Genomic DNA, 72,089 nt, shown 5'->3' with positions numbered 1-72,089 from the left:
GCTGTCAAAGAGAAGAGAATAGCAATGACAACAGTAGCTAGAAGGATCTTTCTAGAAATAAAAACTGGCAGGCTCTCCTTGTACTCTCATGCCCATAGGCAGCTGTCCTACAAAGTGCTCACACTTCCTAGAAATTTCAGCAGGCTTTTCTGGGTATGGGCAGAGAACTTTTCAGAAAATAAAATAAAACAAAACCCCCAAAAAACAACAACAACAAAAACCACCAAAACCAAAACATAACCAAAAAGAAACCAAATCCCCCCCCCCAAAAAAAAAAAAAACACCCACACCAAAAAAACCCAACCCCATAGAATCAATCTGGTCTAATGAAAGATATGTAATGCTGTGCTCACCATGTCTGAGTCTTTCCTTATGCAGGAAATAGTGTGAGAACATTAGAAGAGATCACAATGAGGCCTCTCTCAGTGAGAACTCATCTCAAATGACTTTCACACCCCTGGAAAAGTCCCTAACTTGTTAAACTTCTTGCAGCAGCTTCCTAAGTATGGGGGTTTTCTTCCCCATTTTCTCTCAGCTCATCTCCTCCATGTTAATGAAGTTTTTTCTTAGTTTCTATCCACCTGCTTCCAAGCTGTGTTCTAATTCAGCTGTAACCACCTCAGTATTGGAATGACTGGGTAATTGTCATCCCTGACCACTGTTCTGGCTATATAATGGCTTATCTCACTAACCATGCACATTTGAGACTAAGATCAAAGACATCAAGTTTAATGTCACAGATATCTGTTACATATCTGTGCACTCCTACCATAAAGGTTTCTCTTTGACCGGGGTGTAAATACAGGGAGCTTCTGCCTTGAACTACACCCTCTGTCATGTGGTCCTGCCTGTGTATTAAATGGGAATTATTATAAAGTGTTACTGAGAAAGAGTATATGTACATACATACACACACACACATATATATGTGTATATATGTATATACCTGAGGTGTATATGTACATACATACACACACATATATATATGTATATATACATATATATGTATGTATATGTACACATGAAGCCCATTATCCTGAGTACAGTCAGATTTCAGCTACTTATAGACTGCTTCTAGATTTTTCTCTTTTCCACAAGTTAAAAAGAAATTACTCTCAGCCATAATCGTGTTCTTGCGCAATGCAGAAAAGGAGGCGACCAGGAGGGAATGGAAAACAGACAGCAGATTAGGGGGAATGTTCTCCTTCTCATTAGTGAGATGAATGATCACCATGTGACCACTCATGCAAGGGTCAGACTCTGCTTTTTCACTGGCAGTAAAAGCCAGATTATCCAGAATGTTAGGGATGTTCCCTGCTGAATAAGCATGAAAAAATTTCAAACAGAGCCTTAAAGGAGCAAGAAATAACTAGAGAGAACCCCTTAATGTAAACCTGTCCTGGTTTCAGCTTGAAAATAATTATGTTCACAGAAATGCTATGAAGATGAAGGAAGGTAAATGGATATTATATGGCTCAGGTCCCACAGCAGTCTGTGTTCACTAGGCACTGCATTCAGTTTCACAAACCTTGTTCCAGATTCACTGTTGCATGACTCCAGTCAGCAGGATTTGGGACCTGAGCTGCTGAGTCCACATGGCCTGGGAGTGTCCCCACCAGCTGTGGAATCTCAGAACTGAGCTCCACTCCTTCATACAGACATACCTTCCAACATCTTCCTTCCACAGACATGGCTGAAAAGGTGTTAGACAACACCTTGTGGTTCTGTCAGCACCACAGGAATGAAGGTCGCATCAAGGACATTTAATTGTGGAGTGGGAAAGGAAGCACTTGATAGCTTTTTAGTAGACAGGCTTTGAATCCCACTGACAAAAGCTAGAGTGGATTTCTAATTCTCTACAAGTAGCCCCTTTCTTCTCGTGCCCAAGTAACTTCAAAGCATCACTTAAAGAGCTATATTCTTACAAAATATCACTTGAGCTGCTGGCACTCAAACGCCTCCAGAAGACTTGAGGCATGTGACTTCTACAGATCTTGGTGTAAAACCAAATTCAGATAAACACCAGTAGTACCTCACCACACAACATCTGCCTTCTTTGTGGCTGCTTTCCCTGTCCCAAAACACCCTGCTGGAACAGGTCAGCTGACCCCTGAATATCAATAAAAGCTTATGTAATCCCATGACATATATGTATACATACAAGGCAGCATTCCAACAAACTGCTTGTTTGGTCATTGTCATCTAGACTTGAATTACGTGAATTTTCTGGTTCAGGGCACAAAATCCACCTTGCAGGTACATACATGGGATATTGGTTTCACTAACTCTAAGTGGTGATATCAGTTGTTTAAGATGCCACCTACCTCCCAAAAGCATGCTGCCTATTACTTGGAAGAGAACAAATTCCTCTGCAGATGACTCAGAAGACCTATTCATTTTCCCTGGCTTTGAAGGAAGTCCAAAGGGATATGTGTCACATTCTGGGTGTCTAAACTTCATCAGATGGACTGCTTGCCCAGGAATCTTCTCCAAGAACCTGTGCTGCATGGGAAAGAGGGAGATCTCCTGACACACAGACGCTCCAGTGCAGTTCAGGGCAGCAGGCAGGCAGCCCAAGCCAAGGGTCCAGCTGCAACAGCCACAGCAATACCCCATCCCTTGTTCCCTGGGCAGGGAGCTCAGGATCAGGGGAGCTCCTTTCTATGCAAGGGATTTTTGCCAAGCTGCGGTGCAGAAAAGTGAGGGCTAGACTTCAGACAGTTCTTAATTGAATGGAAAAGAAAAGAAAGCCAAGTTGTAACTGAGGAGCAGTTCTAAAATTAGTTCAAATAACAGTATGATGCATATCATGGAAAGGTTTCCTCTTATAACCACATCTGTACAAATAGTGAGAAAAGCAAATAGCAATATCTCTTGTTATAGACTAAGTAAATATTCTGCTAATGTAGACGCTGTGGAAAGCTGAGGTGTTTTGTTCAAATAAAGGTATCAGATTAGCAGCAGGATTCATAGTCTTTTAGATTTCACTAACATATGCAAAACAACAAAGACAACTCTTTGTTGTTTTGCATATGTTAGTGAAATCTAAAAGACTATGAATCTTTCCTCTTCCTGTCTTCTTAGTACTGTGTAAATTTTACCTACCTGCTGTTGCAAGGCATCCCTGAACTGGTAATAATTAGCATTGATGCCGAACTGCTAATAATTAGCATTGATGCCATGATTTATAGAAGGTTGATTAATTTTTAAATGATATTATATCATTATAAAGAAACTTATTGGTTTTTAGACAGTTACCATATACTTGGACTTAATTGGTCTACTAATTTAAATACTATCACCACTGGCTAATTAAGAAACTACTCTCCGGTAAACAAATTTCTGTAACACGTTTCACATGTTCATAACAACAGGTGTAGCAAGTTAAGATAAGAATTGTTTCTCATTCTATTCTCTGATCTTCTCACAGACTTTCCCCCAGGACAATGCCTGGGAAAGTTGTTTCTCTCTGTGGCCAGAGAGCTGCTGCCACACCTACCTCTTCAACAAAGCCATTAACCCTCTCAATGCCCTGGCAAGATCAAACTTTACCCAGGCACCTGCTCAGTGGGAAGGTTGGCTTCCCTGTGTCCAGCCTTTTGCCTTCCCTGCAAGGTGGATAGATATTCCTGTGCTCTTTGGTCACTCACAGCAGAAGAGAAGCTACAGCAGATAAACCACTATATAGATACTGGACAGTAAACCACTGCTATTTTTTATTGGCTGGTGAAATATTCCAGAGCCCGCACTTGGTTCCCTGAGCCACCTACGACACTTTCCACAACCATTGCAAAATTAGTCACAGGCTACACTATGAGCTCCCACCATTATCAGCCATTAAAATTCTTCCTTACTTACAAAATGTTTAAACACATGTTATTATATCATGGCTGATATAATCAAGGGTGACAATGTGGGTGGGGAGGTGAATAAGACTTTTTTGGTCCATTTACTTCTTCCACTGCCCAAAAACTTTGCCAAAAACACAGGAAAGGAAGCAATCACTCAAACAATCCAATAAACATTTTCTTCATGTGGGTGATCTAATGATACAGCAACCACAGTAACTATAGTAGTTACTAAATGAAACTTTTCTTCCTCAGATAAATGATCTTATCCCACAAGAAATGTTTATCTAGCAGAAGTAGGCAGTAGTTACATTCACTGCAGTTTATAGGTAGTATTATAAGGGTCCTTCAAGAGTAAGGAATTTTTAAGTATCTGTAGAGAGTACCGTCATAAGCCTGGACAGTTTCCCTATCACCCATGTGTAGGCCTCTTTTTAAATTATTACGAGAGACACCATGCAATGTGAATCACCCTGAAGGTGCCTGTCTTTCTCCATTAACTAAGATGTCCAGGTCTGCTTAGTTCCTTCACTTAAGAGTGCTCAGAAGATGTCTATTATTAAGCAAAACTCTTTCTGTCCAATACCTGTTCAGCAAGGTCACTGTTTACCTTGAATACAAAATAGAGCTGCACACATATCTTCATTCAGAGAATGGCTCCCTGCTTTCACAGACAGAAAACTTCTCTTTCAAATCTTCTTTCAGACAAGTAATTTCCTTTAAATATTCTCCAGATGTAGACTACTCTTCTACCTTGTTCTTGTCCTCTGGGCTGGTGATTCATTCCTCTCTCATTTTTACCTAGAAGTTGGCACTATTTGGTTCTTTGCACCAAACCCACTGTCTCTCTCATGTGTCCAGCACAGACTTGTGTAGAGGGACAATGGAAGAAGAAGGTGGTCTAACCTTTGCTGATAGAAGTACAAATTGTCCTCTCCTCCAGCTCTGCCTTATACTAAATATTCTCCAAACTTCAGCCAGCTTTATGAGGACAACATGCAGATGCTGGAGCTCATAGTAAGAAGTATTTCTGCTGTGCCTTCCTGAGAGCACCAAGAGAAGCAGTGGAGTTTTGAGAAAGATGAAAAAATAGGGTGGAAACACTGAAGATGAGATAAAGGAGGTCAAGGTGTGTTAGTTTAAAAAAAATATACTTGTTAAAAAAGTAATCTCCTTAGGGCCACAACTCAAAATAAATGACAGAAGATGGCAATGTATATTTAAATTGGAGAAGATAGAGGAATGGTGTAACTTTGGATGGTATAAGAGCATTCTCTGTTTTTCAATCAACCACTCCATCCCTTTCTCACATGCTCAAGAGCTTCCTTATCCTCTGCAACCAACATTTGAACTAATGGCTCATATATAGAGCAATAAAAGAGTTGCAGATTTCGAAGACTACTGAGCATCTGCATTGTCTGTGGACAGTAAGCACTGAACATCCAATCAGTTTTATGTGGGAACCTAAGCACAGATGTAGACACCTAACTTTTAATAGATGAGACTGAAAGTGATTGTCTAAATGTAGGATGAGATTTTATTTGAGAAATCCCAGATGAGTAAACTTGGCATCTTTATCATTACTCCATGAACAGAATTGCTGAAGAGTATTTATGGGAGAAACTTCTGGACAAGCTGAAATAACTTGTAAAACTTATTTTCACATCCTTTAAGCAAAGACAAGTGCTTAAAAGTGCTATCTATTTGAGTTTTTCCTTGGGCAGACTTGGAATAAAATATTTATAAGTTATTAGAGATTTTTAGTCTTAAGAAAAACTTAAGACTTTTTGTAGTCTTCATATCTATAGCATTATCATGGAAAATAGATGGAAAAAGAACTATTTATGAGATCAGTCCTACAAACACAGAATGCTGTTCATAGTACATAGCACTACCATTTTCTGGACAGATAAAACTAATGGATATACTGCCTTAGAGTTAAGATCAATGCTGCATTTTCAGACAATGAATGTAACTCTTCCACTGGTTTCATGAAACTCTGTTTTGTCCAGAATCCATATCTAAACCATTTAATGTAAGTCACACCCCATTTCTTTGAGTATAAACAACATTCCTTAGACAGGGACATGCTGATCAGCTTCCTTGAATATCAAGTTGAAGAGAGATTATGAATTTATTCCCTATTCTCCATGGAGTGGTATTTTTTTACATGCTGACATGCTGTGATGAGCACTTTATGATGGAGAGCAGACTGGCTCTAATACCACTTGATCCTTCATAAATTAAGAGGCAAGAGGCAGCAGCCTATCGTGTAACTCCATTACTGGGATTTGGATTAGGAGTGTCTTGCACATGTTATTGTCCTTCTTTTAGCCGCCTCATGCTAGATGCCTTGAGAATAGCTTTTGGAAACCTTTTCCCAAGCCATCCTTTTACTGCCCATCTGGCTATCTGAAAGGATCTATTTGCCACTGAGCTTCATGGGCCCAAGTCTGGGTAAAATCCAGCAACTGGCAGAGAAAAGGAGTAATTTTAGAAAGAAACTTTTCAATTTCATGTCCATCTGCATTGCAGGATCTGATCCTGACTAATAAAGTAAACTCTTTTATTTGCATCATTATTTCTAAGTTAACCTGTGAAGACTTTACCTGTTATACTCTGGCAGTGTCTGTTCTCACAGGAGATCTGTTGCATTGGGTGTAGCAGTGGGCACAATTAGAGTCAGACCTTTCCCTTTCATCTTTGAGAGTTGGTGTGCTTGAAAAGCTTGAATGCAGTTTGCATTCTCCTGGGCTACAGAGGCTTCCTAGGGGTTCTGGAGGCTTCCTATGGGTTATGGGGCTTTTTGTGTCACACAGCCCCTGCACACCCAGCAGACCAGCCATGTGAAACTTTATAGGAACTAGTAAAATAACTGGTGAGCAGGGAAATGAGAGTTTAGCCCTCCTCCTCCCCTCTGCCACGACAGAGGAGCCAGACTGGTACTGTTGTTGCAGCTGTGGCCCAAGGGAAACCAGGCAGAGGGCCAGTAGGACTAGCAGGGCTGTGCAGAGCCAGGCCAACCCTGTAGCATGAGGGAGAGAGGACACATTTCAATCTTACTGTCATGAACAGGGCCTTCTTCTTCCTGACAGACAGAACATTTAAATACAGATGGGCTTCCTTCTACTTTGATTTGTGCATCAAACACCTTGGAGCTGAGAGGTGCAACCAGCAGCTTTGATGGTTGGATGTGGCCTCTGATGTGTTTTCTGTGGTGGTCTGTGTACAGGATAATACCTATAAAACACTGGATACCTATAAAACACAGCTCCTGGCAGCAGCACTAGTGTGGAGGTTTTGGCAGATTCACCAACAAGTTTTGCTACATCAAAACCCCTGACTGAGGCACATCAGAGCTGAGGACAGCAGCCATTAGGTTCTCCATCACCTACTCAGTGCAGAATTCCATGGGGGGTGAAATCACAGCGTAACTGCTACCTAGACAGCTTCCTAGTTTCATTAAGATTTTTCCCTCACTTCTATGTGATGCCCATAGAATGCTGCTAGAATGAGTAGTAATCATAAAATCATTTTCTCTTAGCCAAACTGCTGGACAATAAGAAGTGGGATAAGTTCTGATCCACTTTGTACACTCTTTTGTTCCCTGCCCTTGTAACATATCAAAGTTGCATCTGGAGATAAATCATGGAAGCATCATTAGAAGTTTGTCCTGTCCTTATGCCTAAATATCTGCTTCTGTCTACTGGATGAGATAGATGCTGGGCTAGATGGATCTGGGATATGACCTAGTACAACTATTCCAATAGTCTCTAATCAAAGAAGATTGCAGAGCAGCTAGGGAATCCAGGAGGCACTGCAGTTTGAAGGAAAGGCACTCACGTGTTCCAGTGATGGGCAGCCATCCAAAACACTAAGGTAGATGGAAGGCAATAAACTCTGGAGATAAGCAGATGGCTCTCAGGCTACAGAATGAGTTTACAACCAATACTAATGGTCTTGGGCTTTTTATGAACTTCTTGCAAAATGCCAGAGCCAGCTATTACATGTCTGAGCTTCTTAAACATCAAAGATATTTTTAAAGTTGATTTACACAAGCCAAAAAAAAAAAACTTATGTAATTTTCAGTTAAAACTTGCAGACCACAGAAATAGCATCCAAATTTCTTTCCTAATAATCCTTTCTGCCTAATGGATTTTCAGGCCAAGTTTCTGCCCTTTATACTTTTATTTGGCCCAGTTACAATTCTGCAAATCTTTCAGTGCAGTTTGAGAACAGCAGCTGAAGTAAAATTGAATCTGGGCTGCTGGGATCCTGTCCTCTGCCTTGGAGGAGACATCTACTGACAACCACACTGTTCTGTCCCTCTCTTTTGTCTTGCTGCTGGACTTGGTGCAAGGAGAAGTTGAGTCTGTCCGGGAAAGTAATATTTCTGAGGATGAACCATTTCTTTCTTTTGCTAGGCTGGTTTCAGTCAGATCAGCTCCTTCAAATTCTCCAGGTGGTGTGGAGATGAGGAGGTGCCCATGCACAGTCAGGGACAGGACAGAAGGGCAGACGTGCCTCCTGCCTTTAGCTGTGTTAGCTGCTGAGTGGCTCTGCTGCACAAGAATGAGAGCTCCTGGCTCTATGGGTCACTGGATGATGCAGCTTGCAGGTTTAGTTGAGACCTTTAACATCATCCATAAACTCTCAGAAAAGATCAACCTGGTATATATGGATGAACCAGAAAATAGGGAAATTTTACATTCTTTCAGTGATTTATCAGCTCTGATAAGACATTTAAAAACTGCCTGACTCATATTTTGGGGCAGAGTGTTTCTATTTAAGTCCCAATGATTTTCTTCCTATTGTTCCTGTACAAGACGCTGCTTTCATTCCTTGCCAGGCTTTGGTAGAATCATTGAATGCTTTGGGTTGGAAAGGACCTTAAAGATTATTTAGTTCCAACCCCTCTGCCATGGACAGGGACAACTTCCACTGCATCAGATTGCTGAAGGCCCCATCCAACCCAGCCCTGAACATTTCATCGTTGACTCCTAATGTTCTCAGCACAGGCAGAGACATCACATATTCAAGGCTGCTCTCACCATGAGAGAAGGGATAAAGCAGTCACAGCCTCAGTTTAACAAGGGAGGGGAAGGGAAGGCTGCACAAAGCTACTGGACACAGGCGCTCCTACACCAGCCAGAGCAAGTGGGACTTTAACATCTCTCTGCACACCAGTAAACCTACTCCTGCTTACAGATGTCAGAAGTGGAAATGGAATCAAATATCTTCTAGCAAAACTTGCTTAAATTTTATTTCAGTGATCTACTTCACTGTATTTACCATTGTTTATATCATCCATAAAACAGGCATTCTTGATGTTGGTTTGATACATCAGTGGCTAAAATTCACAGCTACTGGATGAAAAGTTTTAGTAAAAACATTTAAACCTAGTAGAACCATCTGACTGCCAATCTTATGGTTAAAAAATTGTATCACAGGTAATTCAAAACTTATTTTTTGTAATGTGGTAGAACAATTAGGAAATAAAATCTCCCTTGGAGATCCAACAGTGTTTTAAATGTAGCTGCTTTCCAGAGTAAAACTTTTTACTGTCATGACCAGCTGCAAAGGAAAAAAACCTGAAGATCATTTTCAATTTCAGAAGAGTCTACATGTAAAAGCTGCTGTAGTACTTACTGCTGCTACCATAGGGGCTTAATCTTTCCTCTTTGAACATCAATGGGTACAGGATTGGTCCTTGAAAATAAATATTTTCTCTGCCTTGTAAAGCACACTATTTAATAAAAAAACCCACTTCATTTAATAGGAGTTGTCATGGTTACCAATATAGGAGTGCTTTTCTGAATATAATAATCATTCACTGGGTAGATGTGAAGCGTTCAGGACACTCACCAGAAGCCAGAACTGTCTCACTGACCTCATAAAAGTGGCAGCAAGTCCATTGTCTGCTTTCCTAGTATACTTTTCACACATGTGACACCCCATGACACTGGCTAGCACTTCTTCAAATGTGTCAACTGAAACATTTTCACTGTGCTTTAGTGGATGTGTGCCAGTACACTCTTAACACTTCTGTCAACAGAGAAACAAGGAAAACACCCAAGCATCACCAGACTCACTCTAGCTCAAGCATTGCCTGCCTACCTCAGCAAGTCCACAGAAGACAGCTCCCTACTCTGTCAGCCAGCACAGATCAGAGTAGTCTCTGGCCAAGTGGGCTAAGAGTACCTGGAAATGTGCAAATTTTTAGGCCTCTACCCACCCACTGGTATCTTGAAAGCAGCTCTCTAGTCCTAGAGAAAGTAGAGATGGCTTGTTTGGATTGTGCTGGTGCTCTCCCTTCTTGCAGAGCAGCAAAGAAGAGGTGCTGTGTAAAAGAAAAAGGGGGGAATTCAAGTGCATGACCTCCACCTGCCTTCACAATACTGCAGCATGTAGCCCTTGTACCAAGCTTCCCACCTTCAGGGCCGCCCAAACTGCTGCTAAGCCCTAAGTCCCCTCACACCAGTAAGGGCTGTGTCCAAGTTTGCAGCAAAGGCTCCCCTCTGATGCTTTATCTGGGATGTCAGGACTGGTCAGTGCACTCACAGAGGTTGGGGACTGATCCAGCATTGCCTGGCACAGAGCCACTGCCCCAAAGTCCAGTCCTGGGTGTTGATCCTGGCATCACTGATTACATCCACTGAATGGGATCGTTGCAATGTAAGAGCAAGATTAATTCCTAATGCCCATAATACAGAGTCACCTTGACTTTACTTTCCCTGGAAAGGGCTTTTCATCACCCACATTGATCAAGCCTCCTACCAGAAGCCTGAACAGTGATGGGGTGCAGCTCTGCTTCCCCTTGTACCCCCATAGAGTTCTGGGCTTTAGGATGATACTAAAAAGGATTCCAAATAGTCGAGTTTTTATAGCAGCTGTTACTGAGTGCTAGAAGTTTTCCATAAAAAACATTAATATACTAGAATTCAAGTAAAAAAGAGCAATTTGCTTATAAAATGAGCATTTGTTGTACTGTACCATGAACTTGGGTCGGAGCGTGTGTGTGCTACAGTTTTCAAATGAAACTTAAAAGAGTGGGACCTGGGAACCAAGCTCCCTTAAACTTCACTGAAAACCCTCACCTTGGTGCTTTGAAGAAATACCTTTTTATTGCATAATTGTATTTTACCTCAAAATTGTATAATTTTAGGAGGTTGGGTGTCTGGCTTGAGACCTACCACAAATGAAACTGACCTTATCATAACCTTTAAAAATCCAAACAACCCAACAGTCTATGTGAGAAACTGCCACAACTATTTTGGCAACATTTACCAGTCTAAAAGTCAGCCTTTTAGGGCTGACCTAGCATGAAGAGAGAACCACATGCCAAGCCATAATTTTCCTCCTCCTTCCAAAACTGCAATTGTCCTTTTGTTTTTTTTTTTAAACCACAACCGCGTGTCTTAAGTCCAGCAGTGAATGTTAACAAAGCCTTGACCTGCAGAGGGCTAATTTCCACAGGGACCATTAAAAGAGAAAAACTTTTCTATAAATGCCAGATTCTGTAAACTGAGAAGTTCATCACTGAAATACCCAGAGTAGTGTGGAAAGTGCCAGGAATGGAATCCAGAACCCCTTATTAGAGGGTGAGATTCTGCCTCCAGAGGCAGGTAGCAGAGAGGGGAGACAGCAATTTGAAAGGTTGTAGTTGGGAATGAAAAGTCCCATCCTTTGGCATCTTTGCTATCTCTTTGTCTATGGTACTGAATCCTCTGCTAAGCTAGGTTCTTGGACTGTCTTTTAAAAGCTGAGAGGGCTCTCTAATTTATAGCATAATGCCAGAAGGAACTTCAGTAGCATTGGTCCCCTTTTGCTTTGGAATTGCACAGGAAAATGGAGAGATCCCAAATGCTCCATGAAAAGAAAATAACTGAGAGCTTTTTTCCCCAACAGAACACTTCTATCACCAGAATTTCAGTCACATGAAAAGGGACACATTTTTCTCCTCTCTCCCGACTCTGCTACACTCTTTTGCTTATATTCCATCCTCCCAGCTGGTGCAGGAAATTTGATATCCCAGCAGACAGAACTCAGGGAGCAGAAAAGATATTGAAATTTGAATCCAAGTGTGGATTCATCAGGGAAATGGATGCTTTTGCTTCCCCTTCTTTCAGTGCCCGTATGATCTGACGGTTCATCTTTCGGCTTCCCAACCTGCCTTTCTTCAGCTGGAGGCTGCAGCTATTGCTCTCCTGCACTGCCCTCTCAGTTACTGAGGCCACTGTGTGATGAAGGAGGATCTGCTGCCTGCATTTGCTTTGGTGAGGACAGAGATTATAGGAGATGGAGGTTACAGTTAGGTGGTGCTTAACTTTGCTGATGCAAGCTAAAATGGTTAACCTTGGGCAATTTGCACACTGAGCCCCAGATACACGGGAAGTTTCCTTTGGAAGGTAGATGCCTCCTAATTACCACTGTGCAGGACTTACCATGATAACAGATTCAAACACAGTCATAAAACCAGGCTTTACATCTTCTTTTAAGTACCTTAGGTCCTATTTTAGATCTGTACCTAGGCAAGATAGGAGGTAGGAGCAAGAGAACTTCCTACAGAACTAAAGCTCATTTCATATCCTCAGTGTTTGGTTTTGAGAACAGAATGCTTTACTTTTTTGGAATCTTTGAAGATCCAAAGTCTCCTGATATTTTTTTGTCTGGGTTCTTGCCACCACTGCTATTAAATCAAAAGGCTTGAAATTTGAGAAAATTTAACTTAGAAATATTTTCACTATTATCTTTGTCATTAAACTGATATCACAGCATCACAAGTACCATAAAGTAATTAAAACTTCTCTTTTTTCAAGAAATAGGAGAGAGGACTTAATGTGAAGTACAGGTAACAGAGAAAACCTAAGTAAGGGGCAGGAGTTAACACCTCATTCATTAAAACCTTTTAAATGCTTGGAATTTAATACAGAGAAGTCTCCTTTTTGCCATAATTATGTGAAAGACCAGAATAAAACAGAGTTAAATGGGGCAAATATATAAATAAGAGAACCTACAGTTTGCGGTAGCTTTACTTACTATCTTAATTATATATTTCCTTTGAATGTTTCTTTTTTCCCTCCCTGGGACAGATGGAATAAATTAATCTTAAATGCAGCATAAAATCTATTCCAGATCCCCTCATATGCCAGTGTTTAAACAAAACTAACTAGAATAATAAAAGTCAGAAATGGAAAAGATCTATTAGCTGACCACCTAAAATTTTATATACAGAAATGTATCAATTTAACTAAACCTATTTCTAAATATTTAAGGAGGTTTGGTTACACCTTAAATCAGTTCAATGGTGGCTAGAGTCAGTTTATTTCACTTTGAAACCACTCTTAAAAGCAAATAAAAGTGACCTGCTTTTAAGCACAGTTGCACTACCTAAATAAATGCATGTGTGTAGGCTAAGAATCAGAGAGACAAGCAGGTCTGTCCAATCCTGGTAACAGAGACTACCAACACCACTTCTGTGAGGCCCAGGGATATCCCTGGCCATTGCAGTGATGGAGAATAAAATACTTACCCAAAACAGAGCCCTGAGTTGGGAATCAAGAATTGTTGTCTCAGTTTTGCCTCTGTCCAGCCTTGGGGGAATCCTCTAATGACACAGAATATCTGAAAATATTAATGCCTCCTACCTGAATGTGGTGATTCAGATTTTAGCAAGCTGGGAAGCAGACAAGCACAGCATTTTGGTCCCAGACCTAAAAGAAAATGTATGAATTTCATTTTGTGAGTAAATTGTTTTGGATGGCAGTTTACCAGTCACAAAGCATAGAATAGGTTGTTTCCATATGTTCTGAATTACTGTGTAGGTGCCTGCACAGGACTGTTCTGTATGAGCCCCATTAATAGCATTTTGTCCACATTAGCTTTTAATGACTTGCTGGGGGGAAAATGGAAGAGGGATTATTAAGGGGGTTTATTCCTTACCTAAATCCTTATATTTATGGGAATGTTAATGTGAAAACCTCCACATAAAATGAGAAATCATTTATCTGCTTTCAAATTGACATGCCTGCAACCCATGCATGCATGCAACCAGATAGTCAAAACAGATCAAACACCAACTTTCCTATCCTACAATTTTTTTTTCCTAATTCTGGATGAATAGTAGAAGCTGAAAGTTTCCTCTAAAAACCTCTGAAGACACTCAGTGTGATGACCTTCTATGATGCTGAGAGGCCACAGGACAGCACATGAGTTCAGTGTCTCTCCAAGGTGGAGCAATGCGAATTCTCCAGTTTCATAATAAGCACTTGGGGGTTTGTTACTGACTTGTTGTTCCTACAAGGCAACACCACCTTGACAGCTCTTCCCAAAGTGTTCTCCTTCCCTTTTATTTCACAAGAGTCCTACCTACACCCAGATTACTTCAGAGAACCAGGACCATTGGAGACAAGAGTAGCATGAACTACACCCAGCCTGTTAAACAGTGCTAGGTGCCACTATTAATTTGTGCTGCCATATACAACTTGAGAGACCACTGGCAGCTTGAAATAAGGGATAGCAGTGCCATGCAATGTAGAGATGGATATAAAAGCACTGGTGGCAAACTAAACCAGTTCAGCATTTTTTAGACCAACAGAAGGTTAGTTTGTGTGGTATATTTTTATATTCTGGTATATTTATATTTATATATTCAATATATTATGTCTTTAATGTCAAGATTTTCACCATTTTTCTTCTTTCTTGTAAGACATAAATAAGAAAAGAATTTTTTATTTAAAAAACATTTTTTTTTACTTCTGACCCCCTTCTCCAAGAGCCTATAGCTGATAGAAATCTGGTGATTGTTAGAAATCTGGTGATTGTTAGAAATTTTCCAAAAGAAAATTCTAACTCGTCAAAGCATCTTCCACAAAATATTAAAGGAAGAAGCCTCCAGTTATGGGGTAGGTTTAATTGTCCCACATTGTGGGGACAAATATCTACATTGTGGGGAACACAGAGCACCCCATCCCAGTTTTGTGCTTGAACCTTTGAACCTGATTCAGAAGAGACAAAGAGCTGGTCTCTAAAGAGCCGAGCTAACAAATCAGTTCTGCCCCTCCTCTTGTAAAATCTGACACAGACTGAATGGGCTCAGTAGATTAAGGGAAGACTTTTTTTTTTCTTTCTTTTTTTTTTTTTCTTCTTTTCTTTTTTTTTTTTTTTCTTTTTTTTTGGCAGAGCGAGATCTTGGTTCACACCTACATGGATGGATATTTGAATTTCTGTAAGTGATGGCAAAAGAGATTGGTGTTCACTTCCAAACACAAAATAAATAGACAACAGGAGCACACCCACAACTTTTCCCATCGCTCTCATTTCATAGACACTATCACTCAGCTTTTCTACATCAGCATTTCCTCACAGGCAGCATTCAAAATGCTTCTAACCCTCCTTTTGCATCATTACAGAAATTCTCATCAGGTTGGAAAACCACCCCTTGCCCTTTTCTGTGTGTAATTTCAAAGTTATTGCATTGGATGTAACGAACAAGTGCCAGACAGCACTTGGGGGAGGCTGGAGAAAGCTCAGCACAGTGAGAGACTTCAAATCAAAGGCTGTAACAGCGGATGTTCCAAGACCGGATGGACAGCGAGAACATCCACACATCCAACAGTCTCAAACTTCCACTGGACATGGGGCGCTGCACCTCTAGCCCAGGGAGCACTGAAGTGTCACCGTGAAGGTGCTGACGTACTTTGGGAGCCACCAGCCCGCGGTGTCCCAGCGAGGAGGACAGGCCGTGCCCGCCGCGTCTGTCCCGGCTCCGGGCGCGGCCCGTGCCCGCCGTGTCTGTCCCGGCTCCGGGCACGGCCCGTGCCCGCGGGCCGGGCGCTGCAGGGAGCGGGCGCGGCGGGCGGTGCCTCCCGCGGCGCGGGGCGGGGGCCGGGCCGGGCCGGCGGAGCGGGCGCTGCTCTCGCTGCCGCTCTCGTCTCTGTCGCGGCTCTCTCTGCTGCGCCGGGCGGGCGGCAGAGGCGGCAGCGCCGCTCTCAGAGGGCGGCAGGGCGGGCGCGGAGTCCCCCAGCCCCGCCGCCGCCACCATGGAGAAGCAGCCCGGCGGCGAGGACGAGTGCGCGGACTCGGGAGCGGAGACGGGCGGGTGAGTGAGGGCGGCTCTGCCGGGCTCTGGCGCAGCTCCCGCCGGCCCCAGGGGCTGCACTTGTTGCCGGCGGCCGCCGCCGAGCGCGTCCCGGCAGCGGCGGGGCTGGGGCTGGGCTGGGCTGGGGCGGCGGCTCCGTGTCCCGGGCAGAGCTTCCCTCCGGCAGCATCCCGCTCAGCGCCGCGTCTCCTTGCCTTGCCTTGCCTTTCCTGCCCTCCTGGGACCCGGCCCGGCGTGGCCCTCGGGGAGGCATCACCCTGCTCCGACTGCCCAGGGAAGCTCGCGTTCCCCTTCGGTGAAGCAGACCCCACCGTCCTCCCGCTACACACGGGGAGGAAGCCACGGACAGGTCGTGGCTGTGGGCTTTAAGTTTGAGCTCCAAAGCACGGGGTGATGGCTCGGCGGTGCGGCCCGCGCTGGGCTCCAGATGCGCTGGTCAGGGCTTGGTGCCGCACCAATCCTGTATCCCAGGGACAGTGCAGCCTGAGGATGGTCTGGGAGCGTGTCCAGGACCTGTCCTCTCCTTCTGGCAGTGACACCCAGACAGCATCAGGCAGAGAGAGTTTATTTCTCAGAAGGGCAATTGAGAGCCTTCTACAAAAGCAAGTTTGATTTGCAAGCACTCTGAAAATGGGTTGCTGTTGTCATGATTCTCGTTGTGATACTCTCCATGCTAACCGGTGAACTGCTGTAAACTTTGCTGGGAGTGTCATCTCAGTTAAGGAGACTTTTTTTCCCCCTGATTTCATGACCATGCTGCCAGACGTGTGCCGTTTGTTAGCTGCATGACTTCTCCTAAGTTAATGGAGCTGCAAGGATGATCCATGGGATCGCCCATTCAGCTCACGCCTCAGCCCATCTCTGTGGGAAAGGTTAGTGCTTTCAAGCCTGTCCTACATGCTGCTGCCTTGGGATCTTGTCAGGAACAGCAGTGAGCCTTTGCTCCTCCTGTGGCTCCAGAAGGGCAAAGGGAGATTGCATGCTCCTGCTAAGGCTGTTCTTTCCTGACTCTTCCTTCTCCTCACTCCTTGCTCCTCCAGCTGTTTCTCTGCAAGCTCCTTGCCTGGTGCATCTCCTTTGGCCTCTAGTCTGACTCTTGCAAAACTGTAAAGCTAATTCTTTGCACAGTGATGTCAGGTGCACCACACCAAAATTGAAGTAGCAATACTACAAATAAAAATTTAAAAGGTGAAAATGGCATATGGTAATCTTTTTCATACATCCAGCTAGTAATAAAAATAATTTTTTAATCTCTTCTGTAGTCTGCGAAGTTAAGGACTTTTCCCATCACCTTGTATTGTAGGCACACCTAACAGTAAAAGCTTTAAAATGTTTTATGTGACGTAAGTTCAAAGGAAAAAAATCCAGGCTTCTTTTGCAGATATGTTCCCATTAGGGACATGGGTAAAAGGAAGACACAGTAATCAGTGAACTCATGCCTGGTTCAAAGCTCAAAAACCCCTTGATTGGTCAAGTCACTCTTAATTTGCTGTGTTTATCTGGAATGGAAAAACCTGGGTTTCCTTGGGGCAGGCACTTGGAAGGATTTGACCCAGCTGGTGACATTAGCCTTTAGACCTCAGGGACCAGTGTGACAGCTGCTTGTGTCTGGTGTTGATGAGGTGCTAAAGCTGATGATTTTATGAAGTGTCTCTGTCCCATGCGTGACACTGGAAAGTATAGGTTGGTGGAAGAGTCTGTCTGAGGAATTTGAACAATGACATATGGCAATTAATAGCTGCAGTGCTTTGCACTGACGTTTATTTTGAAAAGCAATGGGTCTCTGCATTTCAATTATTATTTTTAGTTTTGTTTAGCAGCTATTTAATTCTGATAAACATGTTGCGTATGTCTCTTTCACAATGTTTATGTTTCAGCTTTCTCACCAAACCAACTGTTCACAGCACTTGCTTTTGCCTGTTACCAGATCTGATATTTGCTTTGTCTCAGTCCCATCACAGCTATTGCTAAATTGAACAATATTCCTTTTTCACCTATTACTTAATGGTAAAAAAAATAAATTAACTATTCTGAGCTTCAGCAATCATCCTCTGAAAGAATAAGGAGGAACAACTGTCAGAGTGATTCAGGACCAGTTTTGCATGGAGTGGTCGCTTTCTGTCACTCAGGGAACAATAGTGGATAGTGACTGTAGTAACTCCAGGCACTGCATGCCCTTGTCATCTCAATGATGGTACGTAATGATGTGTGAGCTCTTACACGGAGCCTGGGCTGCTGAAGCTGCTTAGAGCAGCTAACAAATTGAACACATCAAGTACTCCACAAGGCATATGTTGCTTAAGGTTTTGTTGTGGCTGCCAGCTACAAAAGCAGGCAAAACTCTCTGCTGAAGGCAAGATCAATTACAATTCAAAGCCTTCATTTTCCTAATCCTTTAGAAAATATGTTCCTCTTACTGCATTTGCCTTGGTAAATAGGGTTGGCAAAGAGTCTGCTGAACAAAAATAGCATATTTGGAGTTCCTGAATCCAATAAGAATGGATTGAGCTGGTGTTGTCAAGTACCTAAATAAAGGGTATAGAACGTATAAGCCAATTAGTTTATATTGGCTGTTTATTAATGAGATTTGAAATAGTTCAACCATCCTTGATCTGAGAGACTTTGCCTATACAAGTTGTATCTTTTCAGGAAACATATTTTGGGAGTTTTTATTATAAGAACCTTATTTCATCTGCTACTAAAAACTTTTAGTCCAGAAGTATGGGACACCAAGCTTTCTCTGGTAATAGTTTCAGTAGTGGATTTGTACTATTATACCTGACATTTTAGGAAGAACGAAATAGTCTTTCTTTGGTCTTTTATTAGAAAGAAAACAGAGGGGAAAAACAAGTGGAAGAAAGATTGAAGGGAGGAGAAATGTATGCGTTTGCAGAACTGTAGTTGAATAGCAAAGAAATATAAAAAAGTGGGAAAAATAACAGTTACTTAAAATTAATTGTAGAAATATTAATTTTAACATTTTCTTCATTTTACAAGCCATGCAAATGCTGTTATTTCACTGTCTTTGAACAGCAGAGCAAAGATGACAAACTAAGACAATTTTGGAGGCTGTTAGGCATGCCTGATTCTGAGGCAACGATACAGATTGGCTACCACTGGTATCCAGGCCAAAGCATCAGCTTGATTCACTGCATTCAGGACCAATATCCCAAGTGAATGTGGAAAACCAGGTGGTTTCTCTGTTCTAAACATCAATGTTCTAAACATTTCAACATCCATGATAGTTCCCAGCAGAAGTTAACTAAGACAGCTGTAAGAGCCTATGTCTTAAAAGTTTCACACTTTAATCATTAGCTTACTGATTTCCTCCAAGCCTAAACATGTAATTTTTCCTCACCTTAAAGTCATTTGAAGTTTTGAGAAGTTATAACTTTTAATTTATTTGAATTTGCAACTTACCCGCTTGTATTTCAAATAAATTATTAATCTATGTAGAGAAAGTGGGGAGACATTGCTGAAGTGTCTCGTGGGGAGGTTTTTTGTATAAGTTTAAAATGTAAATATTGATGATGCAAACTGGATTATACAGTAGTTAATTGTTGAGTATTTGATGAATTTTAGGAAGAATGGTATAGTATTTTTTGATAGTAGGCAACTGCAACAAAACAGTTCAACAAGATATAGAGAAATCCATTGCAAAACAGAGAAACAAGGGATGTTTGAAGTTTATGACACTGTACCATGCAGCAGCTATTTGTAACATATATTTAGCAAAATCCAGTGCTGTTTGGTGACAATTCATTTTCATGGTGCTTGTTGCCTCCTTTACATTTTGTCCTGTCTCTCATTCCTCAAATTATTTTTGCAGAGAATATGTTCATTTTTGGAGTATTCTATACTTGTTTGTTGGTTTTCCTTATGGCACTCCCTAGCTGCATGTGCAATCCTGGCCAAACCACAAATTATTTGAACTCTGTTAATTTATCTCTTAAGCAGATCAAAAAAGCCTTTCTTTAATTGTTGCAGTTCAGTAAAGAGTGTGAGGTTCTAAAGTAGAAAATACACTTGTTAATCGAAGGTAAGGCAGCCTATATATATATACATATACATACATACATACATACATATATATATATATATATATATATATATATATATATATATATGAAGTTGTACCCCTCTTAGAGGTAAAATATCAAGAACGCTGTAATCCATGTGTGTTCTCAGCCAGAAAGGATCACTTAAATTATCAAATGAATAATTGAATGTTTTATTGGGGTGAGAAGTTGCTTTCATGTCTCACGTTTCTGGCTTTAAGGAATTTCTCACTTAGGTCTTTGTATGGCAGCCCTTCAAATTGACACGTCAGTCTCTTGTCACGTATTTCATCCATCTATGAGAAACTCTCAGGAACACAAACCACTGATGCTGAAAGCTATTTTAAGGCCTATTTTTACCTTGGGGCTTCTTTTGTTTTGGTTTGGGGGGTTGTTTTGCTGTGGCTATTTTGCTGACACTTTCACTTCATGTATAGACCCATCAGTCCAGATATGTCATGATACTCAAGTTGTCTCTGATTTGACATTGGAATAATGTGAAGTTGAGCTGTTTGTCACAAACTGGCGTTGAGGCGCCATTTCCAACCAGATTTACTCAGTGAAGCAAAGCTGTTTGGTTGAACATCAGGGCAGGCAGACCTGAGAGTGCTAGGCACAGGAGCAAGGCACGGACGGCAAGGATGAAACAGACTTTAGATCACATTCTGGAGGCCATGAGCTCTGTACTGATACCCATAATTTTTAGGTCCCAGCAAGAAGCTGGGTTCACCTCAGCTAAATGTAACTTTGTGAAGGTTTGATGTTTGGCATAAATCAGGCTTCTTCTGTTGTTAATTAAGAGAACCAGGACCTCAGGAGGATAAGTCAGTCCCTGGCCTGGGATTGGTGGATACATGGCACCTGATGTGTCCCTCTGGGAGTGCTCTGTAAGGGAGTGGTGAGCAGGATGTGCAGCCAGGTGTGCTCACTAAATCCCAGGGTGGTCCTGCCTCATCAGGTGCTTTTTGGAAGATGCCAAACAACTTTTCAAACCTTATACAACAATGGTGTCTCTTATGTGGGGTCTCAAACATTGCTGTTGGTAATGAACTCTGGAGTATAGTGGTTAGAGCTGCTCAATGGGAATCTGTCATCTGTCTTTGTCACTTTCCTAGAAATCCAAAGCCAGGAGTATAGGGACAAGTTGCTGTGAGTCATTCCCTTTCAGTCATCTTGACTGCACAAGTAGAAGTACCATGAGGGTAACAGATTTGTGCTGGACCGGTTTTAGTGAAGCAGATTGTAATCTGACCTGCAGGAATTTGGTGAGAAGAAACCCAAGACAGAGCTATAAAGCCAAATCTTCTAATTCTTCTAATGGGACTATAAAATACTCCCGTGTGCCCTGTGGAGTATTTTCTAAGGGAAGGAAGAAAAAGAAGCTGTTAAATACAGTACTTAATATGAAACAGTGATATGTGCCACAAGTATAGGTAGAGAAGGCTTGGGAAATATGAATCCAGCAGGTTCCATTCCATCAGTCCTAGGCAAGCAAAGGATGCAGAGAGCAGAAGAGATTATAAACTTTCCGCTATTTCATTTTGGGGAGTGGGATTAAGGAGCCCTTGCAGTGGAGACCGTGGGCATATTGGGGTGTAATATTATGTTAGAATTACTGGAGATGTGTTTGTTTTACACAGCAGGCTGCCTTTGGGGATGACCAGCTCAGATACCTTGGTCCCAGCCATGCCAGAGCATTAAACAGCACATGGGGGTGTCCCTGAGCACGGGACAGAGTTGTCCATATTGTTGAATGATTAAAATGGTTTGATGGGATCAGTTTGAATGGGGCCGTCTAGCTGTCCCCCATGTCTTTCCTGGGTATGTTTTACCATGGGCCAGGATATGTTTTGCCGTGTTGCCATGGTTCAGGGATCATTCCCAGCAGACAACTTGCCAGGATGTTTTGGGAGGCGAGAGGTTTTACTGGTACAGGTGCAGACTGTTTCACAGCACTTGGCCTGGCTCCCAGGCAGTTCCCTTGGGACTGTTTGTTTATGGCTGCAGCTGTCAGGGCTGGAGCTGTGCTAATGTGGTGCTGTGTGATCACAGCTGATCAGTGTGCCCAAGGAACCCAAGCACCATGTGATGTGTGATGCTGGAGGAGCTGCATTGCTTGTGTGAGCCAGAGCTGTGAGAGTGCCGTGTTCTTACCCAAAGAAACAAACTTACAGTGTTTTTAGGTACCACATTCAGCAACTGCAAGATGCACTAGCAGCTTCTTGCTGGAATTCAGTGGAATGCTTCCGTCTCTTGGATGTTTTGAGGTTCTGTATCACTGATCAGCAGTGAGAGGTGCACGCAGATCTCAGAGGATTGTTCAATATCTTTTGTACTCCTGATGCTCTTACCATGTCTAAAAATGCACAAGTCTGATCCTTCAATGGTGGTAATGGGAACTGAGGTCCCACCTTTATCACAAGCTTCTACATTCCTATTTTAATATCTTTTGACATTCCACAGCTCCTCTTTGCTGGTGGGCTGACCATTGAGCACACATTCTTTGCAGACTAATGTGTCTTTTGACTGAGCTATACGCCTTCCTTTTCAGTACCTCACACTGTTTCAATACCCTGTTTGATAATTTTTCTTCTCATTATGTGCCTATAAAGGGAACAGTCCTCTATTTGTTCACTTTCTGTCATGGATGTTTTTTTCCTTTTATCTATAATCTAACATCTATCAGAGGAAATAGCTTGCTGCAAGACCATGTAATAGACCTGGAACCTCTGAGCCCCAGTGTAGTCCCAGGTATCACCATTAAAGCACATGAGTGCTGTACTCTTGAGTTATCCTATTGGGAAAATCCTCTTCGAAGGGAAATTATAGAAGCCAATACTCAGGATATTTAAAACAGGAATGAAAAGAACAGAAAGGAACACAGTTACTTGATGTCCACGGAGCTTGTATGCCCCAGGAGATGTTTATTTCAGTACTTGATTTTTCTAATGCATGATTTTGTTAAAGGGAATGTTGTGTGTGCTAGTCTAAAAAGTTTAAAAGACTTATACTAACTTCAGAATTAGGTGTCCTAAATGGATGACTGTAGAGAAAAAAATTTAATTTATAAGCCACTTACCAATGCATGCCATGAATCTGAATGGTTTCTTCTAATATTTTGAGAACAATGATTTTGCTAGCGCTGTTTTGTTTTGTTGGGTTTTTTTGGGTTTTTTTTTGTTCCCAAGGACTAGATTCAAGGCAAAGAAAGAAACTGGAGGGAGAACAAAAGGTGATCCAGGTTGTCCCTGAGAGCACACAGAGAGACTCATATTCATCCCATTTGGTTTTAGACACCCAGTCTAGGGTTCTACATTAGAAATGTGGTGTTTCTACATTAGAAATGTGGTTTCTGTAGGCTTCTTGTCTAGGCAACAGCTAGGGAGAGATACTTCAGACCTCTCTTTTCATTGACAATAGAGGGAGCTTAGGGAGGGTACAGCCCTCATTTCGGTATCTGAGGTTGACATAAGCCTTTGAGCCTAATTGCCCCTTTTTTTTTAATTTGTGGATGTCAGTTATGCAACAAACATGAATTAAGTATTAGCTTGAACCATATTAGAACTACAAAAAAGCTCCTGCAATACAATTCTAAAGCCTATTAAAATGTGTCTCTGCAATTTGTCTCCAAGCACACTGTTGTCTCCTCCTTTCTCACCCCCCATCTTTTTATTTTTCCTCTTGTTTCATTTTTCAAGTCCTGCATGTACATAGGCTGCTACTCCCTAAGTTCAGGACTCATTAGTTCTCCATGTCCTATAATGTGCCTGCAGCACTTTGGGATAATAAAATAACAGTGTGAAGTAATAGAATACTGTTCCAACTTGCAGTAAGCAAAAGGCAAAATGTTGTCTCGCTTCCATCCGAAATACAAGCAGTGCAGATTCATTTTGAATTAGCTGCCAACTGCTGAACACAGATACATTGAAGGACAGCCCCAGGCTGTGTTCAAACAGAAGTGCAGACTAAATGAATTCTTGCTGGGGCTGCTTGGAGGCAGCTGGATGTATATTGCTTGCCTCTAGGCTTATGAAGAATGACACATTACACAGTTTTCACACCCTTTCAAATATACATGGTGCATGGTGCCAAATGACACTGATGTGACTTGCTGCTGAAAATACTGTGTGGTTTTATGGCCTGCATAGCACCTTAGCCAGCCCCTGGCATCACTTCCCCTTGGTCCCTGCCCAGAGCCAGACCAGCAGTGTGTACATTGCCCAGCGGCAGGAACAAGAAGGTCTCCTTCTCTGCTCATGTTGATGTCCAGGCTTTAGGTAGATAAATTAGAATTTATCAGTCAGTAGAATTGCCCTGGTAAATTTTAGGGCTTGATGTGCTTCAGTGGTCTCAGATCTAGGGAAAGGTTAGCCAAGCTTAGGGAGAGGGATGTGCTGTTGATAGTGGGCACAAAGAACACAGAATTCATGGGCCACAAGGACACTTGGCAGAACTCACAAGATAAGGATGAAACAAATAAAGCCAACTAATTTCAGCAACTGTGCTGAAGTCAGCTCTAACTAGGTAGAAAACAATTTCACTGGGGGAGTTGGTGGGCATTTCCCACTGACTCGGGAAACCCAGTGACTCGAGAGACATGCTGGTCATTGGCATGGCAAGTGAATCATGTAGCCAAGCACAGGTGGAACACTGATCAGTAACAGAGCTGTGTGGCTGGTGGCCAATGAGCCCTGATTTCTTTGCTTGCTAAAATATGAGTGGTGTGGAGCTTTGATGGCTGGGGACCCAGCCTGTTGTGGGCCACACCAGCTCCCTGCTTTGCACAGGGACAAAAGAAAGGGGAATACCTCATCTTGGCGTGTAAATTGGTGCTGCACACGGGGCAGTGAGCCCACATTTGGGACAACAATGTCATTACTGCCCCTGCTCTTCCCTGCTCCATAGGGGTCCTGGGGGTGATTGTTTGAGGGGCAGCACTTGATTCATGGAGGAGGTGCTGTGGAGCAGCTCTGTGCGGGGTGCCTGAGGGTGGCTGCTAATGACCTAGACCTGTGGTCTCTGCCAGTGGGACAGAGATGTTTCCTTGCTCCCTGGCCTTATCAAAGTGGCTGGGGGTACAGGATTAGCAAAGAAGAGTGAGTGAGGGGGAGCTGCAAGCCCCCTCCAGCAGCTCTCTCCTCAGCCTTGCCCAGATCTTTCCAAAAACTATGAAAACCTCACGGCACGTGATGGTATTGGTGAATCCTTTTTCATGAGTTTTGTGAAACATTCAGGTTGTGTCATCTTTCACTAGTCCCGCAGGACTGGCAAGAGTTGGGGGTGCTTCCTTTTCATCTTCTCACCTAAACAGTATGAGAAGATGGCATCTGATCTGCAGAGTGCTGATTGCAAAGCTGTGAAATATGGGGATGACTGTAATTCCTTTTTTCTTCTGCAGAGATATATCTACATTAAAATCAAAAGCAGATACTATAGATATGTGGGACTGATGTCCTTTATTCCCTTGGTTGCCTGAGAGCCTACAGTATGAGGGTGTCCTGAGAATAGGCTTAGATGGTATCTACTTCCCCACACATCTCTTGGGAGTCAAGGCTCGTGTGATTTCTTTAAAATAAAGCAATGTTGCAAACTTGCTGCAATTATTACATGAAACAAGGATTTAGGTTTGACACATCCAAGAGCTGTGTCAGGGCTCCCTGAGCCCTGTGCCTGTCCAGGGCACTGCAGGGCACACGTGCCATATGTTTATGGTGGCAGGGTGCTCTGGTGCATGGGGTCTGTTTTGGGGACCCAGTAACTATGAGGGTAGAGGCTGTGTAGCTGTGAACTCCAAACCCAAACACTCAAAGGTTATAGGTAGGGCCTCAGCAGTGGAATATTTTTTTTTCCTTAAATATTAAGTGATGGCATGTTTGTTTTACCTTATTATTTCTGAATCTTCAGGACATAAATGGACTATGTTTTAGTCAGCTCAGAATGGGGTTTTCAGGAGCTTGGGGTTATATGCAGCCAAAAAATTAATTGCACTGCTCATCAAAACACTCAACTGCTCTGACTTTCTCACAGATAATCCAGTATCCCCTGAACTAGAACCAATGGCTGTATAGTTTTATTGAGATGTCTCCAAGAGGAAAATAGTCTACTAAAGCAAAAAGCTTTGTCATCTAAATATTTATATTTTGGCATTCTTTTTTTTTTTTTTTCCTTCTCTAACAGTTGTGACTGTAGAACTATAAAAATTCTGCTCATCAAATAGAGTTCTCTTTAAAAGAACTCCGAAAACAAAATCTGGAAAGCAGCATTTAGAGGACATAAACTGAGGAAGGAGAGGAGCTGAGTCAAAGTCTAGTAGACTTCTACTCCTCACCTGTGTCTGAAGCAGACTATTTTTTCCTTATGGAAAGCCTTCTGAGCTTTTATTTTCCCACCTAGAATTAGGTAGCATGAATAACTTCTAGATAAAAGCATAGTTACTCATTCTACTTACATATTTACTTATTCTACTTACGTATCTTCAAAATTCACATGTGATGGCAGTTTTTCTGAAGCAGTGTTCAAAACCTATTCTAGTTATTCTCTTAGCACAAAAATAGTGCTAAATGGGCATTAAACTTTTTCAATAAGCACTGTGTGTTAGCTTTGGTAATTTTTTCATTATCTCTTTTAGATTTAATACACACTAATTTAAATCTTTGTCTTGCAGGTCTGAGTACAGCCGAATGTCCTCTACCAGCAGTGAGTATAACTTTGAGATTCTTTTTTAAAGTGGATTGTTATATTTTCTTTTGTTCTGCTTGCTAATATTATTTAACATCAACCTGGTGTTACTGACAGAGTTCACTTTGACATAGTAAAGCCTCCATTCCTTCTCCTCTTGGATATATGTCTAGAAACAATATAGAAAATTAAACTGTTTGAATATTTATGACCAAACACAAACCATGCGTAAAGACCTAAATATTGGCGCTCACAAGGATGCAAGGCAAAATGAGAACAAAATCTATAGACACAGTGTGGGCCAGTGTGAATGGGCCCTCAGGCCAAAGGAGTTTGCAGTGATGAATGTCACTGGAGCTGGGAATGCAGGAATAATTGAATGTTTATTGTGAGCTGATGCCAACAAAGCACTTCAGAGCAACTCCAGTGAAGTCAGTTTTTTATTTCAGAGATAGTAGATGCACTAGTAAGTGCCACAGTCTTTCTAGATATTTACAATGCCAGTTGATTTTCAGGTTATCCAACTGATAAAAGATAAATTCCCATGTCTGGATTATTTTTTCTTTATTTTTCACTAATGCAAAATGAGGATTTTTTTTAAGAAACGAGGAACATTTTCACTCTATCTACTTCCTTAGTTGTAGAACACACTGCATCCACAGCACTTTGAAATGCAGCGATGCTTATTCATGCATGACTGCTGGTATCTCTCCTTGTCCAAGTGCAAAGTGATGTCTGTCTCCCTGATTCACACATAGGCACGAGCTTTATTTATGCCAAGCAAGCACATCAAAAATTCCAAGATGACAAGATGTGTTTTATAATCTGGGTCTTTAAGCACCATGAAAATCAGAGGGGAAGAAAGCTGTCAGGTTTTTTTCTCATTCACACATTCTGGCTGAAGTGTGGGGAGGGTTATTTTCCATCTCCCGTGGTCTTCACTGAAGGGCTTTAATTGATTTCAACAAGAGCTGGATGAGACAGCATTCGTAATGTCTGACTCCTGAGCTGATGTGACTAGCAAGGAACTCACTGCTTTTCCTCCATCTGCTCACTCTGTGTGTGTGTGTGTCTGAGAAAGAGAGAATTTAGTGCAGCTTTTTCCTAAATTCTGTTGTTTAAATAGATTTCTGGATTCTCACTGTTGGGCATAGTTTTTGAAATGATTGGGAGGCAAAATCAAGGCAATCATCTTCTCTGTGATAGTGAAAGCATATTGGATTTGCCTGATTACACCAGATGTGTGGCACACCACCCTCTCAGCTCACAGTTTCAGATGATGGCTTGGGGAATATGCTGCCAACTTCTTCCACTTTTTGGGTGGTGACTCATACTTACTTGATTAATGGAGGCAGATTATTCAAAAGACAAGGTGCAAGTAGAATATTTCTCATTTTAAAACTAGGTTTGAATCCCTTAAAAACTTTGCATGGCTGCTGCACATTTTACAAATAAAGGTAGCAAATTCCAATTGTAAGCCTTGGTTTTTATTAACTGAGGTATTTCTGAGGGGGATGAAGCTGTTGTTACGTGGCAGCTGCAGTGTGTCCTGTAATCTCTGGTCTGCTCAGTGTCTTGCTGGCCACTGCTGTGCTGTGTATGTGGCCATTGCAGTTGTGTTTCAACACCAGTAATTTGTCAGTACAAGGAGGTATTATCATTCCAGCAAAGACACACAAGTTCAGGAGACAGAAAAGTCTCCTTCTTTCTCTTTTCTGCTTCCAAGGCAAATTATAGTGACACAGCTTCACAAGTAGCAGTATTTAGCTTTGCCTTTTGAGAGGTTTGTGTGGTTGGCTTGGTCAGACACTGCAACAGTAACAGAAGCAGTTACGTAAAAGAATTTTGGTAAAATAAAAATACTTTCATGTCAGAGGCTGGTAGTGGGTATGTAATGCATTTTAAAGAAAGAATGTTGGAGAAGAGAGATTGGAAAAAAAAAAGGTGATTTGGACCTTTTAATTTCTTTGGGGAAAATATTAAATAAGTGATATCATTCACAGTACAAAAAGCAGTCTAGTCAATGATGCTGTTAGGCCCTAGTGTAGCACAAAGTAAGCTGTTGTAAATTATGAAGGAAAGAATCTCCATTACCTGCAGCTGCTTCACCTGAAACTCCTCTTCTAATGGCGTTTATCTCACCCAGAAGGATTACAGGTTAATTTGGTTTTACAGGGGTCCTATTTGGTAGTACCAGCAAGGCTCCAATGTCAGTGTTTAACAAATGAATAATCTTTTCACTTTCTGGATTAACTCCACTGGACAATGGTTTTCCACAGACATGCCAAGAAAAGGTTAAGAAAGACTTAGCAGGTGGATCAACTACAGCTTCTATCACAGCAGCTGAGCAGACTGCAGGACTTTGCACCAATGCAAAGTTGTACAGGAACTTCCAGACCCCCCAGGTCGGAAGTAAAACTTCATTGGCTGCTAAATGGCAGTGGCAGGATCATTTTGTGCCTATTTCTAGTACTTTTTTCCCCTAAGCACAAGGCAGCAGCTATTGTGGTCAGTGTACTGCTCAGCAGTTCAAAGCCCTGCCTTGTGGATTGCTTGGACCTTGGGTTTTAGGGCAGCCTCTCACTTCTTTTGTTCTTTGCCCTTGCGTCCCAGCTTCAGACAACCAAAAAATGCTTTTTGCTGGCAGCATCCATCTAATGCTTGTGGTTTTGTACAGCAGGTAATTTGGGGAAGAGTACCAAAGTCTGCAGAGCGTGTGTATTTCGGCAAGGAAAGGCAGCGGGTGCCTGCTGCACTGTGGCTGTTGTCAGGGTGACTGTGTGCCACTTGGCCTTGCCTTATTGAGTTGAACAAAAAGGTCACACAAACCTGTCTGCAGAGTGATGCATCTGGAGGTATTACAGCTTTCAAAGGTTCAGCAGTATGATTTCAGTGAAGAGGAATGCTTTTTCTTTTTTTTTTTTTTACCTCAACGCTGGTGTATGAAGTTACTTTTTCCTTTGTTCTTTAGGAAGAAGAGTGCTTTGTCTTGTTGGGATATTTTGCCTACTGGTGTGCTCATCATTAATCTAGGAAATGTATTAACCTTCATTTTCCTTGTATTTTCTATTACCTTTTCAATTACGGTGTTCAATTTCCATTAGGGATCCCTAATTCTATATGAGAGAGAATTGGGCTAGGCACTTTATACCCACAGAAGGGACCTTTACCTGAGGTACACAATGCCAAAATATAAAGGCCATAAGTGGCATATGGATACAGACAGTCAGAATCACAAAGAAATAATTAATTAGTGTTGGTTGGCACAATAAACAACAGTTTATTTCCATACATCATAATTTTAATTATCTTCAGATTGCTTTGAGCTATGTGTTTCAGAGATGATTTTCAACTAGGGAGGAGGAGTTTTGATGGAGATACTTATTGCCTCTTCTGCTTATTTTTGCATTGATGAAAATGGCTCTTGAGAAAGACCCAAACCAGAAATGGATGTTTTGAAACATGACTTTTGTCATTTGTAACATTCACAAAGGATGAGAGGAAATGGCCTCAAATTGCACCAGGGGCAGTTTATATTAGATATTAGGAAAAATTTATTCACTGAAAATGTGGTTAGGCATTGGAACAGGCTGCCCAGGGAAATGGTGGGGTCACCATCCCTGGAACTGTGTGGATGTGGCACTTGAGGATGTGGTTTAGTGGTGAGCAGGGCAGTCCTGTGTTAATGATTGGATTCAATGATCTCAGAGGTATTTTCCAAACTTAATGATTCTATGATTTGAAGTATTCCACACCTAGTCAGCCTTGGAGCCAATATAAGTAGGTTGTCTTAGAAATAATTGTGGAAGTGAATGATTTTTTTTTTCTTTAATCATTTTTAGCCTGACAGTCAGGTAACTGCCTGGATACACATTTGTGCTGGTCCAGCTAAGCTGGTAAATTAAATGTAAAAACGGCCCTATGGGATAAGATGCAAGTTTCTGGAAGAGTTTAGAGCATTTCAAATTGTAGAACCCAGTAGTATGCTGTAGTTCAGGTTGTGCTTCTCAGTGAGGTAGAGAGCTTGTCACTCACCTGCTTTGCAGTTGGAAAGCTGGTAATTCACCTTCCCCTGCTCCCCTGCCTTTCCTTTAGCAGCTAGGAAATAATCAAGTCCTTGTAGGGTGTTCATATTCTTTTGTGGTAAACCTGAGAGCTGGGGTATTAAAATTTTTATTTCCATGTTGCACATACCCATGTTCCTAGCCCGTGGAATTTCACCCACTTTCTGGTTCTAGAAATTGAACACAAGAAGGTTTGTTTTGGCAGATATAAAATATGTGGGTTACTGCACATGTTTCTTTTTAATAAATGCTCTGTTTGCTATTCTGTTCCTACACTGGTATAAATTCAGATCATTGTTTGGGGATTTGGTCACAGTTTGGTCAACGTTTTGTCAGTGTCATCTGCATCAGCTCCCCAGGCTTGTGACCCTGTGGGAAGCCCTCACTAGAGCAGGCTCCTGCCAGACCCTGCAGAGCCTTGAAGAGAGGAGCCCAGGCTGGAGCAGGTTTGCTGGCAGGGCTGGTGACCCCATGGGGAGCCCGTGCTGGAGCCCGTTCCTGAAAGCCTGCACTCCACAGAAGGAACCCACGCTGAATCAGCAGCTTAGGAAGAACTGCAGCCTGTGGGAAGGACTCATGTTGGAGAAGTTCATGGAGGACTCTCTCCCATGGGAGGGACCCCACCCTGGAGCAGGGCAAGGACTCCTCTCCCTGAGAAGGAAGCAGCAGCAGAAACGATGCAATGAACCGACTGTAACCCCCATTTCCCATCCCTATGTGCCACTGCAGGGAAGGAGGTGGAGAATTGGGAATAAATTTAATACCAGGAAGGAGGGAAGGGTGGGGGAAGGTGTTTTTAAGAATTTTTTACTTCTTATTATCCTACTTTGATTCTGATTGGTAATAAATTCAAGTAATTTCCCAAAATCAAATCTGTTTTGCTCATGACAGTAAGTGATGATTGATGTCTCCCTGTCCTTAACTCATGACCCTTTCATTAAATCTTCTCTCCCCTACCCAACAGAAGAGGAGAGCGATGGTGTGGTTTCGGTGGGCACCTGGTGTCCAGCCAGGGCCAACCCACCACAAGATTCCTTGTAACAAAAGCACAGGGAGAAATGGCTTCCTGTTACTTGTGTATCATTTCAAAATCTGTCTTCAATGAACTGTTAAAGGTGATGAAAATTAACCAGCAGCAGGAAGGGGAGTGGGTCTGATTTTGGCTTTGAAAAATCTGTCACAAAACTTGAATTTCATAATATAGTTGCCAGCTTTAAGTTAGGTTAGTTCTAGCTGATTCTGACCCAGGCACTGCTGGACTGGGTATCTTCTAAGTCTGTTTCTCCAAACAACATAATTTAATGAGTGTAGGGCTATAATTATATTCTTTTATTGCTAGACAAAGATACACTGTAGTATATTGTTTCTTATTTCCATAGAGAACAGAGATGCTTTTACAATGGCTGGCAATAAACTGTATTAAATACAATTATAAAAACAATTTACAACAGGCTTGCCAGCATCATACTGCATTTCCAGAAGGTGTTATTATAAAACGAAGACTAATTAAAGTATGAGGAAAAATGCAAGAGGAAATTGGACCCAAATCATGTGAAGCCTTAGCCTGCAGCATCTGTCAGTGTTGCAAATTCAGGTGTTTTATATAGTAATGAAATCTGAAGTGTCAGCTCCTGTGGAAAATAAAGCTGTGGAAAACATGATACATCTTCTGCATATCTTGCCTGGCTCGTGTTATGATGCCAGGGGTAAAATGCAATGCTGATTCCCACTCTGGCAGGGGGAAGAGGGAAAATGTCACCGGTACGTGCAACCTAGCAGTCTTTGGCTGTGCAAAACATTTATGTAACTGCTTGTCATCAGATTCCACTGTGCTGAAGGACCAAATGCTTGCATCCAGGATAGAAAAGTGCAGTGCTGATTCATAGAGAGTTGAGCTTGGAAGACACCTCTAGAGATGAGGCACAGCCTTGTGTAAGGACATGCACAGAAAAATGCATAACTTGAAATTAAACCTAGATTTGATTTTTGCATTCCAAGTGATATTGACCACAAACATAGCATTGCCCTTCTAAAGACTGAGGTTCCTGCTAAAGTTTGTCTGTCTTGGAGTAACCTGTGTATCTCTGGTTTTTGTAAAGTTCAGTTTCACTCTTTGGGATCATTTAGCGTGCACCAAGCTGTGTGTTCCATGGCTTAATTACTTTCTACTGGCTTGGTGCTAGATTGGGATTTCTGTATCAAGGATGTGCAAGTGGACCCTAAACAGTTACTGCACCAGAGTTATCAAAACATTGTTTGCAGTTGTTTTGTATACTCTTTTATGACCACATCCAGTCAGTTTTGTTTGGTTTTTTTTTTTCCTTGTCATACAGATACAGCAGATGAAAACTGGACTGGTTTAGTGGACTAGAATAATGTGTATGGATGACAATGTAATTTTTTTCTAGCTCCTTTTTTTATGGCCACGTAATCATAATCAAAACCATGTAACCAAATGCATCCTCATTTATAATAATCCAAGCATGTTTCAGAAGCATAGGAAATCTGTGGTAGACACTGAGCTATTGTGTGCCGTACAGTTGTAGTAAAATCTTACAGGAAATATGTCAGAGAAAGTTAAATTGGATTATTTGGTGATGTGGGTTAAATTTCCCCCTGTGGAAGTGTTACTGCTGCTGTCCCAGAAAACCACAAGGAGCTAGGCAGCCATTTAGTGGGTGTTTTAACCCTGAGAAATGGGTTGCAGGAAAGATCTTGGCACTCCTAAGTTCAGCTGGTACAGTGATGAGAATTATCTGGAAATTGTTGCTATGTCTGTCTGAATTGTTAAAGCCCAAAGAGGGAAGCTAAAAAAATAAATCTGTCCCATGGCAACTCCTGACTCAGAGGCACTAGTTGGGGTAGAACAGGAAAAGCCATCTGAGTCATAGAGTCAAATAACAAAACACTTGTGAAGGCTGGAGCTATTAAGGCAGTTTCTACTGAATGTTGCCAATGCCAACAGTCAGTTTCCTCATGGTCATAGCACATTATTGTGGGGTACTTTCTTTCATCTGAACTTTTAAAAATAAATAAATACCATTTGTTTATGCACACTCAGTGGAAACTGGGGCATTTGGTAATAGTGCATGCCATATTCTAGAGCAGTAGATATCCTCTGTATGCCTTGTTTTTGTTGCTACAACATTTGTTGATTTGTAGTTTGGGGAAAAAAATAATTGTATCTATAGTTTATAAAATGTTCGTGAAATGTTTACCAGGTGACTCCTGGCTGCCATCATAAGAGACCAGGATGGAGCACGGACAATGAAGCATGCTTTCTATTCCTGCTTCCCTTTTCCATCAGCTGGTAGGGGGTAGATATTTTCAGCCACACACTGCTGTCAGCTGAAAGGATTATGAGATTCAAACTAGTTTTCCACCCCTGCCAAGTCCAAATGGGTCCTTTGCTGTAATGCTGATATTGTTCATTGTCTACAGAGGCACAAACGTGGCAATGCTCGGCCATGCCCCGGGGTTTGATCCCACATTGTCTTTGGTCGTGTCTTCAGTGCAGATGTTTTGGTGTGACTTCTGCCTCCTCTCTGGCTGGCTTTACCTGCCACATCTTTGTGATACCGGGAAGATTTGTGCAAAAGCACAGGCTGATTAAAAGAGGTCTCTCTGAAATTTAACATTTTTAGCCAAGCTAGTTTTCTGACTGCCACCAGAAGACACAATCCTTATTATTCCTGAAGTCTGAGAGTTTCTTTTCAGTAAGTTCAGCAAGCTCTTTCAACTTGCATCTAGATCTGACACATGGGAAGCACTGGAAACACTTAGCTGAGAATAGTAGGGACAAGAGTGCCAACAGTAAAGTCTTAAATTGTCTTAAGCCCATCATAAAATCACACTTTCAGTTAACTAAAGTACATTGTGTGTGGTATGGACCTCATTGTTGGACTGAATTTGTTAGCTACTCAAGTGTGCAGTGTTTCTTGGGGTTTTTTTGAAGGCAGTGCTCTTTCTGCCCTATTATAAAAAACACATTTTTGACAATCTCAGCTTTTCACATGAGTGGAATTTTAAGAAAACACAATGCCTATAATCAGAGGACTTTGGAAATTATGGCATTGGATGCAGTTTTTTACAGCTTTTGATTTACTAGTGGTTGCTGATGGGAGTTTTATTATGTAGTAATTTATTTACATAGTAATTTAATTACACACACAACATGTAATTGAATTACACATTTCAGCTCTCTACAGAATCTGGTATTTATACCAAATATCAGTGTCTGGGTTCTTGCCAAGAACTATGATCCTTATCTGTGGTTGAGAAGAGTATTGAAGACTTCAGTGCTCTCCAGAGGATAAGTAGATGATAAGGCTGTTGGGTTTTTAAATTGAAATTCTGATTATTTCTAACAATGTAACATAATGTTCAAGCAGCATATTTTGAGGGAGAACACCAGGCAGCCAAAATAAAGAGCTTATGGAGAAGCCTAGAGCATTGGCAGAAAAATCATTGTCTTACAGGGTGTTTGTAAGGAATTGCCAAGCAGTTTGCTTGCTTGTAACCATGGTGTGAAAGCACCCATTGTGGGTTCCTAAGTTTGTTTGCATGAAGATCTCATGCACTGTCTTCTCAGAGTTGGGAGTCCTTTTTTTCATTGGGTGCTTAATATACAATAAGCACAGCCTCTGCTTTGACATGCCTCCAGGCTCCATAAAGCCTGGGTGGAATACACACACCCAGCAAAAGTGTCAGGGACACGGGATTACACATCCAGAAACACAATATGGGATTCTCATCCTTTCTTTTAGCCTGTTTCTGAAGGGAAATGTAATGTGAACTTGTGCCATCTATCTTAACAGAGACACTAACTTCCCACAGGTTTCATTGGAACTGAATGGAATACACTGGGACAAGAGGGAGAAAAAGTACTAATAGGAGTTCAAGTTTCCACTTTTCCTAACCTGCAGCTGGACAGTCAGCCCACAGGAAACACATACATCCCTTTATACCAAGCATGAGCTGTTCCTTTGCTGCCAGCTAGTGAGGGGATTGGTGAGGAATCTGCAGCACTGTGAAGAGATGAGGCAAACTGGGGCTGAGAACGGATCTGTGACCTAAGGAGGGACTCTGACTCTTTGCTTTGGTATGGACAGTCAGCAGCCATACCAGAGGAGTCAAAGAAGTTTTGGAGGATGTCATGGAAGACATGATAATCATGTAGCTCAAGGGCTTTTCTTCCATAACACTTAACACAAAACCACTTCTCATTTGTGGACAAGGAGTACAGCAAGATAATGTGCTAGAAAAAGATAATGCGGCCCACACAGATGAGGCACCCAAGATGGAAGTGGAGAGCGATGGGCCTTATCTGAGGTTTGACTCTGCTTCTCACCTTGGGCTACAAAAGGAGCCCAGGACAGCCAGCCACGTGCTGGAGGGACATCCATCAGGTCCATAACCTTCCATGGGAGGACTCTGTGCCACAAAAGTTGTGATTCCCATGAAGGAGATGAGGGTCACATGGGTCTGAAGAGGGCTTAGATGGCACCAGAGACCATCTGACTGCAAATGGAAGAGGGAGTACCAGGTATTGTTGCATTATCAGCTTAAGAAATGTAGCTATGCAAGTGCCCAGGCCAGCAGAAGGGAAGGCAGCAGGAGTACATGGAGAGGTAAAGGGTGTGAGATGGCTCCTTTCAACAGCAGCTTAAATTGATCATGAAAAGTTACCCCTGGGCAGGTCAGGAGAAGATAACTGATGAGGGAGGGATGAAAATTCGCTGGAGCTCAAGCACAGTGGGGAGTTTTAGCAGACACTTTACTATCTAACAGCAAAGGTTCCACTTGTTTAGATCTGCCATTGCCTTTGCTTGGTCATGCAGGGCCTCTGTGGGCATTAAGTGTTGGCTGTTGACAAGATTCATTCCCTCAGGACTGGCTGCAGTGCTGTACTCTAAGGGTAATAATGACTTCTTGTAAGACTTTTTATATTAATGTACAAGAGAAGGCTTTTTATCTCCTTCAGAGAGATAATGGGCCTAATTTTGAGCTTTTTTTTTTTGCTCAAGGTTTTTTTGTGATTGTTTTTCAGCTACTGGAGGAGCAGACTGACCATTTTGCTTTGCTTGTCTGTGTGCTGCTCTTCTGTGCATTGTCTTTGCTTCCTTAGCACGGATGGAGGAGTAGAACATTTATTGTAGAACTTTCAACTGCAGTTCCTCAGGAAGATGATGCTCTGAGGGGAGTGTGAAAGAGGTTTCTCCTCTTGGCATGGTGCTGTGCAGAATATCCCCTTTCTTCTTGCTTCTGAACATCCTTCCTGAGTTTGAGGTGGTGTGCAAAGCAGAGCATGCTGAGAAGCACATCATCCAGCAGCCCTGCATTTGTCAGATGCTATTAAACAGCAGGGAAAGGGAATGGAGGAGCTGGTAAATCTGTCACATCCTGCTTGTTCTAAAGATTATTGATGGTGCATAATTCATCAAAGCATGACCGACCGAGGGGTGGGTTCTGCTGCCAGAGGTGTCCAGTTACTGCTTCTGTTGCAGCTGCCCATAAAGCAGTGCTCCTTGTTTATGAAAGCAGCCTCTGACTTTGTGTCTGACCATGAGCCTTTCAATTAGTACACCTAAAAGGATCACTCTTGCCTTGGACTCAGATAAAATGTGAAGGTCCTGTTCACTGAGAAATGCTACAGTTTTGACATTTCCTTGTGTTTTGCAATGTGATTGAAGTAGGGAAGTACTGATACTTTCTGTGCAACAGCAATTCTGGGAAATTTTAATTGGAAATATTATAGTGCCTTTTTATTCTGACATTATTTATACAGTGTTTGCGATTATTTTACATTCCCACAGTTGAAATATTTTGATTGATTAACAGTGAAAAAATATGCTATTTTGTAATGTTTGGTTTTGAATTATTTCATTACTTCCTAATAGCAGTAATTTCTTGATAATGAAGTACTGCTTGATGGGAGTTGCAGTTCAGAAGCTTGGCAAATTCACCCTGAACTGCTCCTGTTGCCTGATTTACATCTCTGGTACTGCATCATGCAATTTGGTCAAATGGAATTTGAAGTCTTACTGTTTGGTGTAGCAATAGAGGAATCTGGTCTGTATGGCATAGGACAGGTTCAAGGTGTTGATTCTCATGAAGCAGCATACTGCAGAGGAAAAAATGGAAGTTTGTGTTCCAGTGTTCTGATTCTCAATGCAATATTGCTGGTCAGGAAAAAAAAAAAAAGAATTTGTCAAGTATTTTTAGGTTGGATATTTCCTCTGTGTTTCCAGGAGAGAAGATTGAAAATGGAAAATGTACGTGACTAGAAAATTGAAATTATCTGCCACAGTTCGGAAATGCTCTTTCACATGCACAAACTAGGACCAGGAACCAGTCTGCCTAAAATCTCACTTCATTGTAAATTCAATCCTATCCTATGAAACTTACCAGGTTTCCTTGGCCCTCTAGGTAACTCTTCATTAAATAATTCCTGGTAAGTCTGAGAAGTCTTTAGGTTCACCCTTTGTTTCACCAGCATAGGGTGAGGAGAGACATTTCATGGAGACAGGTATTTATATCCTTCCTAAGCTCTGCTTGGGATGAGTTTAGTTCACTGGAAAAGCCTGGAGAATCAGATCTCACCAAGACTGCTGAAGGTGGTGACTTCTCCTGAAATAAAAGAGTAGTTGGAACACTGCCATGAGAAGGAATGGGTCTTTGTTCAGGGCACCTCCAGAGGGAATGACACCTGGGTATGTCACAGTGTAAAAGAGGGACCAGACTGCCAGGTCATGGCCAGAGTTTTGCTTGAGCAAGGTGTGCAAGAGACCTAGGGCCAAAAAGCAAATGAAAAAGGGACACTTCTCTAACCTAGGATTATGCAGGTGGTGTGGAAGAAAACTCATGGCACATTTTGCCTCTTGTGTGGGTTAAAGTTCAATGCATACATGCTGTAGGGAGGAGTTTTAGATCCAGTTCTCCATATCTGCAGATGAGTCTGGCTGCTGCCCAGCTGCTGGGATTGCTGTCCTGACCTTACACCCACGTGTGCCTGCCTTGGTCAGGAGCCCTGCCTTCCCAGCCAGCAAGAACAATACCTGAGTCCTTATGGCACCTCTCAGGGGTGGTGGCTGCTCCTCCAGCTGCTTTCCACTTCACCCATGGGTAATTGTGTCACTAGATCATAGAATCATAAAGTTATTTATGTTGGAACAGACCTCTAAGATCATCAAGTCCAACCATTAACCCAGCACTGTCAAATCCACTTGTCCTGTTTGTCCCCAGGCCTGGGCAGCTGCAGTCTCAGAGAAGTCACCAAAAGGAGGTAGTTGGCACAGGCAGACTTGGCAGGACCCACTGCTTTCTTTCTTTCAGATTGTCTTACTGATGAAAATGTCCTGGTTTCTGGGCAGGAAGAGCCACAGGGCTGGACTACCATTCTGCTTTGCAGGACTTTCTTTTATCTCAGCTCAGCAATATCACATCAGCAACAAAATAAAAATAATATGTACAGAAGGACCTGTACAATCATAAAATATCAGGGCCACCTTCCACTCCCAGCCTTAAGAGGTCAAGTGTAACAGCTCCCCAGCATTTGGGCTGACTGACTGCTTTAACCTCTCATGGGTGGTTAACAGTACCTAGCAGAAGAGTAAAAAGTTTAGAATTGTAAAATACTCTTTCAATCCTGGTAGTAATTACCTCTTAGCAAAGTTAGTGCTTTGCTAACTCAAAGAGACCTAATCCCCTTCTGTCATAGGAAGAGAAAAAATGTAATAGCTGTGAGAACTGTGAAGCTTATTTTCAAATAGATGCCTCAGCATTTTGATATCTTCTGTGGGATTAACTAGTAACACAGGAAGGCTAATACATATGCAGAGCTTTCATTAGCTTCTGTAACAATTTGCCCCGGGGCAAATTGAACTGTGTCATGAGAAATGGTGTTGTTTCCCCTCCTTCTTTGTCAGATGAAGGAAAAAGACTTGTTAGCAACATAGAAACAATTTGCAACTTGTTGTCATTTCAGAGACGTTTGTCCTTGCCTCATATTTCTGCTTAAGTTTCTCTTTTTCTTACCCAAACAGAAAGGGCTGCCATTTTAGAAGCACAGAAGCCACATAATGAAACATGTTAAAGCATCTGTGCTAACATAAAACAGGACTAAAGCTCCTTCTGTACTGATCTGTTGCACTCACATAGTTGCTGCTAGCTCAAAAAGAAGAGATGATTTGCTGTGCTCTGTGTAACTCTGGCTCCTAAGGCTGGCTTTGTGCTGTGCCTCTGAGGCTGCTTCTGCGAGCATCTGGTGCTGATGGGCACAGGCAGCAATGGCTGCAGAATACTAATGCTGCCACTGGCTCCCACAAGGCTCCACTTCTGAAAAATGCTTCAGCCATTCAGTGTCCATGCAAGAAAAGCTGTGCTCAGAGATTGATTTTTTTTTTTTTTTAATGCAGAGCAAGAAGCTGACAGAAATGATGGCTCTGTGCTTCACATTGTTGTGCCCAGGCTTCTTTCAGAGCTGCAGTCATTTATATGCATAAATATCAAGCCTGTCACTTGTTGCAGGCTTTGATAGCATTTGTGTAACAAAGGAATCAGAGAGAGAAAAAAGCTGAACATCTTCTATTCCAGCCTTAGAAAATGAATGACTGTGTAGTTATCAGGTTTCAGGTTTTATTAGATCACTGTCCTCTGCAATTTGTTTTCCTTCCTGTTCTGCTGTCCAATGTAGAGGACCACAAGAGGACCTCCCCCCAGCGCCCTTTTGTCTTTCTCCCACACTGTGACTCCCCACAGGGGGTATCTCAAAGAATTACCAACCAGTAATGATTGCCACAGCAAAGCCTCTTGCCACATACTGACCCCGTTTTTCTTTTTGCTTCCATTTTTTTTCTTCCATTAGCCATCTGACAAAGTCACTCCACATCACCCATTTCATGCAGAGATACAAGAACTCTGCTGTAATTGTATTTTTGATTACTTACTTGGTTTTTCTTTATCTCCCCTAGGCAAGATGCACGCTTGCTATTTGCTCTGCATGCCATATCTTTCTGCAGTTCTAAATTGAGGCTGACATCGTGTTTACCAGTCATCCCTCTCTGCAAAGCTGTGCAGTTGCATCTAAATTTTCTCTGAGTCTTGCAGCTATTCTATATTGAAAGACAACTAAAATACACTACTCACACAAAGCTGCTTTTCCATTAAAGCAATTGGTGAAGTATCACAAGAATGTTGTTCTGATGCCAGGAGGGAGGAGGGAGGAGGGAGAGGTTTGTACTGATTGCTAATAGGAGGGGGGAATAGCCTTTGAGACAATCCCCTTATTAAATGTGGTCTGCACAATGAAAAGCTTGGGAAGCCTTTCCAAGGCTTCTCACATTTAGGCTTTGTGCCCAAGCTCAGGGTCTCAGACACGGAGGTGGTTTCAGAATACCACACAAGGGGAACCGTTTCAGCAAAAATATCAAGGTTACTTGATTAATTTATTAAAGTGCCTTGGATCACCATGCCTCTTTATTGGCATGTAACTCCAGCAGAACAAAGTAACAATTTCTCCCTAGCGCTCAAACCAGCCATTGCTCTGCTGGGCTCTCAAAGTTCCAGGGACAAACGAGAGATAGAGCCCCTCTGAACATTGCCAAGGTTAACTAGAGGTTTCTTTTTTCCCCTGAGTAAGTGTAACTTTTTTGTTCCTCCTCCCTTTACAAGTCTTCCCTAATCTTAAGAAAACCTTGAAGCAGTAGTATTACAGTCTGAAGATATAAACAGTGCAGGATTTGTAGGGACAAGTACTATATTATCCTAAAGAAGGACCTATATGCTTGAAGGCTTGTCTGCTTTTTTTTTTTTTACCAGCTGTATCAGTTGGTCTAATAAAAGATATTACCTTTCCCTACAATCGTTGCCTTACTTACTAGAATAGTTGCCTCCAGGACATAAAACATTTAACTGTGTGTAAAACTCCAGTGTCAGGGTGATAGAGCTCAATGGTGTGATTTTCATGTCCTGAGCCAGTTGGCAAAAATGGAAGTAAGGTGGGATGAACACTTTCCACCCTTATCATTCTGCACATCATTAATGTCCCTTACACCCCCACTCTACACCAGTATTTTTGTCTTTCCTACCTCTCAACTGTATGGAACAGGTCTTTTCCAACAAATTAATGCACGTTGACTAGCATCTTTTGGATGCTGTCTCGGAGAAACAGCAGCTCTTGTGATATGCTTGATGAAATTTTTCTATGCCTCCTGATTATTTTCTTGGTTGCTATATCACTGTACTTTTTTTGTTGTTGTTTGCTACAAGTGAGATTCAGAGAGCTGGAGAAAAAGAAAAGCCCACTGTGACTGAGTAGACTCTTTCTCCTTTAAGGGTCACCTAAGTGTTGTAACTTGGTAGCAAATTTTAAAGGACTTCTTTTTTTTTAATATTTCAGGTGAACTTTCTGTGGAAGGCATACAAGACCCATTCCTTGTTAGTGTCCATATTATCACAGACCCAGGTGAATCCAAGACTCTTCAGCAGGCCATTGATAAGCTCCTAGCCTGGATCCACCCAGACCTGCAGCTGTTTCGGGTCTCAGAAAGGCGAGTGCCCAGGAAGCGCAGGAAGCCACTCAAGGCCGGTGTTTCGCAGCCAGCCCTTGCTGTCATTCTGTTCCTGCAGGAGGAGTACGGGGAAGAGCCCATCTTGCAGCTCCATGAGACTTTTCAGCGGCCACCTTGGCATTACCACCACACAGAGCTAATGCATGGGAAGTTCCTCCCTTACATGCCTTGCAGCCAAGACTTTTACACTCTGGCTCCAGAGACTCCTCTGTGGGCCATTCGCCCAGTGCACTACGGGAAAGAAATGATCCGCTTCACCATATACTGCAGGAATGAGAACTTCGTGGACATTTTGAAATTGTATGAGTTAATACTGAAAAGACCAATGTGTCAGAAAAAAGCAGACTTCTGTGTTTTTCCTGTCTATTCTAACATGGAAATAGACATTCAGTTTTCTTTAAAAAAACTCCCGAAGGGACAAGTTCCAGTGAGGACAGAGTCAGCCGTGCTGGAGTTCAGAGTGAGAGATGTGGGGCAGCTTGTGCCTCTCTTGCCCAACCCTTGCAGCCCCATCAGTGAAGGCAGGTGGCAGACAGAAGACCATGATGGAAATAGGATCCTTTTGCAGGTAAACTCAGTAGACAGGGAAATAGAAGCACATTTCTTGGTTTTGTGCAGGAAAGCTTACCCTGCACTGACAGTTGCCCTTTTGTTGGTTGGCTGGCTGGTTTTTTTTTTTTTTTGCTCTATCCTTGGTGCAAGAGCCAGGACAGTACTGCTGAAAAAAGAATTTGAAACCCCTTGCTGTGTTGTGTAACTGATCACAAAAGCAGTGAATGATGTTAGCCAGATATCAGTCAACCTCAGTTTATGCTGAGAGTGATGTGAGATGAGATAGCAGTTTTAAAAAATGAGGAGAGAAGGAATTATGAGCCAGAGTGGAGAAATCATAGCTGGTGAGTGTGGTTTTATAAGAGGTATGGGCACAGAACTGCCAGGGAGTTTTAAAATAGCCCTCAGTTATGAGACTTTTATGGGAGACAAGCAGAAGTCCTAATGGTACTCATTATTTTCTAGCATCACTGGGTGACAAACTGCATCTCTTTTCTGCACAGTGATTATCAGGATGAAGAGAGAGGTGATGAAGGAAAAGAAATGCGTTCTGAAGAGCAGCCTAAGAGAGACATTCCCACTGACTCTCTTTTTGAACTAACCTCAAGTGCTCATAACCAAATCCTGAGAGTTTGTTTGTTAGGATATCTGTAGGCGCCATGTCTGGGCAATATATCAGCATGCTCTGCTTCACTACACCACAGCCAAGGGAGATAAAAGGTTTAGCAGCAAACTCTTAACAGCTGCCTTCCCTGCAGAGGGGTGTCTGTGGCAATCCAGAGCCAGGTTAATGTGAATTCTTGCACTGCAGAGGTTTTTATTGCTGCTTACATTCTAATCAAGGAGCACAGCCCTTGACCTTTATAAGGCTGCTGTTCAGATTTCAAATGGTATTCTTTTGGAGTGAATTCCATTCACGTGGCTTGTCCGGTTGCCTGACCTTTTTTCTGTGGAGGACACATTGTGGGTGCCATCCTTGCACCATACAGACCTCTCAGCTTGCAGAGAGGTGTGTGCACCCCTCTGTAGCACAGTGCCTCTGGATTTGTAGTTCCTGGGACTGAAATTCCGGGTACACAGGGCATCTCTGCTCTGGTGATGCTCTGGTGAGTCACATCCAGGTGGTACTGGAACCTTTCAATGCTGCTTTGCAAGTGCCACCATCAGAGAAATCCCATGCCAGAGCTAAATAACACTTGCAAAGGGCTGAGGAGGGCAGCTTCCTTTCCCATCTGGCAAGCAAGTCACCAATTTGTCAGGGTTACTGATTGCACTTTAGGCATATCTGTGTTAGCCTGAGATAAGCTGCAAACTGAATCTGACATGTCATCACCAAACTTCTACACACTAACCACACTCATCTATATTCTCTTTTCCCTGCTCTTTCTCAGGAGGTTTCTGCTATGTGATGTAACTTTGGTTTATGGGACCTTACACTGGTTTCAAGCAAATTGAAGGGAGGGGTGAAAACAAACAAAAAGAATAGGGCTTCTGAATAGGGCTTTTGGTTTAAAGCCAGCAAATTTTCAGAAGTAACAACTGTCAGGCAGTACATAGGTAAAGTGAGACTTGCTGAGCAAAGAAAATCAGAATTTTAGCCATATGAACCAAAAGAGAAGAGCAGAAACCTGCCTAAGTATGGCCTGCAAATACAATTGATTTTCATTTCCCTTTTTGGTGAGGATGATCACTCTGAACAGGAGAACAAAATGGCAAATGAGAATGAAGTTACAGAAATTGAATTTATCACTCTGGAAGTTTGGTGAAGCAAAAGAAGTTTAGTATATGCAAAGTGGAAGGAAAGCAGAGACTTTGGATCTAACTTATACCATTTTAAAATCATGAAAACTAGGTCCTGGTGTATGGGTTTTAAGCAAGTCTGTACAATAAGAAGTGGAGCTCTAAGGTTAAATCAAAGGGAAAATTTCCTGTTACTCAGATCCCTACAGCCACCAGTGCAACATGACCATGAAAAGAAAATTGCAGTCTCTGGTGGGTACCAGAGTGACTGTGCCATAGGAAGCACAGGAAGTTGCACAGGGTCCCAAGGGCCACACCTGTCTTCAGCTCTGGACTCCAGAAAAGTGACCTCAGAAAGTGCAGGAACAGGGAAGGGTTCTCCCCACATGCAGAGGAATGGAGAAACAGTCCTGCAAAGAGAAACTGGAAGAGTAGGGTCACCTAAGCCCAATCAAAGTAAGTCTGAAGGGAGCTCTGACTTGAAAACAGAGCACATGATAAACAGCAGGAGCAGGAAAAGGCTGGTTTACTCAATTATTGTTTTGATACAGGAACAAGAACCTACCAATAAATAGGTTTTAGTACATATTCATAGTTAACTGCATAACAGCCAGCAGGTGCAAGCAGGTTAATACCCAAATTTAAGGCAGGTCAGTTAGGGAGAGGAAATGATGGAGCGTGGGTTATAGGAAACACTGGATTTGGTGATCCATGAACTCCTCATACTAATTTAATTAATTCTAATTTAAAGCAATTATAATATCTACCTTTGAAAGTAACAAGACTACATTTTGACTTCTCACAGAGAGTTTCTATTAGCAATATTATCCATGCCACAGCATTGATGATAACTTTGATTTCTTCCCAGTTATAGAAACTTAAACAATGACCTCTCAGTACTTTTCAGTCTCCATATCAGTTGATAATTAGTAATCATCAGAATGGTTTTGTTTACTTTATACAGATTCTGCACCTTTTTTAAATTATAATTGTACCAAAAATTATAGGTTAACGTCCCTGTTAAATTGCAGGCAGGGTTTAAAGTTTGAAGTTTGAGTATACCTCCATGTTTAAGCTAATGAAATGTGACTTCTTGCTTGTCCTGACAGGGACTTGGATACTTGCCAGCCAGATTGATCCATGTTCTTAATCCATTTTGCAAATGCAATTATCAGGGGGCTTAGATAAAGTCAGTTCAAGAGACAACAAAGTTATTCATGGGTAAGATAAATCTGTTTAATGCCAAGAAACTATTCCTTCATTTGCAGGGAAGCCCTTGAGAATTATTTTGTCACAGTAGCTTTTTCACATTGGCAAGTTGCTCCAAGGGTGCAGCCATATGACAGCTGAGGTACAGGGTTCAGCTGGCTGGAGCAGGGGCAAGGCTTAAGAACACGATTGCATCCTATCTGAAGACACCCACACTGCTTCACCAGAGCTAAGCCCAGAAGCAGGAGCTCTGGGGAGCTTTTGGCAGAGCAGTGGGAAGAACATGTAAATAATGGAGCTAAGAATATACCATGTACTGGTATGCTGAGTGCACTGCTGGATTTATAGGTCTTGTCCAGATTCTTGGCTGCCTCTGGGTGTAATCCACACAGAGACAGATGAAGTGCTAATCAACTTGCACTCCTGGCAATGCAATGTGGGAAGCAGGAAAGGTTGGTAACTGATTGGACTGGCTTGGCCATGCATGTTTGGGAAGCAAGGATAGTGAGCAGAGAGGAGAAAGTGCACAGATGACTTCTTTAAATTATGATAACATCTCTGGATAGAGTAGGGAAGGTAAAATAATATTTTGGCAGGATTTCGTAGCCACTCTGCATGAGGTGGAGCATGCAGACCTACCCAGGAGGAAGGTGGACACCAGAAAAATTAATATCTTACCTAGGCAGGGACTCAGCATTTGAGCATAGGACCTGCTGCTGTTTTACATGCCAGAGTCCCTGTGCAGTTTATGAGGTGGCTATTTTCTGCCTACTGCTGCTTTTTAAGGCATCCTTGAAATAACATTGCAAATGTTAACAGATCACAGCTTATGAGGAGGTAGAGGGATTCTTTTTTTAGCTGATTTGCTGAATTAATCGGCCAACGTTCTTATCTGTATGGGGCAACTGTAATCTTGAGTTGAGAAGTGGTGTCGTGTGTTTCAGGAGCAGAGGTGGTGGCCATAACTGACACAAGGAGCTGGGACAAGAGGACTCAGTTATGTACAAGTGGAGAATAGAAATAAAGGCAGCTAAAGCAAGGTCAGAGAAGGCAAAAAGACAAAAACAGGCAAAGAAAGGGCACTTATGTAGAGAACAGTCTAGTCTGCAGGAAGGAAAATGGAGGTGAGAAAAGACCTTCAATCTTGCTGAGTTATTATACATAACAGTGCAGATAGAGCAGAATTGAGCACAAAGAGGAAGAAAGGCAAGAAAAGCATCCACAGGCACAGGCTGCCCAGAGAAGCTGTGGATGCCCCCTCCCTGGTGGTGTTCAAGGCCAGGTTGGATGGGGCTCTGAGCAACCTGATCTAGTGGAAGGTGTCCCAGCCCATGGCAGGGGGGTTGTAGCTATACAATCTTTAAAGTCACTTCCAACCCAAACTTTCTATGTTCTATGTCTTATGATAGGCAAGAATGTGTACAGGCCCCCTTTACAAAAAATATATTTATTGTCTTCTGAAAGGGGTGAAAAAGACACAATTTCAGAGCAAAAATTGACTCAGTCAAGGGAAGTGCCATGAACTGATTTAATTAATCTGCAAATCTAATACTAGTCTCCTATTTTACAAAATATTTTATTCTATTTTTTTCATTTCCTTTTTGTGACATAAGCATTTGGTTGTCCTTAATGCTATTGTCTGGGTTTTGGGGGAGTGTAGAGAATCAGTCCCTTACTCATATAAGAGATTTTTACTTGTTTTTCTTCAGCCTAAAGTACTTTATCCAGTTAAGTTCTATGGCATACTAGGATCTCTTAAAAATCTATACACCCAGCAAAAATTCTTGAGAATGAATATATTTTGTGTTACAAAGCACTCAGCTTTTCTATTTTTGTAAACACATTACAAGCCGCTTTTCAAAGAGGTTCAATTTTTAATCAAATTGCCTTTTTGAAATGGTGTGCTTCTGACTATTTGCCTCTCAAGTAAAACTTATTATGATGATACTGAGGACTAATCTCTGCCACTTTTTCTTGTGCTGATTTTTCTTCCTCTGGATCAGTTCCATTGGTTTTAATACAATTAAACAAACACCATTGCACTCCTGTTGAGCAAGGCAGGCAAAATCTGGGCTCGAGATGGTGATGTCATTGATGTGCTTGCTGGGTCCTGACCTCAGCAAAGCCTTGCTGGCAGTTCTTAATGCAGATGATGCTTAAGGAGATCTCTATCTGCTTTTTTAAAAAGCAGATAACTTAAAATAGACTGCAGCAACATTCAGTTAGGTCCTGGCAGCCCAAGTTGAAAGTGCATTTCTGAAAGATTCACCCCAAGTTGTTTATGGCATTCCCGGATATTCATCATGAAATTCTTCTGCAGCCCATTGTAAAACACAAAGACTCTAAATCCCTCCAGGCTTCACAAAGATTTGTGCAGAGATTATAAATGAGCAGCAGATTAGCACCAGATGAAAAAATCTGTTCTGTTAGAGAGCTAATCTGTTCAGTCAGTGGCTGGGTTTGCTGCACATCTTTGTGGCAAGGTCTGACAAATCTACCTCCCTGCATTTGGAATTTCAGTCAAAATCAATGTGCCACTTTGTCTTGTGCCTTTGTCCTCTCAGATGACTGATGCCCTCTCTCCCTGGTGCTTGTGCCTGTTGCAGGCAGCATGGCTGTGCCAGGCAGGGCTCTGCCAGGCAGCAGGGAGGCAATAGGCAATGCTGAGAGTGTTAGCAAGCTGTGAGAAGGCTGATGATGAGGAATTGAGAAAGAAAATAACTCAGAAAAGATGCAGCTGTTTTCAAAACCAGTGGCAGGATTAAGGGGGCAGAGAAGCCTCATCCAGAAACTGAAGAGAGGAGCAGTCACACGAGCTCACAGGCTGCGTGCAGCACTTGGTGTGCATCCCAAGGTGGCACAGGGGAGCACAGTCACTGGCCTTGGCACAGGACAAGGAGCTAGTTTTGCCTGACTTTTAATCCTGGCTAAATCACTGGATCCCCTCTGTGATCTCTGACAAGCTAGAGAATGTAGATATAGAAAAGTCTTATTAGTCCACATAATCCAGTTCTCTACAATACAGGATTAGCCTGTAATCTTTGTTCACTAGTATGTCGTGGGATGGAGCTTCTGACACACTACCTGTGGTACACTCTTCTACCTGTAGCACATCACTGCTGCTTTTCCTGTCTGGTGTTCTCACAGCCAGGAAAGACTTCAATTACATTCCTTTAAGATTAAAGTATTAAAATACTATCTCTCCATTATTTCTCATTTCTGCCCATATAAAGAAGAGCAGCATTGGAAAATAAGTCTTTTAAATCTTAACTCATCTAAAAAAAATTATTGAGGTGAGCAGTTCTTCCTATAAACAGCTGTTCAGAAATGAGCTCTATTAGTGATGTCACTCGGTCTGCCCTGCAGGCAGCCATTCTGGGGGCAGGCTGTGCTTGCTCCCTTCTCCTCACCATCCACCACTGCCTCCTGCCAGGCCAGCTTGGCTTGACCAGGATCTGTGACCCAGGAGCAAGATTAACAGCAAACATTTTGTGTAAAATGAAGTGCCTCCATCTATCTGCAGAAACTAGGAACTAGGAAAAAGAACTAGGAAAAAAAGGTTTAAAATAGCAAAACCCAAAATCTAACATCTTGCCTAAAGTAGATTGTCAGCTACAGTGTGTGTTCTCACTGTAGTACAGCCCTAGGACATAGAAAACAATTCAGCTAACCAACCCCACACAAGAATTTTTTCAGGGAAAGCTGAATTGCTCTCCAGACCCCACTGGCTGTATTAACTAGACAGCTAAATCTCATTTATGATGTCTGTGGGCTCTGCCTGATGTATGTGTGGTAGACAGGTGGTGTGGCCTGCACAAGGTAAAGGTACTGGCCCCGGAACTCTCTGCAGTGCAAGGATAGATCTGTTCCCAAAATGATTTTGGGAATTGATTCACTGAGCATGGTGGTTGAGTTCATGTAGTATATCTTATAGCAGAGTTACTGCAGAGAAAAAAAAAAATGGTACCTTTTGTTAATGCTAACAAATTTAGGACTGTTTTCTTGGTCAAACACATCAAAAGAGTGCAGGACTTTCAGCATGTCAGATTCTTATTTTTGCGTTATCCAAAAATGTATTTAGTTAAGAAACAGCTAGTGGACAAGCTTTTTGTCTTACAGAGTAATTTTTAAACAAATTGGCTCACATATTGAACTAATGAAATAATGTTATTTGTAGAGGTCTAACATGATTTCTGGCAAATGTTTTGTTGACAACTGACTCATTACATTTGAGTCAGTTGAGTCCTTTGAGTCATTTGAGTCAGTCTTTTGTCCTCAATTTCTTCCTTCATATAATTCTTTATGACATTAAGGGGAAGCAGCCTACTATATTACACAGAAATAGGTTATGAAATAACACATCTTATTACAGATATATATATACACATATATATATAATATGCGTATGTATATTTACTCATCTGCAGTATCTAAATGACTTCTATGGTTTGGCTATAATCTCTAGTAAGAGATCTAGAAAGAGACAAGCATTTTTTGCAGATGTGAAAATCCTTTTTTTGCCCATAAAATCAATTCAATAAAAAAGAATATGGCTGTGACAGATCTGGGTCACTAAGACAATGTGATGTGCACTAGCAAGATGTTAGAAGCAGCAATGTATGGAGCTCTTTTAGAGACTGGGTACAAAGAACCTCCTTGGTTGCCAGGTCTCAGCTCTTTCTGTCATGTCATATAATCTGTTTGGTAAAATGAGCAGGCTCTGTCTTTATCCATTACTCACCCCAGAAGACTTCTCTTTCTGTTATTGTTTATAGAAATGAAGAAACCTTTTTTTGTTAAAGGTTTTTTTTGTTTCTTTGTTAAAGAAACCTTTTATTAGTTTGTGGTTCTGGGTTTTTTAATGGATAGTTCTTTTTTTTTTTTCCTGTGGCTCTGTCGTTTTCAGTTCAAATTTATTCTTTTTCACATAGGTGTGATTGGAATCATGCAGTATTCCAGATGAGGCCATAACAGTGTTGTACACAGTGCTTTTTCAACTCACTTGAGGCTGCCCAGTACCATGTTGTCACAGCCTTGTTGCTTTAATAGCAGAAAGAGATCAGGATGCCCAGTTCTTTCTCCTCTCCTGTTTCCAACTGACAAGTCCCATAGCTGAGATTATTGTTTATTCTCAAGGGTATGATCTTGCACTTTGTCCCTTTAGTTCCTGTCCCTTTCGGAGCAGAGATCAAGCATTTTTTATTATGCAAGAAATTCCATTAAGGAGACTTTAAATTAAACTTTTTAAAAGGCTAATTTCTAAAAGCCTCACTGAAATAAGAGAAGGATGTTGGCTCATCATTTGTCACAGCTGCTTTCCCTGTTCAAATGCTTGAGTATCTGATGGGGAGGCAACTGAATCCTGCCCTGGTACTGGGATTCAGCTCCAGATTTGGATCATAACCATGAGTTTGGGACTTCGGTCTTCAGTCTAGGTGTCTACAAGCAAATTGAACATGTGTCTGCAATGTAACTGTGAGCTAGTTAATACAGCTCACTAGGTAAGAAAGAAAACGTGAAGGAGTTGAAACAATTAGTAAATTTCCATTGAGAGGACAGAATGAATTTGCTGAAGGCTTTCTGATGTTTTAAAGGAGCACAAAACAAAACAACAAAAAAAGACGTAAGGAAGAAATGAGAAATTACAATTATATAATATACTTCTTCCATTTCTTTATTATTTTCTTAAGCTGTCCACTAAAGTAGTAATGTTGGAAGACAGAATATGAATGAATCTGAGTAAGTCAATAGGAAGCGAGAAATTCAAGCTAGTGTAATTCAGCCCACAAGGCAAGGCTTCTCTACCATTTATTCTTGTTGTCTTTGAGGCTCCTTATGTAAATATTTGGGATTTTGGCAGGGTGGTTTTTCTTTGTTATTGCAGTGAAACATTTGCTGCAAGCATACTGACTGAAGTCTGCTTCATAATTATTTGCAGTAACAACTCAGCAATGGAGACTCAGGGTTGTAAAACTGCCAATTCTGTATTAATGTGATCTTCTTTCCCTCTCCCTACAGCAGCAAGCACACAGTTGGTGTAGGAAGTCTGCAAAGCAGAACAAGCAACCGTATCCATCTGTGTCAACAGATTCCCACTTCACCACTCTGCCAGCCTTCCTTCCTCAGAGCCACCAATCCGTCTCTGAACGGCCACAAGAAATGGGTCCAAAAAAGGTACATCACACAAATGGCCTTGGTCATTATCTTGGTTTTTCCCAGGAGGATTTGAGACACAGCAATCTAGGAGACTTCACACGCAGATCCAGGAGTGCCTCCAGCATTTCTTGGTCATTTCAACGAAGCAAGTCTCTGTTCTGCTTGCCCACAGTGAACTCCTCTTCAGCATCAGAGACATTTCATTTCAGTGAACCATTCCAGTTTTTAAACACTGGGTCACCTGCAACCAGGTTAAAAACGTGGAAATGCAGCCCCAAGCTTAACATTGATGACATAGAGGATGCCCAAGAGACTGATGTGGACACAGGGATGAAGCTGTCCTTCTCAGACCTGTCTGTGGTTTCTGCATATTCTGCCCTTAATGGATTTTGCAGTGAGTTGGAAGACTCTCTTCCATCACAGAAACAAACTGTCAGTAGGGCGAAAAAGGCAGCCACCAGTGGAAGGCCTGTATCAGCCATGTGCAATACTTTTGAGTCAGTTGATGGTTCACTGCCTTCTCTTTCAGAATGGTCTTCCAGCTCTTTCATGTCAGCATCTCTCTCCAAGCAACACAAACAGCCCTTGAGAGCAGCTCCCTGTTCTCTGGATGATCATGTTTGCCCAGCTTCACCAGTTAATGAAGAAGAATTTTACATCTGAGGCTTCTCAAACTTACACCTTCCAAAGGAAAAGTGAATTACTTGTGAATGACAGCAGTGGGTCCACCCTGAGCTTACAGGTTACTTGCTGAGGAGAAGGTGATGCAGAAGTTTGTTAAATATGTGAAGAAAGTTCTCAGAACCCTCTGAGATTGGCATTCCCGAGCTGGGTACAGTAAAGAAGTCTGAGATTGCACCCTGTGTCTCTGTACTGGAGGATATGATCAACACAGAGGCTTTTGCACAGCAGCACAAGGTGGAGGTTTCTGACCAGCCCTTGGACTGATGGTGAAGGAAATGCCAGAAGAGGCACACAGTATTCCATTTTAATTTGGCAGACAATGAAGACTAATATGTGGAAACAAACTACTTTAACTTTTCTGAGAAATTCCCTTAACTCAGGAAAGGTGGGGAAAAAACAGAGTCTTATTTCCTCTTCACAGGTTCCAAAGGCAGCTCTAAGCACAGCAGGTCCCAGCAGCCCAGCTCCAGTAGGGTCAGACAAGAAGTTTCTTGTGAGGAAACACTTTCCTTCCATACTTTGAGAATTACACAAACATCAAGGTTGGAAGAGGTCTTCAAGATCATCTAAATCCAGATGACAACCTAGCACTACCGTAATCACCCCTAAACAATATCCCCAAGTGCCACATCCTGACACCTCTTAAACACTTCAGACACTGACCCCACCAACTCCCTGGACAATTCATTCTAAGGTCTGACCACCCTTTCAGTGAATATTTTTTTTCCTAACATCTAATCTGACCCTCTCCTGATGCAATTTAAGGCTGTTTCCTCTCATTGTTGCACTCAAGATATGGCAGAAGAGACCAACCCCCACTTCACTGCAACCTCTTTTCTGGTAGTTGTAAAGATCAGTGAGGTAATCCTCCAAACTAAACAATCCCAGTTCCCTCAGCTGTTCCTTATCAGACTTTTGCTCCAAACCCTTCATCAGCTCCATTGCCCTTCTCTAGACATGCTCCAGCCCCTCAATGTCCTTCCTGAATGGAGGGGCCCAGAACTGAGCGCAAGGATTCAAGGTGCAGCTTTCAGCAGTGCCAAGTACAGCACCTGGCCACACTATTCCTGATACAGGCCAGGGTGCTGTTGGACTCCTTGGCCACCTGGGCACATGCTGGAGCATGTTCAGCTGGCTATTGACCAGCAGCCCCAGGTCCTTTTCCAGCCACTCTTCTCCCAGCCTGTTGCAATGCATGGGATTGTTTTAACCAAGTACAGGACTCAGCACTTGGATCACCTTACTGAACTCCACAAGACTGTCCTCAGACCATCGATCCAGTCTGTCACAATGCCTCTGGAGGGCCTTCCTGCCCTCCAGCAGATCAACACTCCCACCCAACTTGGTGTCATCTGTGAACTTACTGGGGATGCACTCAATCCACTCATCCAAATCATCAGTGAAGATGTGAAACAGAGCTGGCACCAGCAACCAACTGGATTTAATTCCATTCCCCACCACTCTCTGGGCCTGGCCATCCAGCCAGTTTTATTCAGTTAAGAATCCACCCATCCAAGCCATGAGCAACCAGTTTCTCCAGGACAGTGCTGTGGGAGACAGTTTCAAATGCTTTCCTAAAGTCTGGATAGACAACATCCACAGACTTTCCCTCACCTTCTGAGTGGATCCCATTGTTATAGAAGGAGATCAGGTTGGTCAAGCAGGACCTGCTTTTCATAAACCCATGCTGGCTGGGCCTAAGCCCTTGGTTGTCCTGTACATGCCACGTGATGGCACTCAGGATGGTCTGCTCCACAACTTTCCCCAGTGCCAAGGTCAGGCTGATAGGCCTGTAGTTCCCCAGATCATCCTTCCAACCCTTCTTTTAGATGGGCATCACATTTGCTAATTTCCTGTCAACTGGGACTTCTCCAGGAAACCAAAACTCCTGGAAAAGGGTAGAAAGGGGTTTGGCAAGATCTTTTGCCACTTCCCTCAATACTCTCAGGTGCATCACATCAGGGCACATTGATGTGTGTCTAACTGGGACAGAAGGTCGTTAACCCTTTCGTCACAGATTATGGGGACTTCACTCAGCTCCTTATCCCTAACTTCCAGCTGTCATTGCTGGATATGCTGGGGGCAGCTGGCTTTGGTATTAAATACTGAGACAAAAAAGGCACTAGGTACCTCAACATTTTCCTCATCCCTTACACTGTGCTACCCTGTGCTTCCAGCAAAGAATGGAGACTCCTTAGCCCTCCTTTTGCTGCCAATGTTTTTATAGAAACTTCTTCAGAAGAAGTGTCACTCCTTCCCCAGGGAAGAGGAAATTCCACTGTATCTTTTAATTTGACAGACCAGGATGCAGAAAGTGCCAAAAGAGAAACCTTAGAGAACATTTTCAGCCCCCTCACCCAGAAAGCCCATCCTGTTCAGCTAGAAGGGAGCCCTCTGGGCTGTGGTCTGAACCACTTGTACAGATAGTGATAACCTGAGTAAACCATGTTTGCTATTCCTGACTCAGGCAATACAGCTTACCTTTTTGGAATACAAACCAAGAGAGATAACCCAGCATTTTTATATATCGCTACACCATTAGACCCAAATAAAAGACAGCTCCGTGTTTTTTAAGGAGTTGATATTTTTCTGTTAGAAATAATCAAGGCAGAAACTTTTTCTTCATATTTCCAGTGCAAGCATACTTCTTTCTGGATGAAACTCGTTTCTTCTTGAATACCTCTCCCCTAAGGGAAAACATGTCAAACTTTCTGTCTTTTAGAAGATGTTTTTAAAATACGCATTTTTTGATAACCTGTTTTGCTCTAATTAAACTGGTGTTAAAAAAAAAAAAAAAAAAACCACCAAGTGAAAAGCTGCTAATATGACAACTAAGTACCTTCACCAGGATTTGAGTCATATAAACAAATTTTATTATGCGTGTTCTGAAAAGTTACATTTTTGGCTGACAAGTGTCACTGATCACAGCTCTGGTCAAGCCACTGGGGAAATGACCATGTTAAAAGGTGTGTGCATAATGCTGGATGTAGCCTATATACAGGTGTAAATGCTGAAGACCTACCATGATGGCATTGTGGTGTGTGAAATAAAAACTCATTTTCAGAGAAAGATATTTGCTGTATTACCAGGTAATTTTAATCAAAAGATTTTCTGCTTTGACCTGGGAAAAAAATGTGGAGAAGCACACACATACTGTAAATAATAGTCACAAAAAGTGGAACAGCTCCCCTGGCCCGTTTAGGTAAGTGCATGGTTTTTACAAGCTATTCTGGAAGAATGTCTAGAGGAAAATGAGTGCAGGTTTTTAGGGGAGGAACCTGCAGCCTGAGTCCAGAAGAGGCCGGAGGGATAGTCAAGGCTAAACACAGTAAATAAACAGGGAAATCTATTCAAAGTAAAGAGCACAGAAGATTATCAGCCTTCTCCTGCCCTCTAAAACTGTTTAGGCTTACTGCAGTTTTGGGTAAACTGTTCTCTTCCTGGGACCAAAAGTAACACTAATGAAGAATTTGTCATGGTGTGCAGTGTGTTTACCTGCTCTGTGCTCCTTCAGACCCCACGCAGTCTTTCCTCTGACTGTCGTGACCTTTAGATCAAATCCCTCCCCGGAACACGTGAACCTGATTTATCTAAAGTTGTATTCCCATGTTATTGTTTGTACCCTGACAAAATATATATAAAAAATCACTATGAAGTCAGACTAGCCACTTTTTCCATCAGCTTGCATTTCACCATACAAACAGTGATGCCTAGGACAGTCAGCATCCACAGGTTTAAATTTATACTTCATCATTTTCTGTCCATAATCATGGTATTTTTACAGTATTTTAATAATACAGAAAACATTTGATCTGGACATGAAATAAAAAACTCATTTGAGCTGATGTAGCTGTCTGATCATGGCATCACACCAACACTCCTGACAAAAAGCTGATTGGGGTTTTTAATGAAGAGGAGGCTCTGAACCATTTTTCTGCTAAGGCATGCCACTAGAAGGAGTCCATCACATCTGGGGCTGTCGTCTGCTGCAGCAGGAAGCAGTGGTACTGGAGATCCACAGGGAAGCACAGGACAGCTCAAGTGTCAGTCATGAAGTTCGTGTGTGTTATTAACCAGCAGCTCCTCAAGCATCTCAGCTCCAGACTTTGCCACATTAATCCTGATGGGAAGAGGGCCAAATGAGTGTCCACCAACTCTGCATTTGTACTGTCCCCACTGGTTCTGTCTCTGTTCTGTTTACTGATACCTAACTAGAGATTAAACTTTTAATTGTTTACATTGATGGTGCTTGTAACCAAACCTTGTAAAAAAATTAGTGTCCTACTGCCAGGAAGAACAGAGGTGATAGTTTACAGAAAATTTTCTTTCTATAAAAAGAAAACCAGATTATGAAGTGTGTTTCAATGAAGGTAGGCTTCATTAATTCTCTTCCCATTATTTAAGAAGGGGCTCATCTCTTCAGAGACTTGAATATGCACAAGTTTCATGGCATTTACTTATTGATTTGGTTAAATTATCAACAGTGTCTTTTGAGAACTGCAGGTTTTTCCTGAACTTTTTCTCCTTCTCACCCCAGAATGCACTGCTTCTGTGAAATAAAATAGAGATGAAAAGTCTGTTGTACATAACCTTCTGCGTGTTCATTTATAAAGTATTGCAGACTTATCGAGTATTTTAACTAGGCTTCCAAAATGACTGCAATGCCACAAGCTCTACAGCTTGTGGTTGTGTGTGTTGTTGGGATAATTACAAAATAAACACAGCAAAAATATTTTTTGTTGGACCCAGTTTTGCCTCTGCAGACTGGGTTTTTTGATTCTCGCTGTGGTGTTGGGAATCATTTTCTCTAGTAAAGGTGAATGATAAAATAGAAGTTGTGACACATATTGGTAATCTTGCATGCTCAAATCCCTTCTGGGTTTGTTTGATGTACATTGGTCTTCATAATCATCCTTGCCTCTTACTTTCATCAGTGTGTGGTGTTATCTATTATGCATTTCTTTATTCCCCCCATGGGACACAGCTCCATGTCAGCATTGCATTGCATATGCAAAGCTGTGTAGGTTTGGCTTTGTTTGGTTTTTATGGTTTAACATTGTGGGGTTTATATATGTTTTTATGGCACTTACAGCTGTAGAAACATCAGGAGTTGGAAGAGGCTTCTGGAGGTCATCTAGTCCAAGGCATCTGCTGAAAGCAGGCACAAGGCTGCTCAAGCCTTGAGCTTTGGAGTTAGATCAAGTTGTTCAGAACCTTGTCTGCTCAGATTTGAAAGTACTTAAAGGTGGCCATTTCGCAGTATCTCTGGGCAATGTGTGCCAGTGCTTACCAGCTGTAATGGTGAATAATTGCTTCCTAATCTGCAGTGACAATTTCCCATGTTAAAAATTGTGATCTTTCCCTCTTGTTTCACTGAGCACCTGTGGGAAATCCAGGCTCTGTCTTCTCTATAATCCCACTTTAGGTGCTGGAAGATTGCAGTTGCTCCTGCAGCCATGGTCTTCTCATTCCCTGACCCTCTGAACTCTCTCAGGTTTGTCGATACCAGTCTTGTACTGACAATCCCAAAACTCTACACAGATGTATGGATGTGGATGATGAGTGCTCAGCTGCCAGGAAGAAGAATTTCTGTCAACCTGCTGGCAGCTCCCTTGCTTAAACCACCCAGTATCCTGTTGGCCTTGTCACTGCAAGGTTGCCCTGCTTAGCCATGTTCAGCTTGCTGTTTTTTGGAACCCCCAGGTCTCTTCAGAGCTGCTCCCTGGCCAGGAGATGCTTCCTCCTGTGCTGGTTGTACCAGGTTAGCCCATGCCAGGTGCTGGGCTTGCATTTGCTTTTATTGAACTTGTGAGGCTCTCACTGTCACCTTTCTGCAGCCAGTGAAGGTCTCTGTGAGTGGTAGCCCTGCCCTTCAGTGTATCAGTCATGGCCATCACATTGGCCAGTTTCTGTTGCACTGTCAGTGGGTAGCCCATCCAGCCCCATGGAGTTGTGCATGTGCAGCTTTCTGCATCCGTGACTCAGTCTTCAAGTGTGATTAGTAATTTTCTCCTCAGAACTTTGCTAGATACAGACACATGGCAGGCCTAATAGAACATCTTGTGAGTGATGACCTTGTGACTGAAGGCAGAGGGTTTTCCAGTTGGCAGATTTCTCCAGTTACAGAAGGCAGGAGATTTTCTAGTCTGTCCTGAATAACTCCTGAGTTGTTTAAGGAAGGTTCTATCTGTCTTTCCTTCTTGATTGATAGGGTTGTGGGAGATGTCCACAGCAATATCCCTTTTGTTAGCTTCTCCTCACCCGTGAGCTCTTGAGTTTCTCACCTTCTGCTCCCCCACAAACATACGTGAATTTGTGCCACTCAATTGCTTAGAGCACAAACCTCATCGCCATCTTCCATCCTTCCATAAAGAACCTGTATCCAGCCATGAAAGTTCTGGACCCAACTGCCTCATCATATCTCTAAATCATCTGGTTTTACATCCTGAGAGTGCTGAGGTCTTCCAGGAGTGATTTTCAGGTTCAGCAGCCTGAGCTTTGGCACTGGCCATCCCATCTGCCCAACAGAATGGAGCTGCTCAGGTGTTGGAAAGAGAGTTCCACTTCACCAAGGGCTTAGGAAGCAGTTTCAAACAGTGCATGTGTTAACTTCTGCAGAAATCAGATTATTGTTTTTCCTATCAAGCTGAGAAGTCTTAAGCCAGTAACTCATGTTTAACAGGAGAAACATTCCTTGCTTTTGTTCTTTCTTGTTACCCCTCTGTTACCTTTCTGTGCTGTGTGCTTTTTGAACTAGAGGGTCCATAAACACCTATAGTTTTTGGAGATTTAGATGCACTGTACAAATGTACAGCTTGAAGGTATTTTCCATTATATTCTCTGATCCTATCCTAGTAATGGAACTTGCTACTTTGCTCCTTTGGCTGCAGCTGAGCACTGAGCTACCCTTTTCATAGATATTTACATAGCCCTAAAGTCTAATTCCCAAGCAGAAAAAGTCAGTTGAGACCCTACTATCATGTATGTAAAATTAGATATTTTTGAAATGTAATTAATTTTAGAATAAGCTACATTGAATTTCATTTGCCTTTTTATTGCCCAATTGCTGTCTATTGTGAGGTTTTTCTGTAACTTCCCCAGTTGTTCATCATCTTTACTGTCTTGGATGCTTAATAACCTCAACAAACTCCCATCTCACAGAGCCCCCCCTTTTCCAGGTTTAAGTCATGCTGAGCAATGCAAGCTTGAGTACAAATCCCTGCATGACTCCACTGCCAACCTCCTTCCACTGTCAGAGCTGGCTATTTATTTCTACCTTCTGTTTCCTGCCTTTTAATCAGCCCTGTATTCACATAACCTTACCTTTTAAACCATCACAGCAGGATTTCTTGTGAAGGCTTTGATGAAGGGCTTTGGAAAACTGCTGTTAGCTCTACACCTCTTTTTTGATGCCTTCTGAAGCCCCAAATGGATTTAAGAGGTGTGATTTCCTTGTATAAAACCATGTTGACTCCTCCCAAAAAAAATCCTCAAACTTATCTCTGTTTGAATAGTGACTTGTCTCTGATCTGAGCCCAGGTGTCATTTGAGTACAGAGCAATCCTCCCTTTGGCATTCCATCCCAGCTTCCAGGATTCAGCATAGTGCAAATTGCTAAATTTACACAGAGTCCAGACCTCCTGAGCCAAAAACTGCTCAGATCACTGTGTGACCAACTGCTACATTGTGCTACCAATGGATTTATCCTCCCTCAATTTGTCAGATTTCTTGTTGAATCTCTCTTAATTCCTCGGGTTTCCACAGCAGCTCGGGGCAACGAGCAGCACTGAATTCATTCCCTGCATGAGAAGAGAGACACATTTATTTGCAGCCTTCACCCAGACAGTTTCACTGAGCACTTTCTGTTCCAGAAGTCAGTGCAGGCTCCTGGGCCATGTTGCCTCAGTAGCTGGGAAGGATTGTGTCTCCATGAGCTCAGGAACCAGTGGGTTGGGAGATAGCTGTGGAGGAATCTGACTGCTTGCTTTGGAAAGCCTTGCAGCCTTCCAAGGCATAAATCCTGTAGAGGAATATGTCTTCAGTGGTAAAGGGAAGTGGGACAGGGAGCAGGTTCAGACACTGGATTGTTTGATTGCTTATTGTCTCTGTTTTGGACCACTTCAAGCAGCTTTCCCCAAGACACTTCCTGGTGGTGCCCTTCAGTCCTAGGACTGTTCCCACTATGGAAGAGGCTACATCAAGCTTTGGCCTCTCTGTCTCCAACACTCTCCCACCAGGCTTTTTGCATCTTCCTGTCATCCCATGTTCCCTTGGACATCCCACAGCATGAAACTCAGCCTCTCAGGGTCATGCTGTAAAAAACACCTCTCAGTGGGCTGCAGTGCAGTCCTCACTTGAGTTCAGATAGCAGCCCCCGTGCACAGTGGGCTGGCTGTGTCTGAGAGCTGAACAGATCCTGGGGCAGTCCAGGAGGGAAGCCAGGCCAGCTGCAGCGTGGTGTGTCTAGTGACCTGTGGAGCATCTCTGGAGCCTGTGGACCCAACTCAGTGCTGGGCTGGCCTTGGAGCTCAAGAACAGTATTCAAACTGCTGCTAGTTTTTTTTTTTTTAGCAGTTTACAGATAGGCGGTATTGATTCAATTTGTCCGCAGAAAGGGAGTCTTAGAGGGCTTCACAGCTGTGCAGGTGCATCCTGCCCCTGCTGCGGCTCAGCCTCCTGCATCAAGGCATGGCTGCCGTTTTAATCAGGTGCCCTTTTCAATCCCTTTCCTCCTGAATATATGGTGCATAAAATGCAAAAACAGCTTGGTAGGTGGAGGCCATTCATCCAATCTGCCCGTCATAAATGAAAACTGCCGAGTTAACGGCGCACAATGGAACGGCGATGGAAATGGATATCGCCGACGCTGATGGCTCAGTAGGAGAATGCCGGCGTTCCCAGCTGCGGGACCGGGAGTGCCGGTGCCGTGTGACGGGATGGCAGCGATGCCGGGAAGCCACCGGCCCGCACAGGTGCCTGGTGCCATCTCGTGGTCCTGGCACGGAGCTGCCATGCCAGGGGCACCGGGGACCCTCCGGCTCCGGCTCGGTGCCTGCTGCCCCCCATCTCCGTGCCCCAGGGCTCGGTGCCTGCTGCCCCCCATCTCCGTGCCCCGTAGCTCAGCCCGAGCTGCTCCCAGTGCCCGTGCTGCGCTCCCAGCCCGCTGCTCTGCCTCTCTGCCCTCCCTCCCTCCCTCCCTTCCTCTCTGCCTTCCTCTCTGCCCTCCTTCCCTCCCTTCCAGCGCCAAGCTGGGCAGCAGAACCACCCAGTGACCCGAAGGGCTCTGCCGTGTGCCAAAGGCGAGGAAGCGGCCGCAGCGCACGGGGCTGCTCTTGGGATGGAGCCGAGCATCCGCTAGGAAGGAGCCCCTGAGCACGGCACGGTAAGCCGGCTGCCTGTCACGAATTCCTCTGTTTACTTTGATGAAAATTTCAGCCCTCCTGGTACGGAGATAATCTGCTAAGTATGACTCAAGTCCTGCCAAGACAATGCTTCTTGTGAGGTTAGCAGTGCTACTGGAGAGCTCCTGCTCCTTAGGTGTAATGAACCTGGGGACAGGGCTGCCCGGGACAGATACTCCTTAAGAATGCAACACATAATACCAACTTTATAATTCCTCTTTCTTCCATGAATTAACAGCCATTTTTTGCAGCTCACATGTACTGCAGCATGGACATGTTTGTTGTTTTTTTTTTTTAAATTGGGCTGTGATTAGGAGGAAGAGAGTTTTTTCACATGGTTTACCATTACATGGTTATGACTCCCATTTTTTCCTACTTTTGAGGGGTATTTTGTCACAAGAAAGCAAAGCTATAACTAATTACTCTGTTCCCCTGTGTTTGGAATTTGACCAGATGCCCTGTTATGCCATATAAAGCCACAGAAATGCAGCCTCTGCCCTTCAAGTCCCTCTCCCTGCCACTTTGCTGCCTTGCTCTCTTTCAAGAGCTGATTGCCCTGTGGTTCTCCCAGGACGGGTGAGGATGCCACTTGCCACCCTGCCACGTGTGTAAAGACTCTGCAGAAGTTTTGAAGCAAGGACTTCTGGGGCTGCCTGAGGCAGCAGCAGATGCAACCACTGCCAGGAATGCTGCTGCCAGACAGCTGGCCAGGAGGGCTGGGACAAGCCACAGGACAGGAGAGGAGAGGAGCAGAAAGATGGGAACCATCTGTGACCCTCTTCCCACTTTCTAGCCCCAGATGGTGAACTAGCTTCAGGCATGTGGGGCTGGGCAATATCCTCTTTGAGGATGAGATAGGGAATGTGGAGGGAAGCCATCAGCCCTGGGGGCTAAGGATGCTGAAGCTGTCAGGTTGCCAGGATGGCCCAAGGACACAGTGTTTTCCAGGTTTCCAGGATAATCTTTGCTCCAGGTTGGTTTGCTTTTCCAACCACTTTCTTTGCAGATGGGTTCTTTTGGATTCATGCTGCCAGTCCCCACAGATGACCTTCCTTCCTTCCTTCCTTCCTTCCTTCCTTCCTTCCTTCCTTCCTTCCTTCCTTCCTTCCTTCCTTCCTTCCTTCCTTCCTTCCTTCCTTCCTTCCTTCCTTCCTTCCTTCCTTCCTTCCTTCCTTCCTTCCTTCTCACCAGAACATTTTCTGATGATGCCATTTTTGGTAGATGGCCCAAAGAAAAATTGGCTGCTCTCTGGAGTGACAGCTAGATTGCAGCCTGACATGAATGAAGAGCATAGCAAGATGGAACAGATTTTTGCTCCAAGCCTTCTCTGCTGATGTGTTAACTTTGGCAGCATCATTTGGAGGAAAAAAAAGTGAATTAATCTCATTGGAGTTGTGTACAAAAGAGACTGGGAGAAGTAACAGGGGGAAAAAAAGGATGTGTGAATCTATGTTGACTATTTTGAAGCCATAAACAAGTGGCATCAGAAAAGATTTTGACAACCATATGGACTTTCAGAAGTGTGAAATCTTCTGAAAATTATGTGCAATCATGTAGGGGCTGGCATAAAAAAAAGTAAAGAAGACAAGATATGGATTGATGAGACATACAGACAGTAGACTGCAATCTGTGATACAGGAGTTAAGATTCTGGGTACATGAAAAATTGCTGCCTAGAAAAAAAAAAATATAAATTAAATCAAATCAAATTAAATTAAATTACATAAGAGAATGCTCCCAAAGGTAATAGAAATAACAGTCAATCCTATTTCTTATTTCTTATTGCTGGTTTTCAGAACTAGACTCTGGGGAACAGCAGTCTCAGGGACTGAGCAACAGCTTTCCACTGAAATAATAATTGTTTTTCTGGGAAGCTTCACTGGAGATGCCACATGCAATCTGGATTTTCCATGGAGCAGAACCACAGGTAGGAGAGTGCAGGTCCTGCTGAAGGGCATCAGCTGCACTGGCTGAGGTCAGGAGCTGCCGTGGTACTGCAAGGTGTCTCCCCTGATGTTCTCCAAGGGGACACTTTTATCCCAGAGCTTCAGAAGTGCTGCCTGAGAGGCAAGTAGGATGACAAGAAAGCAGATTTGCAAATTGTGTAGCTTTGGTGTAGCACATTTCCACAGAAGCTGTATGTGTGCGTGCGGCAGGGACATGCCCGGGGGCCACACGAGGGTGTGTGGTGTGACACAACCCGAGGAGTGAAGTGCTGCTCTGCTGCCCTGGGGAAGCAGGGCTATTGGCAGGGGCAGCCCATCACATCTGGGCAAGGCCACCACGCTGCCTGAGGTCTTACCTGCTAGGAGAAGAGAAATTTGAGAGATCTGGGCTCTCTCTGAGGACTAAGTTTAAATGCAGACACTGAGTCTTTTCACAACCTGACTGTTTGATGCCTTTCCTCTTTAAGTTATCACAGTGCACAATAATGTGAGACATAAATTGCAGCAAAATACTTTTCAGGTTTGATTTATAAATGGCTCTGATTTGCTTCTGATTTCAGCTTCCCCTGTGACAGCATTCCAGGTCCTGATTCTGGTTTGCATTTCTTTTCCTGTCGCATCACGAGAGAATGGGAAAAGGAGATGAAAGGTGAAAAACTGAAAATGGAAAACAAACCAGGTATGCCATCTTAAAGAAGCAGGAAGAAAAGTAGGCTGAACTCTCAGATGATAAATGATTTTTCATGGGAAAACACAGATCAGGGAAAGAGTTGGCTTTTATGTATCAATAGGGGTGTATGATGGGATGAAATAGATGATGCATATGAAATGAACCTGTTTGCATAATTTGAACATTGAAAAAGTCCAGCATCTGTGCACTGTATATAATATACACTATCCCATAGTCTGATGCTTTGAGTCCTCTTCCCATTCTGCAATATTTCCATTAGACCTCAATCCTTAAGAAGTCAGTACACACCCAAAAATGTTCACACACATCTTAAATTTTTCTATATATGTCTTCTAAGTATACCCTTCCTTTCCTTCCCTTTGCCTTTCACCCTACAGCCCTTTGTTGTTTGGTGACATTAGCACAGTCACCAGTAAATTTAATGTCTCAGAGTCTCTTTCCACCACTGAAGGTGGTACTTGGCGTTAGTCCTAAGAGGTCCCAGCAAGAAAGTGCCACTAAAGAAAATGTGATGAACTGTATAGAGAAACTTTTTTTTGCTATTTGAAAAGAAAACTGAGAATACTTTAAGATTCCATGATCTGTATTTTCAGACTCTGGAGTGACAGGCCAGAAGAAAAGCATATCAAGACCCCCTCCTTATTTCTTTATTTAATGAGGTATGGGGTTTAACTGAGGAATTTAAATGATTGACTGGGAAGTATTTGAAATTCTTGAGGGTCATAAAGATCAAGGCAAATGGATCAATCAAAAATAATTACTTTTGACACTGTGACAACTGCTAGCGCTTTCTTTTTTCCCTCAAACATTCTAAGAATATTTTTTCTCTTCTTGAAATGCTGAGGTAAAGAGTCTTATTTTCCAAGGAACTGCAACATTAAATGTCCCTATATTTGACAAAAGGACTTACAGAAGGCTGTAGCTATTCTACTTCTAAAAGAAAGGAAACATTAAAAAAGAAAAATTTCTTAATTCAGGATCCATCCATTCATTCATTCATTCATCAGCTGCTCCTTTGACACTTTTTCCTAATTAATAGAGTTGTTATGAGGCCAAGCAGCAACAAATAGACATTAAGCTTGAGGGGAGAAGCATTGAGAAGTGAATGTTTTACATTTAATTACAACAGCCACGCAGAGATCACCTGTGCTGTGTCACATCTCAAGCAAAGTCAGTGCATTGTTGTGCCCTTGAAGAAGCAACCTTCACCAGACCAGTTAGGTTTCTAACACTTTTTCTTCTCTGTTACTAGTAGTGTGTCAGATAAAACAAGATATTTTAACAGTTTAATTTTGTTTTATTCCAGAAAACAGATTTACTGTTTCCAAACATACAACCTCAGGGGCTGGGAATACAACAGTGCTGAGGGTCCCAGCATGAAAGGCATCTCTGGACAAAAGTGCACAGGGAACAGCTCTAGATGAAAGAACAGCAGCCATCCTGTAGTGAAGGGCACATGCCTCCTGAGTGGCTTCACACAAGACCCTCAACCTTGCAGTGTTCCAGTCTTCCCAAGGAAAAATTGAGAATAACCTTGTGTCACCAAGCAGAGCTCTAATATAATCCCACTTACTACAAACATAAACAAAATAATCTTATTTTATTAGATACCTATTCCAGCAGACTTCTGTTTAAAGGAGGAGAAGGCTTTGCTTTTTTTCTGTAGGAACTGGCTCTGCATTACAACCGTGAGAGCTCAGCTTGGAGTCAGCTCTCTTTTCCTGCCTGTGTGCAGCTGTGTCAGAATGAGCTAATGGCTGGACACCAGGCAGACTGCACACTGATACAAGACAGGTCAGCTTCCCAAAATTACTGCCTCTCTGGGGATTATTTTAACTCTCTTGATCTCCAAGAACTATCATGCCTCAGAGAGGAATGCTTCAGAATTGAGGTGAAAAAGAGAAGAATGAGCTTGGAAAGCAAACAAACTGCCCTGGAAACCAACACTTGTTCACGAGAGTACGTGCTTGCCTACTCCCATGGCCCGAGTTGGCCTTTGGCTCTACTCTTTGGAGCAGCCTGAAAAAAGGTAAACCCTAAGCAGTGAATCCCACTATGCTCAGAGGACTGCAGGTGCCTTGATCACTACTTTAACTGAAGAAATTCTATGTAGCTTCTTTGTGAATTTGCCTTGTGTTAGCTAAGTCAGGATCAGCAAGTTAACTTTTCAGGATCCCATTCCTGGGACATTCTTCTCCCCTGACTTTTGATCTCCTATTTCCTTGTCCTTGACATCTGTATGAGCATTTGCAACAATACGGAATAAAAAATTCAATTTTAGAAGTTGTTTCCCTGAGCTATAAGAGTGATCATGTCAGCCTGCCTTGATCTAATGCATAAGGCCTGGGTGACCATCACAAATAAGACAACATTTCAAAAGTCATGGTCCCACAGAGCTGAGCGTCTGTGCAGAGCCTGCAGACAGCAAGTTCTATTCTGTCCTGCCCAAAAAAATTTTATTCTAGTATCTTGGATCCCTATTCAAGTGCTGGGCTGGCCATACCACTCTTAGGGAGATCAAGAGACAGAGGTGTTAGCACCCAGCATTAACACTGGGTAGGAATTATTTTGGCTCTGCAGCAAGGTTTCCCTGCCACCTCATGTCCCCAGTTTTTTCTGGTTCCTTAGCAGAGGATGGATCGACCCCAGCAGAGTGGAGCACCATCACCTCTCAACACCAGCCAGAGGGGGCAACTGTTCCCATGAGACTGAAATCCCGCTTTTTAATGGTAGGCACATCTAATATATCCCTTCTAGGAGTGTGTGTGGAGACTCCTCCCTTGGCTGGGGACTCCCCCAAGGCTGAGCAGAATAGATTTGCCCAAAGTAGTTGGTATGGGTGAGTAACATCAATCTCTACTTAATTGTTTTGCTAGCTTCAATATTGCTGTTTCAATATTGCTTCAATAAATAGTGCACTGCACTAGTAGCTATGACGATCTGTACTGTGTAATAAATCATTCTGATTAAGGTCTTTTAGTCTAATCATTCTGATTATCACCACCAATAAAATAAATAATTTATTTTATTCATATAAATATATTTGGTTTTCCTTTCTAAATCTTGCGGTTCAAATTCGCACAAGGATTCAATTACACCTCTATAATCCTTTAAACATAAAGTCTGGGGCAAAGACTGGATCCATCTGCACCTCAATTCCTCACTGAGGAGGAGTTTAGAAAGCAAGGAATTCTTTATGCACCTCATGACTCAATTAGAGCACTTCTCTAACAAACTTTGTCTGGAGCTTCTGTTCTGCTTACGACACCTGCATCAGGAGAGGGCGGAGGCAGGGATCTGGTCTGGGAGGGTGCCACACCCACAAATGCCATCTCTGAGAGCAGAATCTTGCTAGAAAGCCATTAGGAAGGGCCTTCTCATGAGTGCTTTCCCTTTGCTTGCAGCTGCAGCGTTGCACAGCAGCCTGCCCGCTGCATTGGAGCTGTGTCTGCCCGTGGCTCCCCCAGGACACGGAGCACAGACCTCCCTCCGTGGAGCACATACACCGGCAGATAATCCAGATCAGTTTACCTCTGTGTACCTGGCAGCACGCTACTGTGCACTGACCAAATATCAGAAGAGTTTGTGGCTAATTAGGATCAGATTAATCCCTGCTGACTGCCTGTCTCTGTGTAAAAAGGGCACTAGAGGTTAGAAAGTATTAAGTACCTTAAATGTCTACTTGCATAATGTAAAAACTTACTGAAGATCCAGACTTTGCGTTTGAAAGTGTTGATGTGAAATAATTTACCCCTAGAGGCATTTAAATGGGCTTCTTATTCTATCAAAGCAAAAGAATCCATTAAAAATTTTCCAGGATAAAATGTAATAAATACTTGACCATGGAAAATAATAAACCTGCAGAACAGCGGAGACAAGACATCTACAAAAAAGTGCCTTAGAGATTCTGAACATTATTTCCAACTTCAAAGAATTTAGCTTAGCGTATCAAGTATCATTTTTATAGCTGCAATAAAGCTTTTCTATGATACAATTGTACATAGCTTTCAATTTTATTAGTTCCTATTTATCATAAGAAAACAGCAGGTAATAATTAGATAGGTTCAGATATACCCCCATTCTCTGCTCCCCAAGGGCTTCACAGGAAAGACATATTTCCATGTTTTTATATGCTCAAATTACTTAACAAATTAGTTCATGACACTAAAATGTAGATTATATTTGGTTGTGCCTCTATATTTTTAGAGGCAAGACACACTAATTTAGTTGGGATGCTTTGCTATGCCTAAGCATGTATGTGATTATAGAACATGTCAAAATATGGAGAACTTTTGTTGCTTTTCTCTTTAAACAAGGAAAGATCCGGCGGTTGATTTAAAAACTGAGCTGATAGAAAGAAGATTTTTATAGGCAAGACACACTAATAAAGGATCTGTGAGTCTGTGAGAAGTGTCAACTTTACACACATCTTCACATATCCTGACAGGTCATTGGGCCTTTTTCCTTTCTTATTTTTTGTTACTGGCACCTTTATATAAGTATTGGGAACACTTATATAATAACAGGATATTAGCTTAATTTGAGGTCATCTGTTCTTGTGACTTACTTCCCATTTACAGTCATAAGCTTCTCATTGTGACATCACCCTGGCGGCCTCAGCAGTACCTGTGATGTCACCAAAAGAGATTATAACCTGAAGCTGTGAGAGCAGATCAGCTTCCCAAGAATAAAGGTTTTTCCAAAGAATAAAGGTTTTTTGTTTTGCCCTGCTAGCAGAGGGACATGGGAACACCCCCACCCTTTCTCCCCTGCCTGTCATGGTGGAGCAGGACCATTTCACCACACGGGGAATGCAAGAGTGGGGCTGCCTGGGTAGGAGGGTTTACTTAGTTTGGGTGAACTTGTGTGCAGGGAAGTGCATGCAGGAGGAAATATGTGCAACATGTGCAAACACACACAACTCTGCTTCTCTGCCGAGCTTGGAGACACATCACAAGCTGGGGTGGCCCATGCAAAGCCATGTTCTTCCACGTTATTCACTCCATAAATTCTCATTTCAACTCAACTATCTTGCCTACTCAAAGACACTGCTCTTTCTGAAAACCAGACTTCTTATAAGTCAGCACTGCAACTTCATAAACATCTTTATGTTTTCATCTTCTGTTTGGTTCCCTGTAATTTCAGTCAGATCAGCAGCAGAAACTTCAGCTAGCAATGTACTCATATGAAGACCTCTTCCTATGTCATTTATTTGGCATCTTTCACTTGGCACTGTAAGAGCCTGTGATAGACAGTTAGACAAGCATTTGGGGGTATCAGTTTTTAACTTACTTTGTATTTCATGTCAACAGCAAATGCATTTAATTTGCTGGTTCATGGAGTTGTCTGGGAGGAAAATATGCTGCTGCAGTGCTGCTCCCCACTCCTGCTTTGGCTCACTGTCATCTCTTGTCTGAGTGTGAATCTCCACCAGGCCCCCTGCAGGGTACTGACTCTATCTCAGGAGAATTTTAAGTCTGCAGATACCAAAAGGGTGACGTCTGGGGGCAGAGGTGGCATCTCACAGACTGGCAAGTCAGCTCTGAACATGCTGATGCAGCACCTGTGAGCCACTGCAGTCAGCTAAGCAGCTGATGTGTGACAGCAGCCCCCACAGGTCAGCTGTGCACAGAGACAGGCTCTTATCATACATTCAGAGTCCACAGGGAGAAACTTTACTGCTAAGATCTTCATATAACACTGCAGAAAATATATACACAGTGAGATTATCTCTTTGGACCTCACGCATCATTTTCCTGCTGTTCCTTAAGCTGTCTTCCCTATGACACATGCATAGGACAACTATTGCATTACAACAAGGATGTACAAAATCTGTAGTCTTCCCTCAACCAGATTTTCTTCCTTTTTTCTTTTTATTTTATTTTTCTTTTAATTCAAATAAATTTCATCAACCTGAAAAAAGAAGAAGTGGTATTATTCTTGTAGTTTCTAAGGCCTCTTGAATTTTTTCTGTTAAAAAATACATAATGGGAACAGTCACTGTCAGTTTGAAAACTGCTTGACTTGGGCTCTTATTCAGCCTAAACTTCTGTGTATGGAAACAGCTGTCATTTCATCAGTGTTATGGCATTAACCTCATCCAATGGAAGTGGAACTCCTGTTTGCTTTGCTTTGCTTCACACCAGAGAATGGCACTGTTCTTCCCACGGCAGAAGACATCACACAACATGTTAGAAACACCTACCCTGCAAACTTGAACTTAACCCCAGTAGCAATTTCTCACACCCCTTATTAACTTACTGCCTGGCACAGTTTTTGGCTGCTGTCACTAGCTGTCTTCAGAACTGCCCCCAGGAAAAGTCCAGGTCTTGTTTATTCCCATACTCAACCCAAAAGCTCCCGTGGCATAGCCTGGCCCAAGCCTGGATCCCACACAGTCCTCTGTCACCAACCTGTCCTCCAGGTGTGCCCTTGGGGCATCTCTCAGGGCAGGAAACTCTGATTCCCAGGGTGATGCTGTGAAACCACTGTTATTCCACTTGGGGTACTAGAGATAGAGGAAAATGAACCCACCAAAATGTCACATTTATGTTTTAGATCCACAGGGGTTGAAGAGGACAGGGAACCAAGTGCTGCACAATTTGGTCATAGCCAGCCTGTGCCACTGCTCCTCTGCTACCCAGCCTGCAGCCAAGGGCAGGGAGATCACCTCCTCCTGTGGAGCTGCCAAAAAGCTTTCATTGCTGATAACAGCACTTCTTTTCACCTGGAGCAGGCCAGGAGGGAAGTGATCTGGGGGCTCCAGCAGAATGGAGTTCCACTGTGGGACTCTATACTGTATGACCTCCCCAGAAGGTCCAGACTGGTGCCAGTTCATCTGCTCAAACCAAGACACGTTGCTGAGCAGATGGATTTCTCCTTTGGAAGCAACCCTCTGAAGTGGTCACCCTTTGAAGAACCAGATTTTGTCCTCACACCCCAGTGGGAGGCAGAGGCAGTGTTGGTTTTTACACGGCATGAGGACAGCAGTAAACAAATTCACTTGCATTTGCTCATCTGGGTGTTTTGTGGCTCCACAGCCATCTGCCTCCCCACAGAATAAGCTCTGTATGAAATGATGATGCCAGTTTTTCTTATCCTGAGATTCAGCAGAACCACCTTCCTGACTGAGCAAATGTGCTGGCATCTTGCAGTGCAGGCTCACTCCTGGAGGAGAGATGTAAGCAGGAAGGAAGCTGGTTTGGATCCAGTTTAATTTCCCTAGGGTTATTCTATGTGTTAAGGAGAGCTAGCACACAAAAATCAGATGCATTTGTGAAGAGGTAATGCACAGTAGTCCTGCTGATAACGGGGTTGTGCTAGAGTGGAAGGAAGACTGCAGGAGACTGACCTGACACAGAAAAACTGACAGGAGAGTTCTGAAGAGGAAAAC

At 42.6% G+C, this 72,089-nt stretch overlaps 1 protein-coding gene across 2 annotated transcripts; it reads left to right on the top strand.

The window, feature by feature from the left end:
* The first annotated feature begins 15,736 nt into the window (after nt 1-15,736).
* On the top strand, nt 15,737-55,460 carry FAM124A (family with sequence similarity 124 member A). 2 transcript variants are annotated; one of them, XM_071448401.1, is made up of 4 exons: nt 15,737-15,948; nt 26,671-26,702; nt 42,147-42,886; nt 51,841-55,460. In XM_071448401.1, exons 1-4 carry the CDS (start codon nt 15,890-15,892, stop codon nt 52,636-52,638), a joined length of 1,629 nt encoding a protein of 542 aa, XP_071304502.1. In that variant the 5' UTR covers nt 15,737-15,889; the 3' UTR covers nt 52,639-55,460. The 2 variants fall into 2 exon arrangements, with proteins under 2 accessions (XP_071304502.1, XP_071304501.1); XM_071448400.1 differs by having other exon boundaries at nt 51,838-55,460.
* The last annotated feature ends 16,629 nt before the right edge of the window (nt 55,461-72,089 follow it).

Source organism: Agelaius tricolor, unplaced genomic scaffold, assembly GCF_023055355.1.
Source record: "Agelaius tricolor isolate 1412-34295 unplaced genomic scaffold, bAgeTri1.0.p SCAF_26, whole genome shotgun sequence".
Lineage (NCBI taxonomy): Eukaryota > Metazoa > Chordata > Aves > Passeriformes > Icteridae > Agelaius > Agelaius tricolor.
This window is presented reverse-complemented; position numbering and strand designations above follow the sequence as displayed.

Excerpts from the sequence above, each read along its gene's own strand:
- FAM124A (XM_071448400.1), top strand. The coding sequence starts at position 15,890 with ATGGAGAAGCAGCCCGGCGGCGAGGACGAGTGCGCGGACTCGGGAGCG. Across the intron at positions 15,949-26,670 it reads TCGGGAGCGGAGACGGGCGG|GTCTGAGTACAGCCGAATGT; the intron begins GTGAGTGAGGGC and ends TTTGTCTTGCAG. Across the intron at positions 26,703-42,146 it reads CCGAATGTCCTCTACCAGCA|GTGAACTTTCTGTGGAAGGC; the intron begins GTGAGTATAACT and ends TTAATATTTCAG.